Genomic DNA, 72,089 nt, shown 5'->3' on the forward strand with positions numbered 1-72,089 from the left:
TAGTTGTAAGGAAAAAAAGTCTGGTCTGAAGTGAGCAAATGTGTAAAACGACTCTTCAAGAAAATCTTTCAAGAAGTTTAAGCACACCTGCATATTTAAAAGACAAAATAATTTGGTACGTTTAAGAGAGGGTATGCTCTGGTAAACCTTCAGAATCTCTTATCCAGATGGTGAGAGGGAAGTAGAAAACAAAGGAAATGTATTTTCTTTCTTAACAGGTATTGTAACTGAGTGCCATGCCATGCCCTTACAGTGAACAATTGAGAAGTACAACCAATTAATTAAAAAAAAAAGGGTAGTAACCTTGAAAAGAAGGATGAATTAATCTCAGGGAAATAGGAAAACGAAGACAGTACCTCAATGAAATGTGCATTCTGACTGAAGTAAAATCATTGAGTGTGATAGAGATCAAAGGATTTATTGCCCCCTGTCTAATAGCAATGGAAGGATTTATTGCCCCCAAAATCTGTGGCTTCCAGAAGAATGTACTTACCCCAGTGTCTGCTAAATGCGGATAAATTCCTTCTCTCACAAGCTCTCTAAAATGTGGAAAGATTTACTTCCTTCTGAACAGGCTGCCTCAAATAGGCAGCTACAAAGTATGCCACAGATGGTGCGTTTTCCTTCTCTTTAAGGAGAACATTTCACATAAGTGGCCTAAAAGAAACTAAATATTTTTTCCGAGTTCTAAAAAGAAATACAATTTAGGGAATAAATCAAATATTATGAACCTACAGTGGCTAGTTAGTAAGACTTTTGAGGTAAGGCATTACTTCTAAACAATGATATAAGGCAATCTTTTAGCAATTCGGAGGCAAGATTATGAAGCACATAGATATTTCACTTTATGAGTTTTATAATAGTCTAAAGTTGTTGCATAATGTAGCCATGATGATCTGAGGGTATAACCAAAGCAAGGCTCAGAGGGACTTAATACCTTCGTTTGTCTACTTGCATAGCTGGGAAGCCAGGCAAGAGTTCAGGCATACACAATCTGTTTCAGGACTAAAAGAAAGAGCAGACATCAAGCCACAATTTTGAAGCTTCTGTTTCAAATCCAGAAAAGGTTTGTGCACCTAAAAGCAAGTCTGTATTTTTCCAACTACATCATTGAGCCAATAAAAGATATTTACTCTGCCCATAAATCTTTCCTTGCTATCATTAAAATGTTAGAAGAAGTTTAAAGCTTTCAGATGTTACCACTTGTTATGTAATAAAGAAGTTGATTATACATAAAACACTGTTTATGTGGAATAGCAGTCAGGTTCAAAGAATCAGTAACTTCAGAGACTATGAGGATAAATGAGTCCTTGACCAAAAAATGGAAGCTGAAGTCTCCAGCTAAGCAGTTCTGTCTGCTGTTGGGCTTCTCAGATCAGTTCTCATCTGCTAAGAGTTATTAAAAGCTAGAAAGGTGGAAGTGCACAGCAAAGGCTCTTGGTCAGGATTTTTTTTCCTTTTGAACTCAAAGTTTCTACAGAAATACTGAAGTTGTAGTGATGCTTGCTAGGAAGCAGTTTCAGTGCTAGGATGGATATCTGAGAGTACATCAGGATGCCTGGACTGTCTTGAGTCCCACCTGACTGAGCATGCCACACCTAAACGGCAGCTCTGAAGGTGCACCTACGTAATTACTTCTCTGGGAGCTGTAATAAAAGCATGTGACAGCAGTATAAGCAAGTAAGAAAAATGCTGTGGAATGGCTAGTAAAGTGGATGGGGACTGGAGGAGCCAAAGACGTCTTCCCTGCCATGGAGAGACAACCTCCGTCCTTGCCTTGCCCTGCCCGTTTCTCCAAAGGGGACTGCACTAGGGAGCAGGAAAAAGAGGAATGAGAAAGTTCATGGGTGAGAATCAGACTGGGAGATCAGTTACCGATTACTGTCACTGGCAAAACTGTATTAGTTTATTGCCAATCTCTAATTAAATCAATTTTAAATCTCAATTAAATCTCAATTTTAAATCTCAATTAATCTCAATTAAATCAAGATTTAATTACTGATTTGGATACTGGGGGACAAAACCCAAAAAGGAAACGAATAGTTAGAGAAATCACTTTTCCTCCCGCTTTCCTGCTCCTTCTCCTCCTGCCTTGTGTTCCCTCTGTCTCTCACTTTTTTTTTGTTCCCTCCTCTTTTAGAATACGCTTTCCCAGAGGCACCACCACCTTGGCTCTGCTCTGCCCTGTGGTGGGTGGACTGGAGTTGGCTGGAGCCAGTTGTGTCTGACACTGGACAGCCCCAACTTCCCTTCAGAGAGGTCACCCCTCAGCCCCCACCACCAGAGCCAGGGCACCTGCACCCAAACCAGTTGCCACCAGTGCTTTTCAAAAAGTCTTTATAAGTCTCTTGTGGCATAAGTACTCAGGAAAAATGTAGGCTAAGATGGAAATCATAAGAGAGCTGAAAAACAGCATGCTCATCTCTCTGCACACAGGCAAGGCAGTGGCCTCACCCAGCATTTCACAATGGCAACGGCTCCCAAATTTGTGTCAGTACAATCACACTCAAGACCAATACCACAATAGGTGGCTTCAGCCTGTGGTCTGTTAGAAAATAATGTCACAACCAGCCTTTTTTTGGTTTTATTGTTCTCCTTTGATCTCCTGACAACCTCAGTTATCCATTTTCCACATGGGAAACACTCCTGAAATCCATTAGACTCTCTCTAGTGATCAGATTCTAGGTTGTCCTCTTTCATTTCAGGCAGCCTCCCCATCCCTCCTGCAGCTCCTTTTCCAAAGCGGGCCTTGGCTACAGATGCTGAAAGTGGAGCTCCTGCCCAGGTGCTGGCCTTGGAAGGTCACTGTCCATCACATCCAGGGCAGACTGGCATGTGTCCGGCCGACATAGGGCTGTGAAAGTAACAAAGGTGTTCAGAGGGGAGATGGGATTTTATACTGTGTTACTGAGAGTCTCTTTCTAGAACCTTTCATCTGTATACCAACTTTTGTAGCGCCAAGGAGACAGCCACCTGATAATAGCAACGCTTAATCTCAAAATTTAAATAAGAATCAGGTTTGAGATATAAATGCTTCAAAACAAGCACTCGGAGTTGTCTTCACGCTGCTATGTAATATTAAAAAGAGTATATTAGACAGTGATTACATTTTGGAAAACTATGTTACATAGATATATTTACTGTCTGTACATATTGCTGCTTTGTGTTGTTCTGCTTATGTTTATATGTATACACAGAGACATAGACATTTCTAATCAGAGCAATGCAGAAACAGAATTTCAATATAGACTAGTTTTCAGCTCAAAAATCAGTAGTGATGTTTTTAAACTAATTTTTGAGTGATATTTTTCCAAATATATTTCTCTCAGCCTGTGTGAGCACACTAGAAAATTTTGATGACAACTGTAGTCCAAATGGCAAGGTCCTGTTAGAAGGAATTCATCACAGATGTAGTCCTTAGGCCAAATTATGACCAAAAGAAGACTGAAAATAAAATATTAAGAAACAGCTGATATGTTTTAATTTATGAAATGCGAACTGTGCGCAATCAGTAGGTTCTGACATATTTTTACTTGCTAGTAGCACTGTGGGGTAATGCAGGAGCCACTGGTGAAAACTTTCAGCTCCCAGCCTCCCTCCCCTTTGGCAGCTCTTGACCATAGTTTCTCAATCAGGTCCACTTCTTCAGCATGTCAGTGAGATTCTGCTTTTCTCTGGATGGCTGTTGAAGTTGAGAACGATGACCACAAGCTGCACATTAAATATCTGAGTTCCTTGCACAAAGTTTGAGCCTGCAAATTCATGCAACCCTGTTTTTGTTTGGAGGCATGAGTGGGTGGATGCAGCTGAGGCACGGAGAAGGCAGGATGCAGTGTGAAGGAACAGGACAATGACAGCAATGACATCTCAAACCTACTAAAGTGAAAGGATTATCATTGATTTCTGTGAAATTTGGAGTAGGTCTTGTGCCTTATGTTACTTCAAATATAGGTTTGTCTTCAGGGTTGTGCAGGCCTTCTTTCCTTAAGAGCATCTCTCTGGACCCTCTGCTCCATGGCAGGTGTGTCTGTGTAACACTGTCATTGCCCAGAGTATCTCTGTTCTCTGGGAATATTGCCAACTTTTCAGATTCCTGTAGACAGGATTGTGTAGAAAGGGTTCTGCTCCTGTCACAGGACTTCTGTCACTAAGTGAGAGGCAAAGAGCATGCTTTATATTTTCTCAGGGATGTTATTATTGCATTTGAGCTGCTGTGAGGCCCTGGTCCCTGGAGGTGTAATGTAAATAAAGAGCAGCCTTTTATCGCTATCAATAAACCCCATTTGTCACTCCTCCCCCATCCCTCCCTCCCAAGCTCATTGGGTGGGATCTAATCTCAAGATAAGTTTCTTAGTATCTGCTCAATTGAATTACTCCCTGATTACTGTTAAACACTGTTGATCATTTATTTGCAGATTATGATGTGTTTAGACACTTGCATCACACATGGATATCTAATTGTGGACACATAACCCTACGTGCTTTAACCTAAAATTGAATCACACTCACTGTTCTTTAGAAACTTCCTTGAGACTGTTGCCAAGCAGTTTTTTCATAACACATGTGTACTCTTGCTCCATTTCACCCCTCCTAAAAAGCCAAAATAGACAGATCATATCAATAGCTTCCATACACTTTTGGGCTGTCTGTTTCAGTTACAACATGAACATTCCCAATCACACTGGTTGCAGAAGACTTTAAATTTCTTCGGTATATCATGAATCTATATTAAAAATGCTGCTTGTCTGATCCCAAACTTATTTCCTCTTCATTCAAGCCTAGCTCAAAATAATTCTTTCTTAATGTGTTAGAATTCGGCCTTAGATTGCTTTATTTTTCTGCATGAAGTAAGAAGTGTGCTGTCTCAGCATTCAGCCTTAGTTATCCAAGCAAAAGGATTGAAAAAGTCCTGAATGGTGTCCAAGTCATGACATGTTAGCACCTCTTCATAAGGCACAATGTTGCCATTTCTGGGAGAGGATTGCTTCCAACAAGACCTTGTTCAATGAGTGAAAAACCCAGGATGCTGGGAAGCCCCAGGGTTGCCATGTTGGTCATGGTTGGAATACGTGGGTCTTGAGCAATTCAGGTACAGGAGCCCTGAGACTGCAGGAGCTTCGGGCTGATCTGCAGGAGAAATGAGACAGCCTCTTTGTTCCAATCCCACCACACCGAGGCATGGTGGGACACCTTTACTCTAGTGTGGAGCTGTTGCTGCCAGTGGAATTGTAGCAATAATTCCCCCTCGCCGAAGTGTGTGGTGGATCTTGGCCATCTGAAGATTTTGTCTGAAGTTTATAGATCCAGAAAGGACAGCAACCCTTACTGTAGAAGTGAAGGATGCAGCTGCACCACTACTGCAGAAGGTAAGAATTTGTTCCATTCATGCACTGTATGGTCTTTTGACTTTAATAGCGGCGTGATCAAACCCAGTTGACTACGGTGAAGTTCAGTGGTTCTCAGATGCTTATCCTGGGCTCTCCCTGAGGATTCTTACTGGATATCACAAAGTTCTACTGAAACAGAGAAATTATCTTCAAATCCAAAGGAAAAGTTGCATATCCAAATGTTTCTCTGCCTTGTTTTTTTTTTTCCCCCAGCTGAATCGGTGGACTTACTATTTTTCCTACAAACCTTTGCTTCATGAAAAATTTGTAGCTTTACAACAACCAGCTTACATCTGTGTTTCCTGCAGACAGCCACAACAGTATACAGACACTTTGCTGCCTGTTAGCATGTATATTGATTATTTACATTTTCTCTTACTCATCATTTCTATAATTTTTTATATTTTCCTCCAAGCAGAATTCTGATTCAAGCCAAAACTTCATGGGAGGACAACTGCTGGGAAACACTAACACTAGAGAAGGATCCTCAGGAAAACCATGCACTTCATACAAATAAAGGATAAAATATGCGATTAATAGCACATGTGACCTAAGATCTAGATTTTCTGTCTTGTTGTCTATCTGACTTAGGAATTCAGAAATCAGAAAATTCATCATGTCTGTAGTCCTAGACTGATACACATACATTGAATGTATCAAAGTGATCCAGGAGTCCTTCAGTCAAAATGTTAAAATCTGAGTTAAAAATGGCCCTGGGTTTCTGCTAAACCCATGTTTCCTTTACATTTTACTACTGCTCTCCAAGAAAACCTCAGAGTAATTTTTAACAAGTTATTTCATTGCAGTGAATTCACTACACTGTGTTCTGTTCTGGGGTCTATTTGGCCTCAGAGTAATGTTTTTGTCAATATCAAGAGCCAATACAGCTACTTGAATCTTGCTGCTTTATCTAAAAGTGTAGTATGGAGAGGGAATCACTTTTAAGATGGATGAATAAAAATTTTTAAGATGGACAAATTGCCATCCTTTTCCAAAGACTAACTAGGAAGACAGACCATCTGGCTACCCACATGAACTCTCTGGTGGGGATGAAGAAGCCTGCTGGTTATCCTGCTAAGACATTTGGAAGTGACAGCTTGCAGGCTCTTGGGATGTACAGACACGGGAGGGAGGAGTTCAAGCCTGTTGGAAGGTGATAATGTCTGGGTGAGCGGAAGAGGGGATGAAGTGCAATCTGTGGTATGGGAGAAAAGTGAGAGTCCTAGATTTCCGGCCAGGCTGTTCTGCAGTGCCTTCTCTCTATATCTGATTTATCATGCATCAAACACGAGCAGAACTCATGATACCACAGACAGCTGTCTCTAAGCGGAGTACATGTCACTGCCCTTTGACATGTTCCTGCCAAAACCAACTCAAAATCTTGGCTTGGTCCTCTATCTTTGCATTCAGGCTGAGGTGTTTATGGTAAATAGGTAACCTCACACTTCTCATTTCAATACTGCAACAGGCCCAGCAAGAATCCTTAGTGCACTAGGTCTGTTCTACACAATTCAATTTTATTGAAGTCACTGGAGAGTTGTACCAAGTTCAGTCAATCTAATTTGCTCAGCAGAAAGCAGCATATTAACCCTGTCAGGTCTGTGAAGACATGCTGCACTCACAGTAGAAAACTGAAATACTTTGGGGTTTTGGAGGCAAGAGGTCTGTCTGGACGGTGGGATCCTGTGCATGAAGAAGGGTTCTCTGGGATCCTGTGAAAATTCCCAGGTGATTCCCATCTAGATCTGGATAGAGTCCCCTATTTCAGTTTTCCTGCTCCAGTCCATTCAGTCCTTCTGACTTGTAAGTGGGCCTTCTGCCACATGTATTATCTGGGATCCCGTGCATTTCTGATAACTCCAAGTTCTCAAAAAGCAGAGGACTTGTTAGGGGTCTGTTTTGGTTGCATTTGTTCAAGATATAAAGAGAAATACAGAAAAGGTAAACAGAACCACAGCAAGGGCTTGACAGCCATGGGTTCTAAATATAAACTTTTCTTTACCCTGGCTTATGAACAAAACACATCAATTATTTTCAAAATCATAATTCTTTCTTATAAGCTAGAAAAGTGAGTCTTCAGAACTCTCAGACACTTGCTCAGAACATGTTTTAGGCATTATCTAGTATTTAACAAACTAAAAATCTTTGAAAACTGGATTAACCATCTGAGATTTGCCAATTTTGGCCCTAGCAAAACAAGTAGATCATATTTACCAAGTCTGAATATGATCACAAAACAAAAAAATGTATTTTTTATTTCTAGTATGGAATACAGTTAGTTTAATACAGTTATAACTTCAAAGAAAGAACAATTTGCTAAAGTGTTTTTATACAGCAATTATATATTTGGAGAGATAGCAGTTTGCTCTTTTTTTAAAAAAAATGAGAAAAAGTTTATCCTGCAAAGGCAAAAGTATCTTCCTCCTTATCCCAGAGTCCTGGGAGGTGGTTAAAGGCAGTCACTGTGGCTTTACCAGGGGTGGGTCCTGTGTGACCGACCCAGTGGCTTCCTATGATGGGATAACCACAGCAGTCGACACGGGAAAAGCAAGGGAGGTGATCTATTAGGACTTCTGTAATGCCTTTGGCACGGTCTCCCACAACATCCTTCTCTCTAAATTGGAGAGGCATGGATTTAAGGAGTGAACTCTTTAGTGGGTAGGAAATTGGTTGGATGGTCATATTCAGAGAGTAGTGGTCAACGGCTTGATGTCCAGATGGAGATTCATGACAAGTGGTGTCCCTCAGGGGTCTGTACTGGGACCAGTGCTGTTTAATATCTTCATCAATGACATAGAGAGTGAGATCGAGCACACCCTCAGCAAGTCTGCAGCTGACACCAAGCTGAGTGGTGCAGTTGCCACACCAGAAGGATGGGATGTCATCCAGAGGGACCTGGACAGGCTGGAGAAGCAGGCCTATGTGAACATCATGAGGTTCAACAAGGCCAGATACAAGGTCCTACACCTGGATCGAGGCAATCTGTGGTTTCAGGATGCGGGATGATGTGATTGAGAGCAACCCTGCAGAGGAGGACTTGGGGCTGGTGGTTGATGAGAAGATCAACATGAGCCAGCAATGTGCCCTCTCAGGCCAGAAGGCCGACTGTATCCTGGGCTGCATCAAAAGAAGCGTGGCCAGCAGGGCAAGGGAAGTGATTCTGCCCCTCTATTCCTCTCTTGTGAGACCTCACCTGGAGTATTGTGTCCGGTTCTGGAACCCTCAACATAAGAAGGATATGAAACTGTTGGAACAGGTCCAGAGGAGGGCTACAAGGATCATCCAAGGGCCAGAGCACCACCCATATGATGAAATGGCTGAGAAAGTTGGGGTTGTTCAGCTTGGACAAGAGAAGGCTCCAAGCAAATCTCATAGCAACATTCGAGTACCCAAGGGGGCCAACAAGAAAGCTGGGGAGGGACTGTTTACAAAGGCATGTAGAGCTAGGACTAGAGGTAATGGCTATAAAATGGAAAGGGGCAGATTTAGACTAGACATAAGGAGGAAATTCTTCACAATGAGGGTGGAGAGGGACTGGAACAGGTTACCCAGGGAAGTTGTAGATGCCCCATTCTTGCAAGTTTTCAAGGCCAGCTGGATGAGGCCTTGGTCAGCCTGATCTAGTGGGACATGGCCCTGCCCATGGCAGGAGGGGTCGTAATTAGGTAATCTTTAAGGTCCCTTCCAACCCAAACCATTCTATGATTCTATGATTCTATCTAGACCAAATCAGTGTGTTTGGGAAGTAACCAAGACTGGTCCAAAGGAGACAATGTAGCAAAACCTGTCCTGACAACAGGAAAAGTTGCTAATCCAGAAATTAGTGATGCAGATACAAGATTAATGCACTAGGTCTAAATGCAGATAGCTATAAAAAAGAAAAGAAAGACAAAAAAAAAATTGAGATTCCAGCCTCCCAAACTTCCACCGAGCTCAAGTACCAGTTGAATTTTGGGTTGTCACACACCTGGCGTGGGATACTTGTGTGCATCTAGTGGGAAAATATTTTCCTGCAGATAACCACATTCAAATCACTGCACATTAATATAATGTTTAAAATGTTAATGCAAAAATATTTCAGGCATACAGATAGGTGATGCACCAGACTGCCTTGTTTGCCTATCATCTGTGTCTTTTTGGGTTCTTTTTTGGCTCTGTTTTTTTGTCTGAACAGTGACTCAGAACACTTGCAGTTCTAGTGCTTGCAAGTAACAGCCAATAAAGAGAGCTGGAGCCACGAGGGGTGTCTGAACGCAGAACAAATCTCCTGGTTCGCCCGCTGCGGAACCCAGCAGATGGAGCACTTCACTCACATAATACAGGCCAGTGGGCCAGCACAAACGTTTTGGGTCGTGGGCTAACAGTGATGATGTAAATTATACAGTCGTCTGGTACTGGGCTTTATTTTTGGTTTTGGACTCTGTATATTTTCAATTTAACTTGATGATGCTGTTTAACGATGTAGGCAAAGCCAAATGTGTTGTAAATGCATGTGTTGCTTTTGCACTTTACAGCAATATTCTACTTAAAATGTCCAAGGAATGGTATCAGTGTGTTCTTTCCACTCCCAAAGCATGAAATCTTGTAATGCATTCAGAGCTTTAGAAGTCTGCAAATTTTGTATAACTAAACTATAACTTAATCTTTCATAGTGAATCTCCTGTCAGTATTCCAGAACTGCTAAGATATTTTACTGATGAGTCATATTTTTTCTTTTCAAAACTTGCAGGCTTTAAAATGGCAATTAAAAAAAACATTATAAAGCTTTCTAAGAAAGAAAAAGTATGTGCCAGCGCTGTAAAAGACAGTTGTTATATTGCTAGACGAATGTAAATTAGAGAAGAGCAAAGAGAGACATGAAAGATGGAATAGGACACAGAAAAAAATTTGGAATAAAACCATACAAGAAAAAATGAGTCAGAAAAATCATGAAAGTGGCATTCATACTGATTTAGTGAAGGGAAAGAACTAAATTCAGTGATAAGACTGCATATCCAAAATGGCTTTCCTCTCACATCTTTCAGCCTGTATAGTGGCTCATTGCTGTGAGTCACACTTAACTGTCTTCTTGCAGTTCCCTGATGTGCTATCAGCTATGATTATGGCATACAGTCATCTATTCTATAACCTTGAGCCTTGTCCCATTAACTTTCACTGGTATGAGACACGAGACTTGCTGAACTGCTGTCTTGGATCTAGGCACTTGAATTCAACTTAGTTTCTAAATAAGGCAGCTCAAATCCTGTCTCCCATTTCTTGAAGTGATATTTGGGTGATGCATATGTTACAAAGTCCAAAACTGGGGAAACATTAAAAAAAATCCACCTCGCCTTTTCAGCTGCTGCCTGTCTTTAGAGTATTGAAACCTAGGAGCCCTTCACTCTGTAACTGAAACTTCTGTGCATATCCAGAACTGCTCCAGTCCAATGGCCCAGTGCCTTCTTCAAACTCATGGCTAATCATAATCCAGAAATTATTAATTGAATTATTAATTAAATCCAGACTCATCTTCACTTTCATCCTCTGTTGGTCTTGTTTGCAGAACCAACTGCACATGAGCCACTAGGACAAAGCCCCCAGCAAAATGTGATTGTAGCCAGTTCTTTTTTAAGGGCACCTGGAAGAAGAAATAGTGTGCTATATTTATACAAGGACCAGACCACTCTCGCCCAATGAATCGTGATTTTTTTTTTCTATGTAGTGACACAACTTCAATAAGAAGGATGGAAAATCTTTAATCCAGACAGCATAGCCTGGCAGAGTACCCTTTCAGCAGATATCTTGTGTCTCCATGGGCTGTGGGAAGAACTGATTCCAGGTCTCACCTCCCTGACAAGTGTTTGAGCTCCAGATCAGGAAGATAAAACACTTGAGGAAAGAATTTTAGAATGGAAAAATACCACTGATCCTCCCTTTACCTTTTATATCCCTACTGGCTGAAAAAGGCATCTCCTGCAACAATGATACGTATTTAGAAGTGAAATGTTGGTTCACACAGAAACTGAAGGGAAAAGGGGTGAAATTAAAGCAATTAGCCAACAAACCTTTGTGTGCATCCAAACCAGCTAGCTCTTCTTACGTAGTAGTGCTCCAATACCTCACTTGAAAGCCAAAGTAAAATGTGACAGATGTAAAAACAGGAACATACAAAGCACCTATCTCATTTTGTCTGAGACCTGTCTTGTGTAAATTGCATATTCAGGCCCTTCACAAAGCATCAAAAGGCTGACCACTGACAGCTCTACTTTTAACAATGGAAATTGGAAGAAAAAGGGTCTGCAGGCATGTTGCAAATTGTATGTTTGTGAGTTATTGCACAGAACTAAACAGCCTAAATCTATCGAGAGTCACCGTAAGAACTCTGAAAACATTTCTTCAAGGAGCAATTAGAATACAAAACTAGGCCTATTTCCTTGCAAGTGGGTAGATTTTAGAGGGAGGAAACTTTATGCCGTTGGTATAAAAGTGGCACTCCAGGCAGTAATGAGACTTCTCTTCCCCAAGTGAAACCTGGGACGCCTAAAAGGATCTGAGAAAAATCAGTTCATTTACATAGTCTTTCCTACCCACAGTTAATTTTAACTGATCTTGTCTTGCATATGACAATTTACAGATTGATACCATTGTAAACCTTGAATTACGTGCAATGAAGAACATTTGTAGAAAGCAATGAAACTTTCTGTATTATCTTGTAGCTCCTGTGGAAGCCACCATTACATAGGAAAGAAGACAGCTATGACAATAAGACCATTCATAAACAGAGTTGAAGACAGCAATATGAATATGAGTTCATGTATCATAAGCAGAAGTAGGGGAAATAAACAGAAAACATTGTAATTCAGTAGTTTTGATATGCAAAAATTGTTAAGAATGTAACAGTAAATAAAAATGATTCTTGAAGGCTCACATAGTCCAGTGCTCTTCCACTGATCAACAGCAGATGTATGAAGACATGATGCAAGAAATAAAGCAACTGTACAAATGCTTTTCACAGTATAAAGTTCTGCCCTTGGCTACAGGAAACTAAGGATTTCAGGAAAAAAACCCCACATGGCTTATAGGAAGAAAAAGAAAGAACAGAAAGATTTGAAATATGAAGAAAACCTTAAAAGACTAAAAGAAATTCTAGTTAGTGATAAGACTTAAAGGGCAGAAGCATTCAATCACTATTCTTGTTCTGTATGTAGAGATGAGGGTGATGCACTTATATGATGAGGAGGCGATAAAGTACTTTCTAGTGTTGCCCTCATTAAGAATTGTAGAGGATGTCATAGCAAAGTTGGCCACTATTTGAACAATTTACCAAGAGAGGCAATGTGGATACCTTCTGAAATTTTCAAATAAATTTTTTTCCTGTGTACATGTATGTAGTTTTGAGTTCATAACTTTGGCCAGAACACTCTTTTATTGCTATTCCTTTTGATGTTTCTTAGAATAAGCACAGCTTGATATCCTATTCTCTGTTATAATGACTGCAGTTTCCAGCTCCTCTGTCCCCATGCTCTTACTTCTCGGATATTGTTCTTTGTCACAGTATTTAAATCCTTATCTCTTTACCAATCTGAAGATGTTTCTGATGTGTGGAGAGGGATATGAGAGATACATAAAAGTTTTGATGATCAAGTCACAAGTTTGTCAGTGGTAGCAGAAATACTTGCATGTTAAGTAATCTGAAGCGCTTTCTCGGCAGGTAGTTTGAGGAGTGCACTGAAGAGCCTTGCTGTAACACAGAGGATGTTTAAATGCTTAAAGATCCAGAGGCGGAGTTATCAAGAGGAGAGAAGAAGGATATACGTAACATTCTGAAGGAGGGAATACCCAAGTTAAGGAGTCATTGCAGGTAGGAAAGAAAGTGAGAACAATACTTGTGGCTCAAAATGAGCTTTTGGGGGGTAGGGTGCTACAGGACACCTGTTCATCCTGGCTGTATATTCAGTTTGAGCTTAGGCAGACAGCTGAACTGCTACAGCTTTGGCGGCAAGTCCTGAACCCTGTGCAGAACTAGTGACTAGGATATTTTGACAGCATCTTGTAAAGAGAGAAGAACCTGTGAACCTGAAGAATTTATGTAATTCCAGCATAGACACCCACCACCAGGAACTGCTTGTTTTTCTTGAGGAAAGTCAGTTCAAGCAACTGTAAGTACAGATGTATCTTTTCTGTTTGACCTTTTATAGCTCCAAGGTATGTAGACCTAAAGAGACAACAGAAGTTTGCCACTGCTACTGAGGTTACTTGTGTATTTTCAGTGTTTCAGGTTTAGATTTTCTTGTTTGTGTTGAATTTTACTAATTGCACCTTTTCTAACACCACGAGAATAAACAATCTTTGCCATCAGCAGTTGAAGGGTCTAATGCTATCATTTTGTCCTCACTTCCCTAAATAGTCACTAAGTCAAAAATCCTCGGTGTTTGCCTTCCCCAAAAACTTCCAGCTCTACATTTCCAGTTCCTCACTTCCAGTTCTACAAAACAGTTTACTAATGTATTAGAAAACAACAGGCCATCTAGATCAGCCAGTTATATGGCACCCTGTATCTCCAAACTCATATTCACTGTGACTTACATCTAAATTAATACCTTATTTGAAAGGGACCTTACCAAAACAGTTTCTGAAATTAAGCAAGTATTTAATACTCCAGAAACATTAACAAACTTTCAATCGCAGGAGTTTGTAAAAATTGTATCTGTACAACAAATCTGGTGGTAATATGCAATCCATATGCATGACAAATCAGTAAGATATTTGATCCTCTGTGAATGTAAACACATATGCCATTCTGTTCTCTTTTGACTCTGAGACCTGGTACTGAAGAGGCAAGTAGTCTCTAGTTAGGCAGGTTGACTAAAGAGTCCCAAATATAATAATAATTTCATTTGAGAATGCTTCAGAAATGCATATAGTCCCTTGGTTCAGAGATGTGTTAGGAGGAGGACAGTGTTTGTATCCAGTAATGTGGAAAGGTCTCTCTTAACTTCAGCTTTTCCAGGCTGGCTTTCCATTGTCATTGCAAGTATGTGAATTTTCAGATTTGTCCCATGTTGTGTAGGTTTAGTTTCAAAAACCATGGTAAGAAAAGGGACTTCCCCTCAATAAAGAAGGCTGCTTCTTCCCATACCTACCAATGTGAATGTAAGGGAAGAGGGTCTCTTGCCTAAACACAGGAATTCCTATGTCATAAATCTGTGCAGTACTTTACTTACTGTACCAAACAACTCGTGCTGTGGCATTATATTCTTTAGCTTCCTTGCTTCCCATTATCCCTCTCCATTCGTATTATGTAGGTAGAAGACATTTTGCAAAGGCATAGTACATTTTCAAGCACCAGATTCACCTCATGCATGTAGACTGCCTGTTGTGCATAATTACAAATACTTTTTTGCTCTCTGTGTGTAATTAATCCATTATGACTTGGAAACACAGCATGTGCTGTACATGTACAGAATTGTTGTGTCATGCTTCTGAACTAATCTATTGTTTTTGGAAACCACTGGGTCTGCTTAGCCATTGCACTGCATTTTTTCTCAGCATGAACAATAAATATGGTGGCCTTAGGATAAGCAGACCTACCACTAGCATTTCCATTCTCTGAAAGCCAGTTATCATTTGAGATAATATTTTTATTTCCTCAATATCCTTGAAGAAACAAATTTGGTAATAGCACCAACAGCCTGCTAGCTAACTCATCAACTTGATGTAACGTTTAGATACCCACATTTCATCAGTATGGCCTCACCAGAGAACAAGAGCAAATAGGTTTTATTTTGGTCTTGAACCGTGGTTCTGTAATGTGGAACCGTGAAGTTATGACAGACACTATATTCCTCTCAAAATTTCCAGTCCCTCGTTTGGTAGTTCTGGTATCAGTTCTGGTATCATCCCCTCTCCTCAAGACGGTATGGTTACATCATTCTGCAAAAGTCCTCCTGCTTCAGAAAAGCTTGTGTACCTACAAAAGTAGGGAAGAACTTGATATCTGCCACATCAGTCTTTAATAATCTTTAATAATTTGCCCTTGGTCTCCCTCTTGAGTGTTCTCCTGTAATATCTGTAAGGCATTCCTCATTTGGAGGAAGCCACTGCACATGTTTGAATTGTATAAAAGATCAATTAAAAAAAACAAGGAAGAGGAGGAGATTATACCCATGTGCAATACAGAACATTAAGTTAGGGTGAATTGTCCCACAACACGCTGCAGCAGAAGTCCTACATGACAATCTCAGGTCAGAAAGGTTGAGTAGTTCATCAGAAATCTTTGCATTTCATAGAAATACCAACAAAACCAGTGTCTGACCTATTTTGGCAAATCAATGTTGACAGAGGAAACAGATTTACTGGGTTCTGGCTTGTGAATTACACATCTGAAAGTTCAGCTAACTTCTTTAGACAATCAGTCTATCCAAGCTAAAGGTCTCCATTCAAGTGTATCTAGGTAAATTTTTATACTCTGATATATGAGAGTTTAGACTACGGCAACCAATTGCTAGTTGTGGTCTTGAATCTGGCTGCAAATCACTAATTAGTGCATAAACCTCAATCTGGAGGGATTTCTCCTGTGGCTGGATGTTTAGACTTTCTCTCCAGTTGATCATCAACCTCACTGCTGGTAGGACCAGCAAGAGAACTGCTCTGTACGAAATATCAAATTTCTTGTGAGCACCTGGGCAATAACAGAAATAGGATCAACACCATTAAGTATTTTGAAATTCAACAGATTGTGAATTGCTTCTCAGTTATTTTCATCAGACCGTTTCTTTCACTGCTGAACCACACACTTTTTTTCCTTTTATGACAAAAATTTAAAGTCCCCTGAAGTTCTCTGCAACACAGTGTCTAACTTTACTCCTTGATTCTGTTTTGTCTAAGAACTACAGCATTTTGGTCTCATATGCTGTGTAATCTTTTGTCCATTCCTGAAAGAGTCTACTGAATACAGATTCAACTTATTTGCAAAAATTTTCTCTGTCTTTCTATACTGGTGTTTAAATTACAAGGTAATAAATGTATTAAAGAAAAACAAGGTGTCAGATAAACACAAACGGAAGTGGCAAGAGAACTCTGGCTTAGAAACCTTGGGAGCCTGTTTCTTTCCAAATTCTGCTGCTGATCTGGTGCATATACAAACACCCATATATATGTATTTATACCACTTGGGAAGATCAATGTGCCACTTTTGATCTTTCTCACACACATACACACACAAACACAGAGAAATTTATGCACATACCCCCTGTTATGAGTAACAAGGCAACATTCTCCTAAAGTCTTGCCTGAGGACTCTTGGTATTTCTCTAACACAAATATAATGTAGTCAGAGCTCCACGAAGAAAGGTTCTCCTCAAGGTATTTTGACATTTTGCTTCATTGTGATTCTGAGAGCCTCTCAAGGCTCCAGAAGAACAAGCTCTTGAAGGCTGAGCTAGGTACATGCATCTTTCTCTCAATGCATTGAGAAGCACAACACAGCTTTCCTTTACAATTTCTAGTCCACGAGACCTATGACAGAATAATAAATTACTGTCCTTAGTAATCATAGAGCATATATGCATGCTTAAAAAAGTTATTACTATTCTCATAGCAGATATGAGTGTTCTCATTTCCTGCATTGCTGTCTGCAAAAGAAAATGGATACTTTCACTGTTGTTCACATACTAGTAAAAAAGTGATTAGTGAAGTTGACAGGATGATTCACATTGAGCTAGTGGGCAAAATTACCACCTTCAGCTAAGCTCTACCGCCTCTACTAGTAAAACAGTCTCTGATCTGTTTGACTACTCATGCCAGGTTGTAAAGTCCAGTAGTTCAGCAGTTGCTTCTAAAGGAGATCAGTAGTAGGCAGCTGGAGAGAGATGCACAACACAAAGGGCTAAGCTTGCCGGTTATCTCCTACTTAGAACTGCATGGGAGGCAAAACTGATTTGTTCTCTTCCTCCGTGCTTAAATGACAGAGAGCATTAATCTCCACTTAAATAGACTAGATTTAAATATATCCGATATTTGGATATATCAGATTAAATAAATTTATCCGATTCTACAAAAGTTTCAGTTATTTCCTTTATAAAAATAGGCTTTAAATGGTAATAATTTAGTTAAAATGACAGATTTATGCTGAAGTATAGTTATTGCTCATTCACCGAGCAAGATGTTTTCTGAGCTTCCAGCAGTCAGTAAGCACATGAGGAGACTGAAACTCTGTTTAAGCAACAGCACTGGGAACACAACAAGGGTTGTCTAGCTGACATCACTGGCGTTATTCGTGTTTTTTAAGTGAACAGCTAGTGAGGATTCTGACACAAAGCCCATAAAAATTCAAGGCAAGCATTTAATTGATTTTTTAATAAGTCTTTAAGTGCTTTGCTAAACAGAAAGGCTCAGTACTTTACCTATAAACTCATTGGCAACTCAGGAATAACTACATGCTGCTATTAGATTCTTATTTGTCATCATGTTCCACTGGGAGTTCATTATTGACATTCCATACCTTTTTTGTCCCATCTTGTTCATGCTTTGCAAAATGGTCATCTAACTCGTGATTTTCCTATTGCATCTGCAGTCCAACTTGCTTTATTGAGCAGTAAGCCTTGCCAAAATCTTGTCTGTACATGAAAAATTGCTTCCATAAAGTATAAAATAATTACCATCTGTGTCTCTTGAAATTAACAGGCTACTATTCATCATTATTCAAACTCTGGATTCTTGCACTTTATGTTTTTATATCGAACTTATCTATTTGAATTTCTAAGTGTGTAAAAGATCAGCTTCTTTTGCAAGTCATAGTATTTTATTAAAATAGTAAAAATCAAATTATCTTTTTGAAGTTAGCTTAATTTGTTTGAGTTTCCTGATCAAAAAAACTACTAATCTGGATACATACTTGACACATACAAATTTGCTTAAACTTCTTCTATACTGAGGTTACTGAATACAGTAGGGAATGTTCTCCGGTTTTCAACAGAAAACTTCTAATAAAACATTCTATTTTTACACATAGATTAAAAACTATGCAGTGCAGGTTGTGTATGAAATGAAGAACCTTGCTTGCTCCATTTATTCATATCAATGTTAAATTCAAACAACCCTTGTAATGTTTACTACAGAATCTTAAATGAATTGGGCAAAAAGTTCTGAGCCTTTCATGTTAGTAATAGCCTTGCAATTTCTGAATCATCAGTAGATACTCCCTCCTCAGATAGCATACACTTCCAGTCTTTTAAGAACAAGTTTGCTCTAAGTCATCCCACAGCGATTTATAGGCATATATATATGTGTATTTGTGTGTGTATATATATATATGCACGCCCGTGCGCGCGCGCGCACACACACACATAAATGTCCCCCAGATAATAAGCAGAAAACAAATGTGGAAACAATCAAAAGTTCTAAGTTATGTTATACAGACAATAGATAAGGGAAGGCACAGAGCTCAGGAAACATACATGATCAGCAGGATTCCCAGGAGTGAAAGGGTGGAGAAATGAGTTGAAAGGGCCATGAAAGGGAACAAATTTCTGCTGTTCATTAGAGAAGATCAGGAGCACTGAATAGGGGGGAAAACTGCTACTGAGAGTGTCTAAGAACAGAGATTTCAGTTACTGCAGATTAGTCTTTAACGTTGTAGAGAATGAATTTCTGCCTGGATTTGCCTTTGTCTCTGCAATACAGTTCCTTCTGTCTGATCTTAATGTTAGGCTTAAAAACTCTTTATTTTGATCTAGCTTTCTATCCACTGTTCCTAGAAGGGAGAGTCACCGGTCTCACAACTCAAGACATGCAGATATGAAAACTAGCATCAATCTACAAGTTCTATACAGACTTGAAGGAGGCTCCCAGGGGAACTGAAGACAGATGAGGACATACTGTATGAAAAAGACACTTCATGTCAAAAAGCTTAAACTGTGAATTCTGCCTTCCATGAATTTACAGAGACACTGATAGGTGGATTAAAATAGTTTGTCATCATAATTTTCCAATAAAATGGCAAGTATAACAACAGAGACCCATGGACAACTCACAGTTTTAAGGGGATAATGCAATTTATGTGGGATTTACATTTCTCCTCTTCAGATCCTTTTGTAAAAGTAGCAGGAAAGGAACTGCATGTATTGGGCTGCAAAGTTTTTTTGAGCTATACAAATATAGATATATAAAGTGCATCTCAGCTACTAACAACAGCATGAAAACCAGAAGGATTATATTTTCTCATAACTAACTTTGGAGTATTGGAAAATAAGAGCATATTCAGCTTTGTATCCTTTTGCTTATTCTGTATTCCTACACATTTTTCTTCTAGCATCTGATTTCTTTTTTAAAATCTTTACTAGAAACCAGTTACCAAATGGGAAGATTTCCCCACCCCATGGCAGCACTATGACTGTAAGTGCATTAAAAGTGTGGAAGGTATTCCAATGCCCTTGAAGTATGGGTGTGAGCAAAGATCTAAAATTGAAAGCCTTCAGCATGGATCTGAATGTCTGACACAAGTTTGTCTACTTAAAAATAACTGAAGACATAATTAAAGAGGGATGTTTGCAGCAGATGTCCACATATCAGATGCCACTGGGACCCTATGAAAACAGATGGCCAAAACCTTTTTTTTTTTTGGTTACACATGAAGAACAGCTACCTTTTCAGTTAACCTTTTCCATTTCTCCCCTGGCTCTTTTTTTTTGGGTCTGTATATAAAATCAACTTGGTATTTCTATTTATTCTTTTGAAAACTGAAAACTATTTGAGATATTTTTATTTAAAACCCCTTCTCTCTTCTTCTTGCAAAGAGTGATAATAGTGATTTTTTTGTATAAAAAATTACAAACATTTCCCACAGACATTTAGAAGAAAATAATTTTGCACTGTAAGATGTCATACCAGAAATGTTTCAACCAATTCTGTATTATGAAAGTAACAATATAAATAATTTACAGGTATAAGAACTTAATCAAGGCAAAATCTAAAAGAGTAGCTGTCTAGGGGAAATAGATAGCTTTAAAATCTTACACTTGTTTCCTGCTCTGAGGGAAAATCCTTACTTCTTTGATTTTACTCAGCAGCATGGAGAACTGCAGGAAAGAATCACTACCATAAAATTGGCAAGCTTTTTCTTAGCTGTATAACAATGAGTACAAGGTATGTTCCACACCTGTAATTCTCAGTCATAGAGAATTTAATCATATGAAATTTAATTGTTTTGGCTTCCAGAAAAAAGAGTTTTCAATTCTACTTAGTTAAGACTTCTATGCAGGCTTGTATAATAAATCCTTCAAATTTTCTGTATCGACCCAGGTCAGCGGTTTGCTCTTTGAAGCTGAAGATGTCTTCAATGCAAGTGTTCAAAAGAATTGTTCATATAAAGATGTCAGTTTTAGAGAAAGCAGGATGCATTTTTTAATAGATTTATGCTTTATTGCAATACAGATTTGTCCAAAGGCATCCCACCAATTTTTAAGCACGTTGGACAAGAAGTTGCAGCAGAACCTGAAATTCTTTCAAGGTTTTTCCTCAACATTAACTTTGATTTGGCATTTATTTGATCTAGCTCAGTGAACAGTTTAGCTCTGTTTGAAAATGGAAAGTATATTATCTCTGTATGATGCACAGTTTTTACTGTGTGAATAAAGAGACTTCCAGACAAACTATCACAATTTGTGCCAGAATGATTTGAAAAGTTATGACACTCAAGTTTGCCTCTGTTTGAGGAGTGAGTAGAAGCAGATATGTGTAAATGCCTAATGCTCTGTGGGTCTCAGCCCAACAGTTGCGGGAGTTTAATTAACTCTGGGAAGTGTGACAATAGAGAAGTAGACAGAGATCTTATTTTGCTGATTCTGAGAGTGTTAAGGGAAAAACCACTGGCAGAAGAGCAGTAGATATCACCTTAGAGTGTATTCTTTAGTTAGTCTGACTCATCAGGTGACACTTAATTGTTTGAGTGGTTTTAGCTGCCAAAGAAGATGTCAAATAATCACAGTAAAAAAAGCCTCAGTTATTGTAAGCAGATTCTCTTGTCTGGTTGCAGAGGTCTAGCATACGTACTTCCCACTGCTTTTACAGCATTATTCCTGGTGACTTTGGTGGGAGGAGAAAAGCCCCGAGATGGTTGCTGCTGTATTTGTTTACGCATTATGCAGATCTTAATCCTGAGTAGGAACAATTTTAATATCTTTTTACTTTTGAAGCTTGATTTTTGTTGTTTTTCTTTAATTGTTTGATTGACTTATCAGAAAAGAAAAACAGGTATCATCTTTCTAACTTCCATTGTTTGTCCTGCAAGTGATTGCCATATGTTATCCATGATATTTACATTATTATGTATCACTCATATAATAAACAACTATTCACAGGCTCTGCCAGTTATTTCATAGATTATGAGTTCAGCTTCTGATCTCATGGGTAAGAATCTTCAGACATAATATTTTACTCTACAAAAATACTCATTCAACAAAACTAAAAAAGATCTTGCAGGAACTTAATGATGGAGTAAGTGATATCTCAGAGAGATTTCTTAAATATGCTGCTCCTTCCTGAGCAGAGGGACTGTTTTTCCTAAGATTGTCTGCATTGCTTCTGGCAATTTACTTTAGCTAATATTTAAAAAAAATCAGGCAACTTTGCCTAATTTCAGGCCACTAAATGATTTACCTGTGGACAGCTAAAGTTCAAAACTGAAGCACGTTGAGTCCAAAAATCAGACATCAAACTAAGTGAACTAGTTTTGAAAATTAGTTCATGAGTCTTTCTGTATATGAAAGTGGAGTATGGACTTAAACATTTCAAAGAAAGGATCTATAATTGTTTGAATGATTACTGATTTGTTTGTTAATGTTGTTAACCTTTTTTTTTATTAGTAGAAAAAAAAGAAAAGCAGTTTTAATTGTTTCATAGATACAGATGTTTGGCCTTTTTATTCTGCCTGTGTGTGGTACATAAAAAATATTACATTAAAAACTTTGTATTTTAATGAAGTGAAGGTAGCTGAAGCCCTATAGGTCCTTAAGTCACTGTTAAAACACTTATTTTTAAATTTTGTGTAGTTCTATGCTTTGTATAAGAGCCGGTTTTATTGCTCACAAGCAGTTTTACAGTGAGTGGAAAAGATTTTTTCCATTAGAAATCATGATATCATCATAAATACATGAAGAAGCATGATTTATATTAAAATACAAATGTAGTATTTATTTCATTTAAACTTTCTTTTATTCCATCCAAAGCCAGAAAAAACACACACAGAGAAAATATTTTACCAGTTTTTGTCCTTTCAAGAAGGGCAGAGACAGTTCAGATGAAAATGTCATTCTTTTGAAGGATAGAAGATAATCACATCACTGCCATTTGTGGTAGTAATAGGCTAATATAGGTGCTGTTGACATGTGATGGAGACACAATGATGGTTCAGTTCTAGCCATGGAACAGTTCTGGTCCATTTCTGACAATACTGGTAACATATAGAGAAACAGTTCTAGTTGTACAGATTCTATCCCTACGTGACTGGTGGAGAGTTGGAAGAATTGCTTATCATAGTGTGCTACTAAAACCAGAGTAACATTGAACCACACAGTTTGGTTTTAGAAATGTTTCTTGGTCACAGTGTTACAGACACAAATGACAACTTTTTCTTCTGACAGTTTCTGCCTGCCATGTTTTTGTAAGAACTTCTGGAACCATATAACTACTCATAGCTAGAGAAGGGGAACCTGCTAACTGCTTCATCTCCCTATTAAGCTGCCATCAGGAGAAATGGTTCATTAGTTTTTTTAAAAGCAGTTTAATTTTCAAAACATATTTTCATATCTACAAAATTATGAGACTCCTAATGTTAACAATTTCGGCTCTGGGGGTTAAGATTATGAAGTAAATGCTTTGTTTTGCTGCAGTTAGTTTCAGTGTAGTCATTTTAGGTTATGGCTTCTCTGAAACGTAGCCTGATGGATCCCTTCTCTCAGGCTGTGAAAAAAATTCTTCTCTAACTTTGTCAAACCAAGCTGGAAGCAAAAAGCATAAGTGTATGCCACATGGTAAGTAACAATTTGCTTGTTTTGTTTTTTTAATATTTTTTGTTAAAATAATAATTTCAAGTCTATAAAAATTGACAAATGCTATTCAGCCAGCTCTTCAGTGCAAAACTCACACTTGCTGAGGTCTTGGCATCAAACCTCTCCCTTATATATTTACAATGCTTCACGTTTTCTTCTCACACTTGTCCCTTTGAAATTCTGATCAGTTCTGCAGAATAAGTTTTCAAAAAGAGTCATTCCAGAAGAACTGATCATGATTAAGTAGTTATGATATATACCACTTGTCACTAATCACCTGCAGAACCATTTGTTTGAAGCTAAGAGGCATTTCAAAAGTCATAAAGCCAGGCCAGGTAACACAGCGCCAAGATTTCTGCATTCTCAATGAACTCTCTCTGATCACTATGGAAAGGCCTCATCATACAGCTATGACCGGACCAGATGAGATTTCTTTATGACTTTTCTTAAAAAAAAAGAAAGTGCCAGAAAATCCTATTCCTACTGAGAGGGCATTCTCAGAGTGGCTGTTTACAAAGATTTCTGCTCCTGTGCTTTTACTCACAAAGAACAGGGAGATGGGAATTGAAATTTATTTGCTTGGGATTAGACAATCTTCCCTCAAAGGGAATGTCCTGACCATGAAGTTCTAGGTGAGCTTGGGTATGAGGAAAAGAAAATGGAATTTCAGAAGTAATCAGGTTAGAGATAAAGAGAAAATGAGCACAGGCACCAAATCCAGTGGCTTCAGAACAGGTGAGGGCCAATGAATTTCTAAATCTGTTTAATAGAAAATATACTGACAGTCCCAGAATCAGATGCTAGAATCTATGGTTCCCCTTCCAATACAGGTACCAAAACACCTGGCCACACATTTCTCTTTGGCTGAGGGCAACTTCACGTGTTCCATGCAAGTGGAACACTCCAGTAGGAGTGTCAGCTGCTTACTTGTCTCCTTTTTTCATGTGGAAGTTTCTATGTGTCACTTCTACACATGCCCAGAAGTACTTGATTCAGTGCAGTGCAGAACAGTGCAGAGCAGTGCAGAATTCACCCCAGGGAAGTTTAGGACCCTCTCCTGGAGAGCTGGTGATGAACCTGTCAATGGAATATTCTTCAAGGGAAATTCAAAGAAAAATAAATTAATCTAGGAGCAAGGGCATGGTCTAGTTAGGGGAAGTTGTGGCTCAAGTTCCCTCAGATAGAGAGAGCATGTTTTCCACTTCCTAGTAGGTGACCACCTCTAACAGTGTGCTAATGGGTAAAAGTGCCAGCATTTTAGTGGAAGAGAATATTATAAATATGATAAATATTTATTTATTTATTATTTAAAAATGATAAATATTATGCAAAAATCTCCAAATGTTTCCAAAACGGGACCCTCAAATATGATACAGAGAAATATGCCTAAAGATATCCATGCCAGCTCAGGCACATCCTGCTTGTGATAGAAACTGGGTGTGCCTTTTCAGGATGACACTTTTGAGAGTAAATATCTAGATTCTGCCTAAATATTTTGTTACATCTTCCTATATCCTGTTTTGGGTATGTGCTCTCAGCTCCATGTTTTCACAAGTATGTAGAAAAATACATAAAGAAAGCACCTTTGCCAGGTACCTTTGAGATGTCATTTATAAATCCCTCTTCTCTTTTTCATCCTAATGATTGTATTTTGATGTATTAGTTGTTCTGGACTGGAGGTGAAACACTTGAAGAATTTAAAACCAGTCTTTCATTCATAAGCTCTGGAGTTAGTCTGCACACCACTGGTGTGTCTATATCAGTGTTGTCTTGATAGTAAGGCTCCTTACTAGACCTGACTTATACAGAAAAATGGGCTTAATTTCCTGTACACTTAACAGTGCCTCCAAACCATGTAATCTAGGAAAGCAGACTTTTTTACTACTGCAAATCATGTATACCTTATTCTACAATTCTATGTCCACATGGGGTTTTTGTGAGCTTAGTGGAATCACTAGTCCTACTAGTCAAGCTGTGCAGTGGTGCTGTGAGCAGTCAGTACACTGTGTGTTTGAGGGTGTCAGATATCTTTACTCTTAAAAAGATGCAGTTAATTTGCCCTTGCAAACTTGGACATGTTTTATATGTCTTGAACTCCTTTTTTACAGCATATCATGGATTTTCTCTGAGGTAAAAACATTTGTCCAGGCTGAATGGTCAAGATGGAAGAGCAATTCTCTAGGGTTCAAATTGCAAATATTTCCTTTCTTCCAGACTTGCAGTTCTACAGAGAAAGGACGCCCTGGCCATTTATCATCAAATGCCAAGTTAAAATACTCAAATCTCTCTGATTTATGATGATCCTGTTCTGTAGATTTGGCTACAGTTTTCACAAAGCATGATAGCAAATGGACATTGTGAAAAACAGATATGACAGAAAATGGATATGGCAGACTATGAGAATTAAAAAGGACAAGCGTAGACTGACCTACACTTTCATCTGGTGGGCTCTGCCAGAGCTTTCTGATAGCAGAATGTAGCCCCAGCTCTGACCAGTTGTTTATTGACTGGTCGTTAAATAGGATGAAATGTAGCTGTATATGATCTGATGTGCAACATTCTTTGCAGCTGCATGCCAGGTGTTCCTTGAAGCTTAAGATGCACAGGGAGGTCTGAATGAGGTTTTTCTGTATACTGAATATCCCACTGCCAATAAACATTCTTCTCTTTTTAAATGTCTTACAGGTTTGCCATAACAATCTGCTCAAATCTAAATGCTCATTTCAAACTGTTATTGAAATAATTACCAGACTTTTCCAATATTTACTTTCCCATATTTTTTAGGAACACTGAAATAAGTCTTCTGATCCTTTGCAGTGCAGGTCAGCTTATATTCTGACAACACTTGTTCCATCTGTCACTGAACAGAGTTTGCTTTTCATACGGTCTTTATTAGCATTAGGATTTCTTTTCACTTCTCCAGCTTACACTTTTCAACTGGTTGCAAATATTAACATAAATTAAATTTTTAGTGTCTTTCTCTAGCTAAATTTTCTTTTACCTCATGAATCTGTAATGCTGCCCTTCATCTGCCCCATGGTACAAACAGCTTGTCTGCCTTCACAGAAATCTACACGCTGTATTTGATCAGCCCCACCTGCCAAAAGAGAGAACCCTGAAGAACCTATGGGCTCTGAAGCATGTTAAGCAACTCCACTGAAGTCATATGCTTAGATTCTGGTTTAGGACTGTACCAGTAAGTTCAGTACTTCAGAAGACCAAGTCCAGAGCAGTTCAGCTTACAGCATGCAGGCAAAGGGGAACAGTTGTGACACAGCAGAATGCACAAGAAGTTGCAGTGTTAATCTTGGCTCCTGCAGGCGCTTGCACTTTCTGTACGGAGCCTGAGTGAAAAAAGAAGGGAGGGAGGGCAAGTCTTTTGCTTAACCTGGTTTCCAGGAACATGGAGTCAGAGAAACCACTGTCATTGCCGATGCTGCAGTATGGAAAAGGGACCCTACATGGTGATCTAGCCCTTAAAATGACCTCTTCTGACTGATTAAGCTCATTCCCAAACCTAACAATCAATAAACTTAATACTGGATCTCACAAACGTGGAAGAGGCCAAGTTATGCTTATATTCTTTCTCAAAAAGCTGCAGAAAAAGTGGCTGTAGATTTTTACCAATCAAACAAATGCTTCAGTATTCAATGCAGTATGGCTAATGCTAATATGCTGCATTAGTTTGTTAACTCAAGATATTTTTATTGGTTAGGCAGAGGGAAGACTATCTCTTATTCATTTCTGTGATCATGCAATGGAGAGAAAGCAAAGACCGGAGATGTCTGACATTCACAAGCTCATTGGGCCTAACATTGGTCCTCCAAAAAATGTGGATTGATTTTCAGGTGTGCTGAAAATACTGCCTGCCGTGCAATCTGATATTTTCTTATTAATCATGTATTAGTCTAGACATAGAGGTAGATCCTGATCAACAGCGGAATCTCTTAGAGATCACCTTAACTAATAATAAATACTAATGTAAATAATCAGATTCTAAAAATCAAGATATTTTTTAGTTAGTTAACCACTTTAAAAGTTCCTGTGTATTTGTAGGTGTCCAGGTAAAAGGGATTGCTATATCCTTTTCTCCTATTACAGTTCCATGCATCCAAATTTATGCAAGCATGTAAGAATATTAAAAAGGACAATTTTGAATGGACTTCCTAAATTTGCATTTCAGTCAGTCCATTTTGTCAATTGAAAACAATTTTTTTATGCTAGACAGTACAGGAGTTAATTTGAACCACTTGATTTTGTATTGAGTTGACCCTTCAAAGACATTTGCTTGATCTTTGTTACGTTCATGCTGAAATTAATTTCACAAAGGGGCATGCGACATTTTAAGGTCTGCTTTCCCAAGCTTAATTCCAACTCCAGCCTTCAAGGATCTGACACAGATAAGAAATCAGGTTTTGTTTTGTTAATTAGATTTTTTTCAGGACCCCAAAACATGCTTAAAGAAGAGTTGAATATCCATAGCCACTGTATGATCATAACTGCATACTTAGTATAAATTCTCTTTATTGTAGTTTATGGTATTCTGATTTCAGTGTTATCAAGATAGTATCTGAATGCTAATAGCACTGTAAATGGAAAAATATTTACTACATATGGATAGTCAATACATGTTCTACTCGTAAGTAGATGAATCAAGGTTTATTCATCTAATCAGATGCTGCATTTCTGATCCATATTTCTAATCTGAACAGGCTACTTACACTCCTTTTGTAATCAGTGGAAGAAGAGTAAATGGGTATGATTAATCTTATTCTAATACAGTTGTCTATAGGAGCACAGATTTTTCCCTCCTTAGCTCTAAAGGTTAGCAGAAGAATGACAAAACCTTCTTGCCCATTTCACCACAAATCTTCTACTATAGCATGTTAAATTATGTTTTGGTGAGGCATGAAATGACAGATGGTGGCTTGGTTCAAAGTGCAACGCTGCTTTTCTATACTAGCAATAGTGGTAGGAGCAAAAATAATTTCCCAGTGTTACTGACTTTTAGTAGTTTGAATAGACATTTAATATAAATAGGGTCATTCCTGCAACAGAGTATGAATTGACTTATGGCCAGCTATTGTATCAGATTACTCACAAAATATTGCTGAGCTGGAGCTGACAATAAGCTACATATTTGCATTTATTATTGCTAGTTTAGTTACCCTTTTATAGGGGATGACAGCCTGGTTCAAGCCTGCTATGTAATGGCGGTCACAAGGTAAGGATGACTTTTTCATGGTCCCAAGGGAATCTTAGGAACTGATTTACAAATTCAAGTCTCCCTGGGAGACATTAAGTGTTTAAATAGTGTTCAAATATAAAGTAGAAGAGGCAGGCTGCCTTGCTCAGTAGCTTGAGATCATCACAACAGATCTTCTTGCAACAAGATTTTTCACAGACTTACTGAATGCTCACTTCCAAACTTCAACTATAACTGCATTATAGTTGCTTGCAGCTTGCACTCAGCAAATTTCATTATTACTTGTTTCTTTTCCTAGAAACAGATGGTATTTTTCAGCAGAAAATAATTATTAATATTTTTGGAACCTGTTCTAATAAAACAGAACAGTTGTTTAACCTAGAGGAACTTTTGACTTTATTTATTGGCGTTTAAACTTACTGAAAATACTCTAATTTTCTAAATGTTTTTATTCACCATGATTTTTTGAGAAAATGGCTGATAACTGATGACACCAAATTGGGTGGGAGTGTTGATTTGCTTGGAGGCAGGAAGGCCCTGCAGAGGAACCTGGACAGGTTGGATCGATGGGCCCAGGCCAGCTCTACGGGATTCAAGTATCAGGTTCTGCACTTTGGTCAGAACAATCCCGTGCAATGCCTCAGGCTTGGGAGAGTGGCTAGAAAGCTGCCTGGGGGAAAAGAACCTGGCAGTGCTGGTTGACAGCTGGCTGAGCATGAGACAACAGTGTGCCTGTGTGGCCAAGAAGACACAGATAGATTTCTGTCTTGTATCAAAAATGATGTGGCCAACAGGAGTAGCTAAGTGATTGTCCCCCTGTACTTGGTGCTGGTGAGGACACACATCGAATACTGTGTTCGATTTTGGGCCCCTTAGTACAGGAAAGACACTGAGGTGCTGGAGCGTGTCCAGAAGGTGCAACAAAGCTGGTGAAGGATCTGGAGCACAAGTCTTATGAGGAACATAAGGTGAGGGAACTGGGATTGTTTAGCCTTGAGAAAAGGGGGCTCAGAGGAGACTTTATTGGTGTCTATATCTACCTGAAAGGAGGGTGTAATGAGGTGGATTTTGGTCCCTTCTTCCAAGTAACAAATGGTGGAATGAGAGGAAATGGCCTGAAGCTGCACCAGGGGAGGTTTAGATTGGATGTTAGGAAAAAATTCTTTACCAAAAGTGTCAAAGCATTGGAACAAGCTGCCCAGGGAAGTGGTGAAATCACCATCCATAGAAGTGTTCAAAAAATTTGTAGGCTTGGCACTTTGGGACATGGATTAGTAAGCATGGTGGTGTTGGGCTAATGGTTGGACTGAATGACTTAGAGGTCTTTTCCGACCTTAATCATGCTATGATTACAGTGGGGAATTAACCACGAGATTTGCCCATGTGATAGATCCTCCACTGCAGAAGATGAATGCTGAGAAACATGTAATAACAATCTCCTTTAAGATGTATGAGCTCACAGCATCCAGATCTGCAATGAATTTCTAAAAATGCATTGCGCTGCTTTCATAGTTATTTAGATGCTGCTCTGACAAGTTGCTAGTTATCTTACTAAAGGTGAATTAAATGTATTGCCACAGTGATTTATTTAAAAAAGGTCATATTTCAGAATTCACTTTTGAAATATTGAAACTAGAAAAAGGGTTACTAGGACAGTTTAATTTATGGTTTGTGCTGGTGGTAGTTGGGTAAATTCACAAAGTCACTCTACGCTGCAAAAATATGGTGAAAAGGAGGAGTTTCTGCTATAACAGAAAAGTCATCTGAATTTTGCCCATTATGCGCTATCAGACCTGATTTTTAAAGTAGTGTAGAGGATCAAAAGGCACAGTTAATATTTTGCTGATGAACACAGCCCATGCTGCTACAGCTGACCTAGAGCTGGTAATCGTGTTAGTCCAGTTATCTCTTACCTGTAACACAAGCCAAAGTATAGGAAACTAGCAAATGTGTTCACAAGCATGCGTGAGGAAATGCCAAGCACAGTGTAAATTTTTTTCAAATCATGGATTATAATTCAGAGATTAATTATTTGTCCTACAAAATCAGATGGAAAAAGTGCGAGGTTAAATATTTCATTGATGCAATTTAAGATTTATAAGGATTAGACTTTACAGTCCAAATCCTTACTGGTTTCTCGAGCACCAAAATTCTGAATGAGATATCATTAGAAGAAAGTAAATATATTTCTCTTTCTGTTTGTATAGGTTTACTTCCAAAGCAGGAATATTGCTATTACAGTAGTTAAATTGTTTTTTTTTCATCCACACAAGTCAGAAGGTGCAGAAAGCAGTGCTGAAGAAAACAGACCCTCCCCTCCTCTCGTTTTTCTTTGTGCCACTAATACTTCTGAATTTTAAGACTGTATATACAAACTTTAAAGAAAATGGCTTATTTCCCAGAAATGCAACTGTTAGTTCTCTCTCCAGCTAAAAGCAAGGGTTTAATTAAATTTTTCTGGTTTGTGAGACTTTACCCCAATTTATTTAAATAAAACAGATTATGAGTCTATTCAAATCACTTTTGTTCTCTTTTGCTGCTGGTCTAATGAATGGCAGCAGTTAAAAGCATCAGTAATGTAAAAATGGAGAAGAACTCTCCGCAAGTTTATATGAATACATTTGTTATTAATTATTTTCTCTCTGTTTTTTCCTTCTTCCTTAGTGAAAATTCTTTCAAGGAGACCGTGTTCTCATTCTTCAAATACTAAAGAATTTCATTTTTCTACTTTGTCCTATCTGCTCTTGCCTGTCCTTTGCCATGATTTCTGAATCACAGAAAGGGAGGAGATGAATTTTGGGAGCTGAATCTAAGAAAGAAAGGGCTGAACTGGATGCATTTCTCTCTCCTGAATTTCAATCTGCTCCTTTCCCAGAGCCCAGGGAAGGCTGCCAGCCCCTGGCTTCTTCTCTACCCAGCCCTGCCAAATGCTGATGCTTCTCCTCACCTCCCTATTCCCAGCCTAGAAACCCTGCACTACCTCTTAGTGACTGGAGGAAGTGCTAGGAAGGTCTGTCTGCCTGGGACACAATATTATTTGTCCTCACTTTTGCTCCTATCCCTACCCCTCAGTGACGTTGCTTTTAATTTCTTGACAATGGACTCTTTAAAAATTATTTTTCTCTGAGATGTTTGTACATGAAGGAATTTGGAAATCTAGGCTTGCAAGCAAGACTACCTTTTTGATCCCAGATCTTCAACCAGCCAAAAGGTTTGAAATCTAGTCAGGTGCATCTCTGTTTAAATGTCAGCTTTATCCCACTACTTTGCTGAAGTGACGGGTGCAGGTTTAAATGTCCTCCTTCTTCCCAGTTATCTTGTGGCTCCAGGGCTGGCCAAAGCCACTCCAGATCTCAGACCACGCTGGAGACAAAGCAGAACACCATATCACAAAGTGAAGATAAAGTTTTACTGTCTTCAAGGAAAAAGGTAAGGAAATAGCTCTGATATTCTCATTTCTCTATAGGAGACTGGAAGATAAGCCTGTCAAAGTATTCAAACATACTCCTAAATCCAGATGACTTAAATAGTCAGAAGCAGATGCATAAATATTCTGCTGAATCATAGCTGAAACTACAGTACACTTAGAACAGACAATATCTGTAATATACAAAGTTCTATTTTTTAAAAATGTCTGTGTCCACATAAAAGTAAAAGACATCTCTACACAGTCTGTAAAATGAATTATTGCCCACTGAGAGTATCACTGCTCAAGAAAACAAAGAAGTGCAGAGACGTTATATGAATCCCATGTGGAAAGAATTGTTTAAAATTAAGACCTCGTTGAGCAATAATTTCAGAAGTTGTTATGATAAAGGGAAAAAATAATTACTTTTATCTTAAAGACCTTATTAAAAATATTTTTACTAAAGCTTTTCAATAGAAACAGCTTAAACAAAACACAAGCATGCTAGCCTTTATGTCCCTCCTGTTACATAGACTAGTATATGAAAAAGACACATGCATGAAATTTAAAGCCAAAGCTGAGACTGAAATTATTTGCCCAAACAGTTCCCACGGCTATGGTGTTACTTTCAGAGGTGCTTCTTTTCAGTTTGTAGGGTAGGATACTTGATTAAGAATTATGTTTTATTATTATCATGGCTATCAGAAAGAGAAAAAAAATATTATTCTTTTATTTAGCATCAGAAACAGGACTAGGTCACTGATAGCAACATGATAAATTTTCAGTAGTATGAAGTCAATCTGCATAAGGAGAAAAATAGAATATTTTTTACTATCAGAGACTTTTTGGTATACATTCTACAGGTCTTGGTGATTAATTCTAATTACATCCTTTGAAATGAGAATGTACAATGGTAACTAATGGTCCCCTCGACTTCACCACCATCCCTAGAGTGATGGAGAAGGTAACCACCTACAGTAGTGTGGTATGGTCCATGTTAGAAAGCATCGTCTCTCTACCTACCCACCTAGCTACCTACCTAGCTACCTACGTCTCTGTCTGTCTCTATGTCTCTGTGTCTCTTTTTCTCTCTCTCTCTCTCTCAGTTGAGACAGTACATACTTGGACACAGCCTGTCCTCTTTCACAGTGTGTGTGCAGCAAACGTACGGCACAGCAGTGTGTAGAGTGGTAAACGACATATGAACAAAACAAGGACTGGTCAGTTAGTCGTGGGTGAGAAGGGAGGAAAGCACTTATAAAAAAAAAAAGGAACAAAACCCACACACAAAAAGTTACTTTATGAAACCTGTGGCCCTTTTTGAGTGAACAAGCATTATAAGAAATCTTGTGCAATGTGTTAGTGCCTTTTATTCTTCCAGTGATGCCATAGAAACTAATTTTCTGTTCCACATGGTCCTGCAAAAATGCAGGTGAAAGATTAAAAAGTCTGGTTAGAGATATAGTGTGGTTGGAACCTAAGCAATCTGAATGTTGGGGTCCAGGCATTGGATCTGCGGTAACTCAGCCCTAGATCTGTGAACTCCCTCAAACACAAAGTCCTTTGGCAATTTATCTACTTAAACTAAAAGACTAGGAATAGATTTTCCTTTGTTTTCTGTTTCTTTCAAGGATTCTGAAGACTTCAAGACAGGTTTTCACAACACTTCCTAAGAGAGAAGGAGAGATGGTAGTGTACATTAGCAGAAGCTGCTTGGAAACGTGATCCCAAGCTCTATCTGTTAAGCAACTCTCAGTTCTAATGTTTAAAATAATAACAATAATAATTTATTTGCAAGACTGATCAAATGATTGCAGTGATTGCCATTGGTATTGGATCAATACTACATCACACATAGTATATCTGAATTATTCAACGGTAAACACACTTTTAACTTACAAAATACATTTAATTAAGTGGAAAATTTCCCTACAAATATTCAAATATGCAAATGTATTGTATGCACAAGCAAAGATGAAATCACTGCTTTACTGACATTACTGTTGATTTGAATGGGGTTGTTTCTCTTTGAAGAAACACGCAGGTGATGCTGATTTTCTTTCAAGGCAGGAGGGAGCTGACAGACCACACAAGGCACAGAAGACACTACTGCTCTACAGCAGCATGGCTGTGATAGGAGGTCCTGGCCCAAATGCATACATGGGTATAAACTCAGCCCCTTGAAATCCAGCTCTAGGAAATTTTTCTGAAGGTGAGAACAGTCTTCCTATCAGATCACCTCTTGAGTGCTAATTATATCTTTGACCGTTTCCAAACACTACTTGATAGGAACTGTGCACAAACATCCTCTCTCTCCTCTCTCTCTGCACATATCTTTAAGTAGAGTGCGCCCTGTATATTCACCTCCATATGGTAGTAGCATTTGGACTGAAGGTTTGGGCCCCAGTATGGCAAGTAACGTAGTCACATGCCTACATTGACTTGTGTGAGATCACCTACATGCTTAAAACACAATAAGTCTGTGAAGTGCTTATACTGGGTAGGGAATGCTGCATATATCATACCATTACCAACTCCTAAGTTATCCAATTTCACTCAGGCATCCAGTTTACTCATTCAGGCAGCGTTTTAGATTGGATGATGGGATTACAGTAGTCATCACAATGTACATAACAGGTGATAGGCTATTAAATCCCAAAGCTTTGACATTTAATTCTCTGGAAGCAGTTTAAGGTCCATAGTGCCCTGGAGTACAGTCAGGGTTATCTTCCTGATGGTTTGAAAACTCTCAGCTGGAACGCTCTGGTTTATTGTCTGAATATTTCCCCCCCCCAACCGGTTGCCATAAGCTCAAATACAGTAAAAGCCTGAAATGGTGAACTGGGTGGTGGCTGCAGTACAATGGTAATAGTTCTGATCAAAATTGCTCCATTTTACACAAGGATTACATGCAAAATAAGCAATAAAAAAAAATTACCTGAAGGTATGAGTGTACCCTTATCTGTACACAGATATGTCTCACCAGATTGCACATAAATATCTTGGAAAAAACATCCTGAAATTATAGGTTTTGTGTAGCTTATAGTTATGCATGAAGATGCAGTGGCAAAACTACACAGAAAATACATATCACCAGCAGGGAATAGACCAAATACTCCAGTTTGATTCCAGCGATACTTTTCCTTTACAGGGACTTTTATCGTTTTTCCCTAAACCCACAATAACACTCTTCCTTCAGATCCAAATTTTCTTCACCACTACTGTTTCAACTGAAAGACATACTAAATCACCTCACTTTCAGCTTTTATAGTTGCTTTAAATTCAATAGCTCTGCAATATCTTCCTTCTTCCCCCCATTTCTGTTGCCTGTTTTTGTTTTCCAATGAATTGTGTATTCTAGTAGTGTGGGAAACAATATAATCAAGATCTGATTCTCCAAAATGTTAAAGGAAAAGAATTATTTCTATCATATTCCTTCATGGACTTTCATTAATAAAGAGATTTTAGAAACTAATAAATAAAAAGTTTGAATATTTACATACATTTCTTGTAAATCAATCTATTTTATTTTTAGATACAGATAATTAAAGCAATAATAAGAAAGCGAGAAAAACAATGAACTGTAAATTATTCTATTAGTGGTCCACACAAGAGGACATTCACAGTCCTGTTGGCCTTGCTATTTTAGGATAATTTAATGAAGTTGTGCTTCTGTGATTCCGCTTCACTGCTATGATCTCAGAAGCACAGAAACCTTAAAAGTGGAGGAGTGACAGGCAAAAGAGAAAAACGTTAAGGTTATAAAAAAGACTAATTTATCATTGTTATAAGTGTTAAATGTTGTATCCTGAATTATTGAGTAACTGATGTACCTCACTAACAGGTAAACAAGTTTGAAAAAAAATCTCCTTTTGGAGGAGATCTTGTACCAAGATGTAACCAAAATGCCAAGCAATGACATTAAAAAAGGAAAAAAAAGAAGAAAAAAGAGCTGAAACCTATAAAGTCACAGTTGTAACTCAGAAGCAAAGGTGACACATGCAGACAGAGACTGGAACAGTGAGCTAACAAACTGGCACTTAGTAGGGCTATATTTTTGTGATAGTTGATAAGCCATCTTGTGTGCAGACTGTTGAATGAATGAATTATTTTTTAATGACAAGGCCTGTAGGTAGAGATAAGGCTTTTAATAGACTAATTTACACATCTGAGAAAAGTAGATAACCTTTTCAGATCTGAACAAATCCTTACATGTTGAAATTTTATGATTTTGTTGCTATCCCATAGGTTTTAATGATTATATTTCCTCCACTCGTAAAGTTTATCTTGACTATTCCCTTAGACTACATGGTTAAAATGACACCATCACAAATGTTTTATGATGCATTTTCTACTTAAAGCTTTGGCTTTACACTATGAATAGTGATTTTAAGTCCCTTAAAGTCCTTTTTTCTGCACGCATGAGACCCTGTGGGACTGCCAGCTACCACATGATGGCAGGAGCAGACAGGGCAATACCTCAACCCATAGTTTGGGAGTGTGCAGAGCAGCCTTCCGTTGGTGAAAACCTTTTTCTTCTTTACTGAATCTTGGCTCCTGTAGTGGGTTGCCAGATCATGAAGTGGAATCACAAAGCGTGTCCTCCATATTTCTGTAAATAAATGAATAAAAGACCCTTTTGGAAGTGAACAACAAGACAAGAGCTAACTGCAAGTGTGAAGTGTATCCTAAGAGCTAACTGCAAGTGTGAAGTGTATCCTAAGTCTTTCAGATTCATTAGGTCTCTGATTAACAAAATACTGTAGACTTAAAACCTCTGGTCCAAGTGAAATATTATCTTCATCCAATAAATTGGTAAGTGAAGTCCTGAGATAATAGAAAGTGGTCTGAGAAAAGAATATGATGCAGATAAACCCACACCATAGTGAACATCAAGACTGTGAACATTTCTGAAGAAATTTCAACATTTTCTCAAGCGTTTTCAACAGATTTTTTTTCCACCATTTTTCTGTATTAGCATTCTGTGTTACAAGGTCCTAGTAATATTGCTTGATTACTTCCTACTACTAGAAATTTTGTGAGTTAAGGTTGACAACAAGCAAGCATTCTTTCACCCTTCTTGAAATGAGGGAGTGTCCATCCTGGGCAAGCAACAAGTTCCTCTTGGCACTTGTAGTGAGACCAGCACTGAGTTCTTTCAGGACTAAACGCCCTTCTTGGAGCTGTTTTGTAAGCAGGGATTTTGAGAAAAGAGAAGCAAAGGCATATTCCTGAAACATACAAGTCTTTTCAAAACTTAGGTTTAATAATTTCCAGTGACGCACACTGTGAATTTAGTTCTTTGTTTGCAAGGACAGGTACGAAGGTTAATTTAAAAGTATTTTTCTCCCAAAAGGGCCTTTTATATTTCTCCTCTGCCTCTAATAGCTGCAGAAGCAAGTGACAAATGAGACAGCTGTAAATAAGATAAAAATCTATAGTTACCCTCTTCTGAGTCATCAGTAACAAAGTCCTAGGGTACACCAAGCACAGCACCGTTAGCTGATTGTGGGATATGATTGTCCTGCTGTACTCTGCTCCGGTGTACTTGAGTACCATGTGTAGTTTTGGGCACCACAGTATAAAAAGGATATCAATGTACTGGATAGTGTCCAGAGGAGGGCCACAAGGTTGGTGTAGGATTTAGACAGGAAGTCATACAAGGGGCAGCTAAAGTCACTTGGTGATCAGAAAAAAGCGCAATGGCACTACAACAAAGAAATTTTTGCAGCAAATCCCTCCTCTGTCAGCAATAACCTTCCAAACAGTGGTGCAAATCCTTTCCTTGCATCAGCCTGACACTGGTGTAATTCCAGCAACAAAGCTACTTTTGAGTTACACTTTCACAAAGGAAGTGAAATCAGACCCATCTATTGCAACCAATAAAATCCACACACAGATAATGCATTTTTCTTGGAAGAAGACCCTCCTTTCAAAAACTTTACTTGAGAGAGCTTTTAATGACATTGACATCCTATTCTGCCATCCTGACTTCCATGTTTGTGCACTACTGGAGACACATGGAAGCTCTAAGCAGGATGCAGAGAATGGAGAGGATGTTGCTGCTGGCATGGCTGACAAGGATGGAGACACAGTAGCTTATGTATAATGTGGGAGTTGTCTGAAAAACCTGAAGATTCATGAAATGGATCACATTGAATGGGGCAGTGCTTACAACAAACACACTGTCCAGAGCAAGAACCATCTTAGTGAGCCTCATGACTCTTTGCCTGGGGATAATAGTGGTGCACCTGCAAAACAAAATATCCCTAGCATGGAAAATCAAAGCGTGAAAATGATGGCATAGATTGAATGTGCTAATGCACTTATTTGAGGCCAAATTCACCTACAGCGCAAGCAAAGGCCAACTCTCTACAACTTCACTTTTTTTGCTGTTTGTGCATTACTGTTTCTTCTGCTTAGGCCGAATCGATCTTTAGCCACACATATACAGGAGCCACTGAGAACTCTTTATGCACATTTGATGAAATGCTGACAGTTATTTTCATTTAAAATATTTACTCTTTTTCAACATGGGAGTTACACAGCTTTGCATCTCTTTAAATCTTGGCCTACGTTTTTTTACTAGCAACTGAACAGAAATATCCAGTTAAAACCTGACTATCATGAGCTTAAAGGAGACTTAGAGCAGAGAAGTAAATCATCCTCTTGCCTGAGGAATTAAAAACCACACTAGAATGGAAATCAATTTCCTTTTAACAGAAAAATTGTACAAGCTGAAATCCAAAACACTTAGTCCTAGAATGAAAACATGCTAACCAGGAACTGCTGTCACAGAAACTGTGGAAAACTGTGTTTCATCTGTTTCATGTGTCAATTTTCTTTTATTGCTTAGACTTCCCCAAGCTGTGGACAGTGGTGTGGTATCATTGTGGGGCCCAGGTTCTCCTTCCCAGAAGGAGGGCAATGCAGCCCGGAGGCACCCGACCTGCAGCTGCCTGTGGTATGGCAGCTGGTACCAGACCTGGCACCACCTTCTTCCACGGTTCCTTAACTGGAAGCTTGGAGCCACAAGACCCAGATGGTCATGTGCCCTCCTGTAGCAGAAGTGCAGGTTTGTGTTATGCCTTTTTGGCATCCTTAGATAAGCTGAGGACTTCAGTCATAACTTTCTCCACAACGTTTCCTTCTAACCGCTCCCTCTTTCTCCCTCCTCTGAATCCTATCTATCTATAGTCTCTTCCCTGGGAACCTAATGCAGTTTCTGAAGCACTGACCGTTGTATGATGTAGTGCCTAAATGTTGTTTTAGTACTGTTCCTTTTGGTCTTTTACATACAAAACCTTTATAGTATAAGCAAACCATGTGAACTAGGAAAAAGTATGAATAATGCTTTACCTTCCTGCTTTCTTGTTTTGCTGATACATCTCCCATGTGCAACATAAAATTGAAATACAGCAAATAAGGATCAATTGTAAAGGAAAAAAGAAAGTTGTTATGGTAAAATAAAGTGTATATCTATAAAGCAAAATGCAAAATGAGCAAACAAGATGATTACACAAAGACCATCTCAGAAATGTAAAAAAAGTATAACATATTTTTCGTAAAATGGTCTCTGATTTGTGATTCTTGATTATAGATACATGAAGTCCTGCAAGTACTTTTAAGTATTGAAGCCTGTGTTCAGTCTGTGGAATAACTCTTGTAGACTACAAGAGGATAATTACAAATTATACCTCTTAGCTTTCCAAATTCTGTATGTGCGTGCTTTTTCCAGCGCCTGTATAATTAGTGAAAATTCTTGCAAGCATCTATGCAGGACAGAGCCTGCTTAGTCCCCTGATATATCACTAGTTTGATAGTAGACCACTGATGACCACCTTCTGAGCATAGTTTTTTCAGCCAGTCTTGGGTCATTAGCATAATCTAATCTACAGCATCTTTCCTAGCTGTTTTGCTGGTAGCTTGTTAAAGTTCAAGTTATTTTGTTTCTATTTTTATTTTATCAACTGGGGAACTTTTGTCAAAGAAGGAAATTAGACTGTTTCATTATAATTTGTTCCTGACAAACAGACATTGAGTTTTTCTTATCACTTTACAGACTGAGCATTTAATAATTTGTTAAACTTTCTTGTTATTAAGTTCATTGTTTTTTACCCTACCAGAACCTTCTTTTACTTGTCTTCATACTTTTCTGTGTTAAAACCTCTAGAGTGGGCTTAAACAAGCCTCTGACAATTAGTCATGCCTGCTGAGAGAGGATGGACTAGACTAAATTCCCCAAATCCTTTCAATTCTTTTTTTCTCCTATTTTCTCTGACTTCTTTCAGGCTGTTGGGGTCTCATATCCTTCACAAATTCTTGAAAATAATCAGTCATATTTCAGGGATTGTTTTTACTAATACCTTAAGTCTTTAGCAGTGAATTCCATCAAGTTTTGCTAACATTAAAATATTTACCTTCTGTACTGTTACACATTTTTCTTTTTTCTTTTTTTTTTTTTTTTTTTAATCTGGTGCTCCAAAGTATAGAATTAATTCAATTGAAAATCTAGTTGCAATTCAGTTGGAGAGGGGGAGGGAGAAGGGAGACTGGAATAAAAAAAAGCTCCAGTAGCCTCTTAGGTTTTGTCCACGTTAGCAAATAGTACGAATGAATAGCGAAAATCTGTATATTGGTGCTTAGGACGTGACACATTATAGGGGGTTTATCTTTCAATTTTATTTAATTAGATTGAGGGCTGTGTACACAACAGTGGTTGGAGTCCATTCATTGAGTTCCTGAAGCACTTCTTTTAGTCTGATTTCACCTGAAAAGAATACAGATCATGTGCTCTGAGACTGCCGAATAATGTGAACTCAAGTGTTGTAATTAAAGACAATTGAGATACTCACGGCAGGAGTACCTTCCTTATCCAAATGAACATGTTAACACAAAACCACCCATTATCAGCCAAAATTTGCTCTCTATTATGTAAACTTTTTGAAATTTTCTTTTATGTGTCTCGCTAGTCATTACTCAACAAGCTAGTTTGACTTCAAAAAATAGGCAGGAATCTGCTTGGCCATAAGATACTGTAAAATCATGTATGCAGTTTGGGGAGTGTTTAATCTCTTTTTTTGATCTATATTTTCCAAACATAAGAGCCTGCTAAGTCAGTGAGGGCAACAAGATGTCATCTGTGAACAACAGTTACCTAAATGCAACAGGAGAAGCTAAGGAGAATCAGAAATTCTTCACTATTACATTTGCCGTGTGGGAGTTGTATTGCTGATCTTGATAGTACTGGGGCTGCCTCTGTATTGCCAGCACAATCTGAGATGCAGTGGTTTGAATGATACAAGGCTCAGCTTAGTCTTTAATTCTATTCTATTCCTTCCTTCCTTCCTTCCTTCCTTCCTTCCTTCCTTCCTTCCTTCCTTCCCTCCTTCCTTCCTTCCTTCCTTCCTTCCTTCCTTCCTTCCTTCCTTCCTTCCTTCCTTCCTTCCTTCCTTTCTTCCATCCGACCACCTGCCAGGGATGTCAAAGGCTAAATGGATGGTATGCTCAACACCAGATGTAAAAATGGTGCCCCAGGCTTTGAAAGCTTACCAGAGAACATCAAGTGAGGTTAGACCAAAAGTCAAACTTTCCAAACCATCTTTGAGCTTTATTACTTTTGAGTAGATCCACAAAGTGGACATCAGAATAATGATGCTACTCGTGAACGTATATTGACTCAAATTGCCTTAATGTTGTTCTCAGGTGGGTTAGGCAAAATGGCTGGACAAGAGCCAGTTACCTGTAAAAGCAGGTAACAAAGCAGTAGAATAGAAAACCAATAAAATATTTAGGTTAATATTGTTGTCTGTAAAATTAATATTTTATGGGAAGGATACTGCATTTTTTAAAAGTTGTCTATTACAACATGCCATGTGGCTATTCAAGCAATTCCCTTAACATTCAATATGTTGTTGTAACTGATCATGATCACGTTATTTAATTAGTATGATGGGAGTTTTTAAGAAATTAAAGTATATTAGCATGTAGGAGACACAATTTAGAAACTCAGACATACAAGAAGCAGGCAGAGATAAATTGAGATTAAGTTAGTTCTGAAAGTGTTTAGTGCAGGCAAGACTGCTATTTAAAAAATAGAATATTGTGATATGTTTTTTTATCTAGAATTGCTCATGTGTTATAGCTTTAATTTAAATGTTTAGTCTCCACAGAACTGAAGACTTAAAGACTTCGCTAGAAGTAATGTTCAGTTAGCAGCAGCTTATGAAGCAAAAAAATATTCAGCTTATTTTTCCTGACCTTCACGTTCTGTAAAACATTAGGGTGACCTTTGTCAGATCAAAATGAATTAAAGTGGGCAATCTTTGAAAAGAAGGGAGAATATTAAATGCAACAATTCACATGTCATAAGAAGGGGCATGGTCAAAAAGTGCTGGGTGCAGACTATGCAACAGAGACTGAAAATTTCCTGCGCTCTGGGATTTGGTACTGTTGGTGGCTGTCAAACTCACTGTACTCTGTAAAGTAGTTTGAAGAGAGATTCAGCAATGCCCTGTGATGGCTTTGGGGTGCTATAATCACATGAGACATCGAGAAAGTAGCACCAACCGATCTCACTTTGGTGCTGCACAGGCCAGCTGCTGCAGACACAGCTGTCATCAGCAAGGTCTCATAGTGGAGACCTTGGCAGAGGGGTGACACTCATCACATTGCTGTCAACTAAGGATATGATCAGTTATGGTCTCCCCTGATACGTGTTAAGAGGTCTGTCTCTCAGGTGCTAGTCCTGCTGGTGGCATCTGACCCTCTTGTCGCCCAGACTGTAGGTGACTGGATGCTTATGGTTCTGCCTGGCCCGATGTCCACTAACTTGCTCCCTAGATCAGAGAAAAAGGCAAGTGGAAGAACCTAGCCTCTGCCAGCAGGAGCTGGTGGGTGGTAGAGGAACCATAATCCTGAAAAGAAACATGGGAGTTGTAATTTATGGAGAAAACTCAGTTCACCCATTTATCAATTCATAATTCTTGCATTAATAACAAGCAATACAGTCAGTGAAAACTCCTGAATGCCAACATTTTACACAAAAAAGGAGAGATGTAACTTTGGAGCATTATTTTTTAAAAAATACCCACTATATTTTATGTCCAGCCTCTACAATAATGGATCAAAAATTTCATTCTGTCCTCTTCAAATATGTCACACATACATTTTTTTTTCATGCAGAATGCTGGAAGAGTTTTAGATAGTAGCAGTGAAACACAGCTCTCTTGTTGGAGTTAGGTTGACTCATTTTCTTTTAGAAAGATTGAAAACTCTGAATCATTGTCCCAGAAATCTTTTGAAACTGTAATTTTCTTAACTTAAAATGATTTACTATCTGCCATGAGAAAGACAAATTATTAGGAATCTAATAAATACTTGGAAATTATTTTCTTAGTGATTAACTATTAGCAACTTCTTTGCTCTACCAAATTCCACCCTGTTGATTTCATGTCAGAGTATTTAAATTTTGTACAAGTTGAAAGGATAAAAGAGAGAAATGTTTAAGTACTGGTGAAGTTTTCACTGAATTTTAGTGCTTGTAGATTAGAAAAAAAATGACAGCCTGACAAAATAACACAGTCCAACTAGTGTAATATCAACGTTAAGGTGGTTTCTGCTACTGCCTAAGGCACCCTTATTCTAAAGAATTACCTATACGTGGAATCCCATGGTGCTTGTGCTCAGCTATTTAAGAAAGCTGATTTGGAAACATGTCATTCTTGAAGAAGACTTTCCCCCCCCCCCCCAGAAACTAATGTTTTGGTGTGTTCTGAAGAATGTCTATTAAATAGGTATTAACATAAGAGACCAATTCTCTATCACTCTTAAGCTATACCTTAACTAGAAATGACTCTCCATCAATGAACTATTTAGGTTGTTTGTAGATCATGTGAGAGAAATGCAGAAAAAACATACTAAAAGGAACAGTCTTGATAATAACGTGATTCCTTCTTAGAAGTATTTTATGAAAGAAAAACAGGTATACATATGTATTAGGGAGATTAAAATATTAGAAAAAAAGAAACAGTTTGGTGGAAATATTCTAGATTTACATTGTTAAATCCACATAAAGCCAGATAGGTATTAATAACATCAACTGCAATGTGTGTAAATTGAACATAGCACTTTGTTTTAGATACGCTGGTATGTATATAAAATTAGTTTACTAAAAACAGGAACACTGTTGTGAATTTTATTCGGTGCAGCTGAGAAGAAATTTAGTAAGTGACTGACTGTTGCAGAATGTTTTTGTTAGGCTGAAATGGCAGATTTAATTGGACTGTGGATTAAATAATGCAGTACTGCTTCCAGTAAATAACTGGAAATATTATTGACTGGGCAGCAATAACTATCAAAACCTGTGATTCCTTTGCTGTGTTGCCATATCTGTATGAATGCATAGTCATACTTGTGTATTTTATACTACGTAAATATCTGAGGATATTTAAAACAATCAGAGGATCCTTGTCTGTGGTTGCTGGCAGCACATTTCCTGCAACCCCCTGGGATATTTGTTGGTCAAGGTTCTGTACTGTTTTTTCACAGATCAGGTTCACCAGCCTGTCAGAACAAGGTGCCTCCAGAATCTCATTTGCTTGGTATTATACCCTTTGGGATAATGAATACCATAAGATCAGGATAGATTCATATTTCATGTGACAATAAATTATTTTCAGTCTCTCTTGAATGGGAAATTCATATATATATGAATTCATATTTATATCTATATGAAATAGATTTCTTTCATTATTAAAGCTTTAGAACAACCAAGTTCGTTTCGCTAAATAAAGTTAAACTAATGACCGTTCTTGCTGGAATCAGCAAAAGGTTCTTCTGGCATATGATTATCTTAAAAAGCTATGTCTAATTTCATGCAGTTATTCTAAGTCCTCATGATGATGACAGAAAGAACAGAAATCCTCTACATTTGCAATGGTAGAACTGCTTCGTACCATTCTCAGTACTGCTACTTCTCCTATTTCACTGGCTTCCTCATTGACATAGCTTCTGACACTGATACTGCTTACAGAATCAGTGTAATTGAGAGTAATTTACAGGCTTCTCAGGTTCATAAACTTGTGATTATGCCTGCATTACACAAAATTTGACCTCTTAGTCTCCAATTAAGCATGGTATACATTGAACTTGCTTTCATTTTTCAAGTGATGCAAACCCAAACATCTCCATACAAAGAACGGGAACAATACTACAACTCTTTCAACTCTTTTTAGAATTGTCAGCAGAGATTTTTCCAAAGAATGAATACTGAAGAAAGATATGATGGACATTGCAAAAAAAAAAATCAGTGAATAAACTGTGAATTAAAGGTAGTGTATGTGTGAAAATGAAAGTGGATAGAATGGAAACAGGGCAGATGAGGGAAGAACAGAAAAGTGAGCCCAATAGCTGATATGGAGTAAGAAGTGCACCTAACCAGGCCCTCCACTTCTTACTGGCTATAAGGAAGGTGATAGGACATGATATTTTATGATGTGCTGTGTTCTCCATACACCTGTGAATCACCTTGTAGACACACCTGCTGCCTGCCATTAATGAGAGACTGAACTTTATGTTTATGTTTATGTTTATGTTTATGTTTATGTTTATGATGTGGTGCACACATTTTGGGTAACACAAAAATGCCTTTATGGTTTTATATACTTCTCCTTATTAGAAAGGTTTCAGTGAGATCTCCCTTTTGTCTCAACCTGATAAAGCTCACAAAGTTCCTAACCACAGAAACACTGGTTACTTACTCTTTTGTTAAGAAATTTGTATTGCATAAAGGTTTTTGAGACAGGTTCATGTGCAAAGAGATTTATTAGCAGGGTCTGTAGCTGATGGAATACAGTTACTTTAAGGAAAAAATCCAAATGAAAGGAGAGAGAGCAGAAAGGGAAAGCTGTCCTGAGTGGCTGAAAGGAGTGAGAGCAGAAAGGGAAAGCTGTCCCGAGTGGCCATCTGGGAAGAGAAGCAATGGGAGGTCTTCAGACAACCATCCCTCTCTGGGGCTCTTCTCCAGTGCCATACGAAGTTCCCCCGGTAATGCTTTTTCCACAGTATCAACATAGTTTTCATCAGGACTCACTTCTTACCAGCTGCTCCTGCCTATGGTGCTGTTGGTGTTGCTGAGAACATGCTCTGCAGAGGCTGCACGCTGACTTGCTGCTAAGTTCAGGGCATGCATGTTTTTGGGTCTACTAATGTCAACCAGAAGTTTTTACCACAGGGTAGGAAAAGAGAGGGGAAGAAAGGGTGATTCTCACGCTGGTGGCACTCACTTCCCATGAGAACCCACCCTTAAAATGCAGTTGGGTCTGCAGGTGCAGGATAACCATGCAAGATCCACAGCGTGGGAACAAGGGAAAAGTGCTGCCCCTGAGGCTCTGGGAAAGGCTGCCACGGCAGCTTGGGTGACTGGGGGCAGAGCTGCCAGTAGAAAGCCAGCTACAGAGCTTCAGAGAGAGGGCTGTTTACAATGCAAAAGCGTGTGGCTCTTAAGGCACCGTGTGTTATGTAGCTTAACAGATGATATTGCCTTCGCACAAAGAACCAGAGCCCAGCACAGCTCAAAATTTATCAAAAGTGAATGTAACTGATGTTGACAGCAGCTGCAGTCTACTGGTTATCAGACTACTGTAGCCTGGAATAAAACTCTGTTAATGGGCATTGAAGGAATTGCATATCCAAAGGAACCCTGTAAACTGGGGTGTGTACTGGATCCACATCATCCAGCTCCAGAGGATGAGCTGTGTATTTGCGATCCTGGCTCTTTTTGCTGTGTGGACATTGTTTTCCTTGATATACATCTGAGTTTTGAAGGGATTCTCACAAAAGTAAAGGGAAGGTTGCAAATAATGCCTTAAAATCTCTCCTGCATATATCTGTATTTCCCTAAGTGTGGTAAGGTGACTTTTCATAGTTTCTGGATGGATTATTTTGCTGGACATTTTCATATGCTGATATGTGACTATAAAGAACAATTTCCCTGTGCTTCTAATTCTCTTTTTTTATATTCATCTGAGGAAAGAAAAAAAATAATTTCATGAACTTAAAGACAACAAGGAAATTATTAGGCTGGATGGAATGAAAACATCACAACAAATTCAATTTAATGTAAATGATTCCTTTTCTTGATAGAAATCAGAGTGTTGGTATTTTGACTTACCTTTCCCCAGACCGTAAGAAATTAATCTCACTCTAAACACTTGTCAAGCAGCTTTTTTCTCTATTCTTTTGCAGCAGTGGGCTTCTATTGGTTGGTTCAGTTTGGATGTAATTTTCAATCTTGTCTATTGTCCGATGACAGATTTGGGAAATGAAACATGAATGGTGCATTTGGGAAAACATGCTGTTTTGAAAATAAGTTGTAATTTCCACTTCAAACAGCGAGTTGAACTCAAAGGCAGCCATGTGTCCTCATCTGACAAAGTAATTATCTGTAATAAAAGAGTTTTTTGTTGGGAAAAGTCTGAAGAATACTTACCTGAAACAAACAATAATAGGAGTGTCTGAGCTGCATTTCTGGAGAAGGAGGCAGTGATGGAGCCTGCAGAGCTCTCAAAGGATACAGGGCACCAGGTATGTGGTGTACCTGGAGGTGCTCAGGGCCAGGCTGGATGAGGCTATGGGACTAGATAATCTTTAAGGTCCCTTCTGATGCAAACAGTTCTATGATTCAATGATTCTATGAATTGGCCTGAAATGTACCACTGTTAGGATTTCCTCAGGAGGCAGCAAAGCACACTACACCCAAAGGCAAATCAATGGCTGCTCAGGAGATTGAGCTTTTAAAGGCTTTTTCCTGTTCCTCTGGCTGGGGTGTATGTGATTGCATGTGAAGCAAAGCAAGGAGTGACAGAAAAATGAGTGTCAAGAATGAGTAAATAGGTCAGTCCATGGTGAATCAAGTGGTTCTGTCTTTAAACAATTGTAATCCCATGACTTTCATGGAGATATGGCCCCACCCTACCAGAGATACTGCCTCAGTAAATATTTCTTAGAGTAACATTACAGCAATGTGTAAATCGGGAACACATTTTCTTATGCCTGCCAGTCTTGGCTGCTGTAAATGCTTGGAACACCTGCCAGTTTCTTCTCAGTCATCACAGAGCTACTTACTCTGGATTTATATTCTCCGCTTCACCTCTCCATTTATGTGCCTGAAGCCTGTAAGTGGATAGCCTACATAAATGTTTATGCAGCCCTCAGAATTGATTAGTACCCTATGCAACTCTCAGACTTCAGGAACTTGTCAGGGAACTTTTTCCTGACAAGGAAGGTCCCTTCCAACGCAAAATGTTCAATGATTCTATGAGTCTATGATTCTGCGGTTCTATGATTCTATATTAGGATTACTGTCTATGTGTGCCTATGTGCATCCCTGTCCAGAGAACAGATTCTTGCTTTGCTTGTTATGAATTTGTCTTTTAAATAGTACATAAAAGTTCTATTAACAAAGTTTCATCCAGATTTAGTTTATGCAATGTCTATCTGTGGCATAAACATAAAACTCTATTAAAAAAGTGTGATTGATGTCAGTTTAGGAAACTTTCTCATAGATTTTAATATGCATATTCAACTTGCATACTTTTCCTTAATATTTTCTCATTTCATATTAAAATGAGCAATGAAAACCAAACTTTTATACATTTTACCCCTCATACATTTACCCCTAGAACAGCTCGTTTTGCCTCTTCTCAAGATTTTATAAAGGAACTTGATTTGTCAAAAAAATAATAAAATACTAAGTATTTGTTAGAATATTACATGACATGGTTCACTCCTATTACAAAACAGAGGATGTATGGGAATAAAAACATTATCCAGCAATATGACAGATATTAATTTGCATATGGTAGTCATTTTATTCAGCTCAGGCTTCTTCTGGAAGTGCCTTCCTAGGTCTGACCTGCTCCCATCTTCCTTTAGAAATGCTTTCATTTTTGAGAAACGTGAAAGAGAACGTGAAGCTGTCCAATGCTGCATTATCCATTGCATTCTTTTAACAAGATGGCTGTTAGTCTCTTCTTCCAAGTAACTAGTGATAGGATGAGAGAAAATGGCCTCAAGTTGCACCAGAAGGTTCAGATTTGATATCAGGAAAAATTTCTTCACCAAAAGGGTTATTGGGCACTGGGAGAGACTGCCCAGGAAGCTGGATTAGTCACCATCTCTTGAAGTATTTAAAAGACAGATAGATGGGGTGATCAGGAATACAGTTTAGTAGTGGACAGGTATGGTTGGTGTTGACAATATCAAAGGTCTTTTCCAACCAAAGGATTCTGTGATACTATGGTTCTATGATTCCAAATTGTGATTGTAACTCTTGCTTTTACTGTGAATGTGGGATGATTTTTGTATCCACAGACTTGGTATAGAAATCACCTTACCTAACTTCGCTTACGAATTTGATGTCTAGTGTAAGCTGTTTGTCTAGGCTCTCTCTCTCAGTATCTCTAATAAAGTTTGGTTTTTTTCCAGTCTACTACAGAGACACAGAAGAACCTGCAGCTTGCAGAACTCCACCTGGCCACTCACAAGCCACATTCAGAAGTCAATCTCTATTAATCATCATAATATCCTAAAAGGGCCTGTGTGAGAAGAGTTTCTAATTTTGTTTTTCATGTTGCCTTCACTGCACGCTACAAGCCATGAAATAACTGTTTCCAAAGAAACAAATTTTAGCTAGAGGGAATGAGCTAGATGAAAATATTTTTTCAAAGATTTTTAATAAATTCTGAAGTATGATTCACTCTCATCTGGTTATGATGCTGAAACCAAAGCCAGACATCTATAAAGTGTATCTGCTGGCACTAATGACTGGAGCCTGTGGAGAGAATGTCACATAAGTGATATTTTTCCTCCAGTGCTTTTAGCTTTGTCGAGTGCAAATTCTCCAGTAAAAGAAAAGCTCCAAAGTGGGTTTCCCACAAGGCATCAGATGCTCAAGCAGACAGGTTCCAAAGCATCTGAAAACTGCCTGTACATGTCATTTTATGAAAAAGTTAAAATGGGTATTTTCTACTTTATTTCATTCACATTAACAGGACAAATCATACTAAATTAGAAATTATTTCTGGACCCAGAATGAAAAATCCCAAATTCTAAACTTGCACACTTTATACTAAATTTAATCATCAAAGAATACATATTGAACAGTTGCCCCATGGCTGACGTAAAGGGAAATGTTGTAATATCCACTGTCTTATGATTTACACTGAAGTTCAGAAAATGATGATCAGTATCCAGAGGCCAGGACACGTATTTTCATACAAACTTTTGTATAGTTTCCCGAGGTGGCTCTGAGCCACAATATTTAAATAGTACACAGTAAACTTTTTAATCTCAAAAAATTTTGTCCACATTTTATAGTTTATAACATTCTAGTATTTTATTAAGGCAGTGGTGCTTCTCCTCTGCTAAAACTATCACTTTATGAAAAAAAGCCAAACATTGTAACAACAAATGTCAGGCCTCTCCTCCTTTCTCCTAGCTTTTATTGCCTAGTAGACATCATATAGTGTGGAATATCCCATTGATCAGCTTGGGTTCACTGTCTGGCTGTGTCCATTCCCAAGATCTTGCTCACCCTCAGCCTACTGGGTGAGGCAGAGGGAAATGTTAGAGAGATGTCATGCTGTGGGAGCACTGCTTAGCAGTAGCCAAAACACTGGTGTGTTATTAACACTTTTTCTAGCCACCAATACAAAGCACAGCATTGTGAGGGCTGCTAAGGGAAAATGTAAATCCACCTCAGCCAGATCCAATAGGCTTCTCTTCAGTTCTACTTCTGCAGATGAAACTAATTAAAAACTGATTTGAATGATCCAAATCCATTTAAAAAAGAAGTGTTGAGCAGTCATGACAATGTGATAATCCATATACTGGCTTCCACTCCAGTAACAACTTCAAAGAACATCACAAGTGCATTATGTGTTGTCATCAGTTATTTATCCCCTCTGACTGCATTATGTGCTGTCATCAGAATTTATTTACACCCTCCTGGACAGAGAGTCTTCATTAAATATAAGTGTCAATGTTAAGTGTCAACTCGGAAATAATGCTTCAGGTCAAAGACAAGGTGATTTATAGGTATCACACTTTTAAAAACACAACCACATACCCTTTTTTTCAAATAGAAAAGAAGATGGCATCCCTTATGGGCTACGTCTGCAATTGCAGTAGCACCATCTTTGAAGTCCTCACACCTAGACTCCTCCTCCCCTACAAAATCTAGCTATTCCCAGCAAACCAGCTTGAGTTGAAGGAAGCTTTTTAAAATTTCCAGCTCTAACCATAGCATGGTTGATGCTAACCATAGTCCACTTTCGTTCTGCTCTCACTTGATCCCTGGTCTCTGAGAAGAGCAGGTCCAACAGCAGCAGTCCTATACCTACCTAACACTATTTTGTAGCCCTTTCATGCTGGTAAGCAGAGACACTAAGCTTTGCATTTCAGTGAGGAATAAAGAACAGAATGGTTGAGATATGTTATAGGTTACTGGGTATATTGTTTAGTGTGTTGGGGTTTTCTTTTGCTAGATTTAGGAAAAGCAGCTATCTAGGACTGGAAGACATAGCCCTTGTCATGCAACTGAGTCATTGGCTGTCAAAGGCAACAAGATGAGAAAAGCTCTCCTTATAACACAGGAATTTTCTTTCAGAAATAATGATTTTACTTCCACTACTCTTACTGAAGGTCATCACAGGACTTCACTGTTCTGGAAAGTAAAAAACACCTTCCATTTATCAGTCTTTTAATACCTCTTGACTGCTGTCTGCCCAGTTGCTCTTGTACTTTTTGACTTTGGTTTAAACAGTCCTTTACTGTTTCTGCTGTATCTGATCCTGATTTATAGAGAGCAAACATACAGCCTTTTCCTAAAAAAACCCCCAAATCTGGGTGCATTTTCGTAGCTCTCCATTCTTCTGGTTCTAGTAATTGTTCTTTTCTGTTCTTATTCCAGTCTGAATACCTTATCTTCCCTGGAAACAGCTGTTGAGAGTTGTATTTCAGGCCTTGTTATGAGCCTGGAGAATGGCATTAATTTCCCTTTTTCCCCCTGAAAGTCAGAACATGACATGTATTACAGCTGTGTGTGCTTCTCATGCAGCATTAGCCTAATGATAGTCCACAACATTCTCAGGAATTTTTCCTCTGTTGTTTTCTGACTGACAGCCGTGCTTTCTATTTATTAAAAAATGATTAAGAAGATAATAATATGGCTTTGTGCTATTAATATTACTGCATTTCCATTGCACTAGGCCCTCCTCTATTCTTTATCTGGTTCTTTCCTCATACAGCCTCATACTCCTTCAAATCAGCCGTGTCCCCGCAATGTATGTCGAGGAATACTAGAGACACCTACACCTTGATCCAGATATCTGAGGAAAAATATTAAATCCGGCTGGCCCCACGATCAGTCCTTGGAAATTCCATGTTAACCTACTTTCTCCTGAAAATCTTTTCAGGAAACATGTTTCTTATTAACATCACCTAGTTCCATCCACAATTTAGTTGTTTTTTTCTCGTGTTGTAATTTTTGAACTCATTAGATTGCTCTTTAACTGACTTAGTTACTTCCAGCATGCTAACATACAAAATCTAATAACATGTAATTTCTAATCTGGATAGACTAGTTTTATGTGGCAGTTTCAAAAATTTTCTGATGGTGATTCTACATTCATTTGCAAATACAGCATCTCCAGCTGAAGACTCAGAATGCAAGTAATAATTGTTGTGACATTTATTTTGAAATCTGTTTTAGGAAATGCTACTTTACCACTTGCTATTAGTTACCTTATGAAGAATTAAGTTAATCTGAAAAGATGTACTTATAGATAATTGAAATAGTACTTGATTCCTTTTTCTCTTCTGTAACATGGTCTTAAAAATATAAAGAGACTAATGCAGCTAATTGATGTTGTCTGAATGACATTTTCCCCCTCCACACAAAGACATAACCATTCTTCCAGCAGATGATCCACCAAAGTCAATAGGTTTACATAAAGTACTTGCTAGCAGAACTTCAGCTTTTAAGTACCAGCTTTTCTAGGTTGCTAGGATGAAGATTATTGAGTGAACAGTGAACTCTTGTAGCATTTTCTTCACCATTTCCTTTTTAATTAAATAGCAGCATATCTAAATTCCCTCTATTATTCCATAGGAATGAAATTCATTCATTCAAGGAGAGCCAGCCAGAAGTCATTGAGTTAGTAGTTTTAAATTAAACCTCATGGAATAGGCATATTTTACATGCAAGTTTTATTAGGAATTTTAGTTATTTTCTCCCAGTAAACTGCAGATAATATCACTTTAATTCACACTTAAAAATGTTTGTCCGTAGCTGTCAGACTTGCAAATTAAATTGGAGAGCTGAAATTCCAAGGTTTGTTCTTTAACATGTTCTACCATCAGTAAAGCATCATTCTACTGGAAAGTAAGTATCTTAATTAAAGAGATAATCTGGCTTCTTTCTTAAGAGAATTGACTCTGTAATCCTAACAAAATTAAAATGTGTGCATGAGAAAACTTGTTCAATAAAGAGAGAAGATACAACTCTGAAGCAGAGCCATTGAGTAAAATCAGATCTGTTTAGTGGAAGGTGAGAATTTTACATTGTAATTTTTGAAATGTAGCTATGTTATAAATGTACATCTATCTACAGAATCTGAGGTTTGAGGCTCTTTTTTTTTAGTGTTGGTAACTACCACATTAACTTCTAAATACACTGTTTCCAAATTCCTGCATGTGAATGTTCATGCCCATAAATTTGAATGCCTGTAATTTTCTCAAGAAAACATGGTTTAATTTTTTTTCAAGTCATTGTCTGTGCCTGTTCCCCGTCTCTCATATTTTTATTTAAATTAGAAAAAGGCTTTTCACCAGGGGATAAAAAATCTTTGTTCCTTCTAAGTTTCCTTCCATTCTATTATTTTAGAGGCTCTATAACTAATTTTTTAGAAACTCGGTGGTTTCTTTTTTTCTTTCTATTCATTCATGCATTTGAAAGGCATATTGCCATTCCGTTCACTTCAGACATACTGTTTTCACGTTTCTTCCCTTCTGCATTCAGATTATGTGCTACAATGTTCTTGAGTGCGTGCGGCATTGGATTTCTGGTAGTTTTCAGGGAAGTTTACTAAAGCTCAGGGGCTGACAGACACTTAGCCTTAGGCTGGCCTTTGGAAATCTTTCCTTTAAAAGCATGGTATGTTGAGGTGGACTCCATCTATTAATCCTCTGTATTATTTTTATGCTGTCGTATTTTATGTAAAATTTGTGCTCCAGAGAAAAGCCACTTTTTCAAGATACATGCTTATGAGTTTAGAACTGGTGATAGCATAAACCAGTCGAGATCAAACTATTTATTAAATAGAAAAAGAGATATCTTGTTAAAAATAAGAGACTAGAAAGTATTTTCTGGCATAAACGTTGTCTGGGTCAGATTTTATGACCAAAAAAACTTTAGCAGCTTCAACAGTTTTACCTGCTCAGTATACTAAAAAATATCTTTTATTAATTCCTATCATGTGAGAATCCTCAACTGGCACTAAGGTCCTTTTTCTAGAAGTAAAGTGATTCTCAAAAAAAGCAACGAATTTGAGGAAGCCATTGTAAATTAACAAAAGTTCATTATTAAAATAATCTGAGGCAGAATTCAGGTTTCCAAAGGAGAAAAAGACTATATTTCAACTGATCTTAAAATAAAGCATTATAATGCCTCTATAGCGGCACAAGTAAAGTTTAGCCTAGCTTTTACTTGTGCTAGTGGGAAGATTGCTGCCAATTATAATGGAAACCAGGGAAGAAGGCACTTATTTTGGTTTCCTTGAATATGTTTGAAGACAATCATGCACTTAAGTACTTTATCATAAGAGAAAAGGCTAAGCAAGCCTACTTTACAGCTATCTATAGTGATATTTTTTTTTTTTTAAATGAGAAGTAAATGCCAATGACTAAATGGAACAGGAAAAACTTGCTATCTTTGTCTTTTCTGGGCAATTAACTTCCTTAGTGCAGTCATAATTTATTTTTTCAGCAATAAATCTTATTGAAAAATGTATTCAATGCTGTACCTTATTATTGTGAACACAATGAGGATATTTCCAACTAAGCCTGTTGAACAAATAACTCCAATCAAAGATGGAAAGACGATTGCCTCTGCAGCACTGACTATCTGGTAGTGGTTCCATCCACTCCAAGGTATGTTAAACAAGCCTGGTGTGCAGTGCTGACAGGAAGGCTGAAGTTCACTCATTCTCCAGTGAGTTTTGAACATAGTTCTGTAGTACCAAGAGAAAATAAATTATTCGTGAACTAATAATTTGAATAGTTAAATCTGCTATTTAAGAGTACCTTACTGTTTAATGGCAAACTGCGTTTCATAAAAACTCTACACCAGGAGAATTTGTACATTCAGGATTGTACATAAAAAGAACTGGATGATGTTGTTTTCAAAACGTAAGCTGTGATGTAATAACTCCATTATAAATTAAACAAATTCGTTTAATTTATAAACTCTCAGAAAGGCCACTGTCTACTTTTTCTTTTGGCTGTAGTGGTCCCCATAGACAAGAAGTTGAACACAAGCCATCAATGCACCCTTGGAGAAAAGGGAGTCAGCGACATCCAGTGCTGCATTAGGCAGAGCATTACCAGCAGGACAACAGACGTGATTCTTTCCCTCTGCTTAGCCCTGATGACACATCTGCAGTGCTGGATCTATGTCTGGACTCTGAAGTACAAGTGAGATGGAGACTTGGTGGAGAGCTGTAAAGTTAGAAAATGGACTGGTGCAGCTAGCATATGAAAGGCTGAGAGAGCTAGAGTTGTTCAGCTTGGAGAAGGGAAAGCTCAGGAGAATCCCAGCAATGTGTGTAAATACTTGGTTGTTGGGGAGTGAAGACGTGGGAGCCAGACTTTTCTCAGTGGTGCCAAGTGGCAGGACAAAAGGCAACAGGCACAAACTGAAATGCAGAAAACTCCATCTCAACACAAGAAAGAATTTTTCCCTGTAGAGGTAGTCAAATTCTGGACCTAGGTTGCCCTGAGGGGTTGTGGAGCCTCCAGATATCTCCAACTCTTTGAATATTTCCTATGGATGTTAGAAAACTCAACTAGATGTGGTCCCAAGCAACATGCCTGAGCACACCCTGCTTTGAGAAGGATGTTTCACTAAGTGATCTCCAAAGGTTTGTTTTATGACTTCTTGATTATGTGAATTATGAGACAATGATAAGTCTATTTTTTTAAATTCAAAATCACCTTTAATCTTTTGTGTCTATTTTGAGATGCCTTAAGCTACAATGAACTTGTAGTTTTCTCAGCTACAAGTTACACCTGAGGACAAAGCTATTGGTGCAAATGCATATACCCAATTTCTTCAACAATTTCAGCTATTGCAGCAAAACTATATCTTCTGCCCCATACCTTCAGTTTCCGTGATACACTGAACAAATCAAACTCTTTAACTACCTGCTTCTTAACTGTCTACATATGCAGTCCCATATTTCCTGAGGTAAAGATGGTGTACTTTTCCTTAAAACATTTTTCCCTGCCATCTCACCCATAGAACTGCAGGTAGAGTCTTTTTACTTGCCTCATGCAACTTCAGGCTGTCAGGATCTGAAGAAGTGTATAAAGGCACTCTGTTCAAAATAATTTACTAAGCCCGGTTGATGGTCCGCAACTTCAGATATGGTATTGAAGAACAACCCTGCCGAGGAGTAACGCCCATGCTGAACTTCAAAAAACTGTAAATTGACTGGCAGATCATACTGGCGTATTTTTGATCCTAATTTGAGATAAATTTACATCTGTAGAAAACTTGATATTTATTTCAGTAAATACAGTATCTTAAAGCAAAAATTGCAGCCTGGGATAAGGTAAAATATTCTTTTATATAATATAAAATTCCCCTATGCATTTGAGAATAAAACCACCCTTTTACCAGATTTTAGTCTTTACTAAGTGGTGATGAGTCACTGCTCTTCAGTCGCATGAAATTAAGAGTAGCAGGGGTTCTGCTCTTCAAGATACAAGGAAGGAAGTTGGTAATAAATGCTTAATTTACTTGCCAAAACCGACGGGTCCAGGAGGCTACCAGAAATAGGAAAAGTTAATCAAAATATAATGCAGGGACAGATTTTTAAAAATTTAATTTAAAAATAAGCAGTTTCCTGTGTTTTACAGAGGAGAAACTTGTTTGCAACAACAGGTTCCCAGAGTACAAACAGAGGGACAATTTTTACACTAGTATAATGCACTTAGTTCAAGGACCACCAAGAGCTTCACAAACTTTATATTTCACAAATATATTTCAGCAAAGCCATGATGTAGGAAAATATATTTTGATAGTGAAGTACAATTTGTGCCATACAAAGCCTAAGTGAAGGGCATGTGATCACACAGTTATTTATACTGGTGAAGACAAAATAATTCCTGCTACCACAGTGAAACAAATATGCTTGAAACCATGCCTTACTTACTAAGGCATTTATAAGATACATTAGAGGCATGATCGTTTTATGTGTATTATAGCGAAATCACATACTTTTCAAGAATTATAAAAGTGGAAAACCCAATATTAATTCAGTTATTGGTGTAAGTTCCCATTCTTAATAAATGATCCAGTGGTGATTTAGCAGTAGAAGGCTACATTGGGCTAAAAAGAAAATTGTGCCTGTTCAGTCCTTAGCTTCTATGAAATAAATGAGTGATATGTTGTTTGGAAAAGGGACAGATGAAGGTTTTTCAGCCAATAAAAAAATCATATTTCTTTATGCTTGAAAATGTAAGATCAGCACTTCATGAAAGAATTGGGAAAAGGATAATAATTTACTTTTGTAACTACAGTGTCAAATATGAAACCTGTTTTAAAGCTAATAAGCTCCTCTTTTTTTTTCTCTCTCAGCTGATTTATTAAAAAGCATTATTTTTGTATTTGCCTCCAAAATTACTGACATCTCTCACCCTTTAAATTTCAGCTGAGGAGTAGAAAAACGACTTTATAATTTAGTTAACATCCTCCCCGAAAGGACAGACTATTCAAAAGTGAAAAATCACTTTTTTTTCATTGACAAAGTATAAAAGCTACAATATAGTTTCTGAAGAATCAACTTTTGAATACATCTGTTCTGTGTGCGCACTTCCTCGGACAGGCTGTTACCATACAAAAATGGAAGGCTGAACCAGTAAGGAAAACATGTTAGTGTATCTCAGTGCGAATGCAAAGGAAAACCCATATAGTGTTTCTGCCACTGATTTACTGCATGACCTCAGGCATGTTTGTTACGTTCTTTGTTGCTCAGCCAATCCATCTGCAAAATGTGGACACTTATGAAGTTTTTCGTACATCTCAGTAAAGTGAAAAAAGATCCAGAGACAGAAAATATTTGCTATACTGCTATTCAGTCTACATCTTGCAAATACACTATAGTTTCAACTACAATGCTGCATAATCATAAGGGCTTTAATTAAGAGTGGGAAAATCGGAGAGTATTGGGTGCAACCTGTGCCTGTATAGGGCAGCCACGAACTCTGAACGAAGTTATTGTCAGTAAGAGATTTTACAATGCCTTTAAAAGCCTTTAGGCACTTTTTGCATAGTTATAGACAGTGAGTTCTTAAGTAGTTCTTTGATTTTTTTCCTTATTAAAATAAATATATACCTACATGACTTTTTATGCTGTCCTGCTTGATGACGTGACAGAAACACTATTTACATTAGGGAATTTATTGATTCTTTTTCTCACAGAACTTCTTAAAAGAAGTGTAAGATTAAATTCCAGCCAGCTTCTAAGACATTTGACTGATTGTCTTTTTTGTACATGCAAGAGTACCTCAGGGTTCTTGAAAGAGAGACTTCTGTGCTTGAATACACTTATTATTAAAAAGAAGACAATGAAAGAATCTCTGGTGATTCCTACAGCTCAACTGAGACTGGTTTTGGCACAAAAAAAAAAAAAGCTATATCCAGGAAAAGACAGAGGTAACCCTACCAGAAAAGTCATGAGATTTCCACCAGATGTGGAATTTAAATTTGCATAAATTTGAAATATATGCAAACTTGTTTGAAGCAGTTACATAAGAATGGGGGGCATCCAGAAATTCTCTGAGTTTCTGAATCAGTTCAAGGGAGGAAGTGAGAACTCTGACAGCATTTACTACATCGATTTCAAGGTAAGATTGCTAAACTCTGACTTTAGAAAGGCTAAACCCTTCGCCTTTTGTTGATGTGGAAAAGGTTAACTGGTTATTTTCTAAGGTTGTTGTCCAAGGAATATGATTTGTGCTGAAATATGTTATTTGTTCTAGCTTTGATTAAACTTTTTTGTTATCTGCTTCTGAAATGTTGAAACAGCTTAATTGATTCCCTTCTTGTGCTTCCCCTGGCATTTCACTGTTAAAGCCTCTTAAAAACATTCTGCCTAAAAAATTGTTTAAAATAAGTATGCTCTGAGCACTGTCTAACCTGGCCATCTTCCACCTAAATAAAATTGTTGCCTTGTATCATAAAAAAGTTTGAATAGGTATGCTAGGACTCTGTTGATGCAGGGACACCACTAAGTTAACAAGAGCTTGCTGATCATGTTTCCCTCGGAAAATCTGCAGTCTGTTTGCTATGGACAGCGTGCCATATATTATGTGGCAAGGGGTTACTTAAGCAAAGTAAATAGCAGCTGTGGAATGGGTCAATTTAATTTGCTGCTACAAGTGTGAGAGAAATACCAGTTTACCTGTGCATCAGCCATACCCTTCTAGCACACGATACAACTTTGTTTCTGATTTCTATGAAGAAATAATCATATCAAATCAAATTGAATCAAATCAAATGCGTGAGATTGTTCATAAACAAGGCACTAACTACTACAACTAACAACTGTACTAACAACTGGATGAGGGTGGCTATGTTGAAATGGAAGGCATGGAAGGAAAGTAATTAAACAAAGATCTACCTTCTTGGCCTAAGAGCTAAACAAGAAATTTGGACAACAGAATATCTGCCTCAGTTCTGTAAAGCAGTGTTAAGATAGGTCCTTCCACTATCATGCAACAAACCCATGTGCACCATGACGACAAGAATAGTGCTGGAAATGCAAAGTAAACACTACTGCTTACATTATGCCTTGACATCCACTGAGGCTGAAGAACTCAAGGCAGCACATAAATTTAAACATTTTATGTGGCTTTACATTAGAGTGGATATAGGATACTTTCCAGTCCTTTTACTTAGTACTAAGTTTCAGAAAAAGCAATGAACTGGACATCAAGTTAACTGAGAATGCAGAAACATTAATCTCTGGCCTGCTTAGGATCTGTCCTGTTATTTTAACCTACTGGAATGCTACCAGAGACCTGTGAGAATTGCTACTTGTGCTGCTGGTATATTCCTATTTCACTGTGGATACAGCACCACTGTATATTTGCCTCCACATAACTAACCTGATGGACAAAAATTCAAGACCAAGTCATAGCTAGGTGATATCACATTTCCTTGACAAATGCAATCTTCCTTGGTCTTTGTGTGTGGTGAACTCCATACCACTAGGAGATAAAAGAAACCTTCTGAGTGTTCCTCTTTACTCCTTTACTCTCCTCGCACTTGTTTGACTTCCCCTGGAGTCTGCTGCCCCCAGAGTTATATCAGAGATAACTGCAGGTAATCTGGGTTCATGTTTTTCACAAATATCACCCAGGAGAACAATTGTAACTTTCCAAACCACTGTTAAAATTTTCATGTTGCTATCAAAATAATAACCCTGGATTAACAAACCATCTGCGGTTTTGACAGTATGATTTTTTTTCTGTGTTGTTTGTTGTTTGTTTTTTGTTTTGTTTTGTTTTTCTGAGGGATGGTGTGTAAGAACAGAAATCTAGAAAATACTGAAAATGTTCCTCAGTATATGACAACTTCAGTGAGTCATAGAATTTTTATACAACATAGCAGAAGTTCTGCTTGGAGATTTCTGTGTAAGACCAATATAAATTGAATATATGAATGGTTTCCACAGAATTTTTTTCAGTAAATCCCTGGCTACTCCTTAGCTAGCTTTACAAAGCAAATATTTATTTCTGTAATTCTGACAAATCAACCTGAATTAAACTCTTAAGAAAAGATATTTTACATCATGTGGTATGACTTGACTTCATATGAGTCTGGTATAAAAATGCAAGATACAAAATGCACAGTGCCAGGAGAAAGAATATATATAAACTCAATAGCTCCATCTGATTTTTAACCCTGATTTTAGTGCTTGAATGTAATGCTGCAGAATAGCCTTTAAAAAAACCCTCTACATTTCATTTTTGATTCAGTTTCCACTGCAAATGAAAGATATTTCAATAAATATGAGGCAATGAGTGACCAGCAGAAAAGGTCATTTAGAGTCATTCCAATAAGTAGGAAAGATTGGAAAATTATAATTATTTTATAAAGTTGAACTGTTGACTTAAAACATAGCTGTCATATCACACAAATCTTTTCTTAGCCTTCCTGTTTTCCCTTTATAAAACCACCATCCAAACCATTCTGCCTTAAATTAACAACATGGCATCTTTCTCCCCAAGAAAACCTTGGAGAGATACTGAGTCTCACTTTTCTCTAGCCATCTAACCTTCTTCAACACTTAACTGAAGGCACACTCACACATTTCCCCTAAAGACAAGCATCCATCCAAAAGTGGAATTTTTTTCGTTAAAAAACCCAAAAGGAATAGGAAAGAAATCCCTCACAGCTGATAGCAGGCAGAGTACAAAAGTTTAGAAAATCACTGCATCCTCGGTCTTCACCACGGACCTCCCTCTTGCCCTGCACAGCACTCCTTGGGAAAGCACCTTCCTCTCCCGTGAGCAACCTGCGGAGCCCCCCATCACCTGCACCCAGAGCCCCATTCCCGTGGCCCCCACTCCCTGGAAACCAATGAGTTAATCAGTTGTCTGCCGGCAGAAGCACCCCGCTGCGGCGGAGGGGTGAGTGCCCCTGTGAAAGAGCTCACCTGTAGCTGGGCTCTGCTGGCATCCACTTCTGAGACCGGACCTTCCGCTTTGTCAAACAATCTTTGGGGGAACAAGAAGGAAAGAGTGTGTTCCACCTAAGACACAGTCCACTGCTGTGCCTGTCTCTAAACACAGAAATGTTAAACATAAAATCCCAACATGGTAGTTACACCGGAGAAAACAAACAAAGCAAACCCCAGTCTCTGAAAGAAGTTTGAAGATCATAGGAAAATACGACACCTATTTTACTGCCTACTCCACATTCCACAGCTGTTACATCTTCACAGCTTTAAACTTCCCTGACATTTCACGGAATCCTTCTTAAAAAGAGGAAAGAGGAACAGAGGAAACCAGTCATATCTGCATAATGACATAATAACTGTTAAAGAACCCTGGCAACTGCTCAACAATATTAAAACAGTGATGCCCAGGCAGATCTGATTCCGGCGTTTCAAATTATAACCTCTCGTTTGGATATACAAAGGTAGTGACCTATTTTTTTGATTCCCTGTCTCCTGTGAGTGTATGAATACATGCTTTAATTTTATTTAACTGGACTAACTAAGTCAAATTTTTGGTAGTAAATTTTCATACTATACATACAATAAATACTGGAATGGAAGACTTTTGAAGCCAAGTCTTTGCAGCACTGTCATGCTGACAACAGATTACTGTCTCAACTGCCTTTAACACTTAATTTTGGCAAAAATATTTCAAATTTGATTGAAGTCTATTTTTGCTGAAACTTTCCTGACTTCTCTGATTTCAAAGACCCATCTCAGTTGACTAGATTCAGAATCAACATTACCATTTCACCTCCTGCAGAAAAAAATCTTGCCCAAAAGTTCTGAGTTATCTTCAAAAACCAGACACTCCCCCTATACTCTCTCAGAGAACTGCAGCTGTGTAAGAAACATGAACTGTTTCAGTAGACTGGACACATGAGAAAGGCTACTAGGAAAAAAATTATTTGAGAAAGAAGTTTTACATTCAAAGGAAAGAGAAATTCTCAGTGGTATATTCCTTAGTGATATGCCTCTTTTCAGCCTTAAGCTGTGGGAAATGGAAATTTCTTAGGCTGCCACCAGCTGCTGTGCCCCCCCCAGTGGCTGAGCTAGTGAAGTTGCCTTTAGCTGCCCTTAATACTCTTCGCAAAGATTTCTACTTCCTCAGATGTGCGGACATTAACTGCAGGTTTCATCCCCCTCTTACCTGGTTCTTGTCAAAAGATCAAGATTAGAAAAGCTTGCTATTAAAAGAATTTAAGTGAATCCCTGTGAATCTGACAGAATCAGCTGAGAGAGGTACTGATACACACAGCACTTACAAACCTGTGAGAAAAGTAACCTCTGGCAAAAACTCCACAACCCCTGCATCAGTCAGAGTCTGCTGTGAAGAAAAGTTCAAGTAAAATTGAGCAAAGTAGTGTCAGGCAGCCAAAATCAAGAGCCATCGTTAATATTTGGAGAGGAGGTGTCCGTCTCTCGTTGTAAAGGATTACAAGGGGAGGGGGGGGAGAGGAAAGTGGGTTGTTGTGAAAAATCAAGTAGACACAGGCTTTTGGGTGAGGTAGTGCAGATAAGTGGATAATACAGTCCTTAGACTTATAAACACTAATACCAATAGAAGGGAGAGTAGGAGAGCTACTAACTTTATCTTGTGCAGGGTGTACTGTGCCCTGTTCACATTTTCACAACATAGCAGAAATCACAGAAAATTTAAAAGCAAGATGAGAATTTTAAGGCTGGAAACCAGGCATCTAGAGAGAGATGAGGAGGATACATATGACTGAATCTCTTTTCTTTGGCAAAGAAAACATTAGAAGGTTTTAATTTTATTAATTTATGAATATCAACATAAGAAAAATAAAGAATTTTAGAAGAAAAAGCTGTCTGTCTAGCAGATGGTAATAGTATTAAACAGTCAGTCTGGAAACTGAAACACAGAAAAACCATGGTGGAAATAAGGCATCAGTTTATAGATAAGAGCTTGGCAGTTAGTAGCTGTTGGAACAACTCACCACATTGAAAGGTAGGCTCTGCAACACCAAAACAATTCTTAAAGCAGCTCAGATATTTTTCTGGAATACACATTCTTACTTAAATGGGAATTAATTACAAATAGAGCATTTTGGAATACTTTGCAAGAGGGCAGACAACTGCTTACAGTTTGTTCACTGGCTTTCTAATCCATGGAAAGCTGGTGCAGTAGTTTGGAAATGCAGTACTTATCCTTTTGGATGAAGCTTTGGATACAGCTTTCTATATTTCGACTTCACAGATACAGTGGCAGAATGAAAATCCTGGAACTTTTGATAATTTGTGATGCTGAGTACTTTAAAGCAAGTAAGGTGGCAAATATGAAAACACCTACTGAGAGGTGAATTGAGGCCAGGCTACCAGACAGTCTCCATGTCTTACTGAAAACTGTTCCTGCTTTGCTCTTTTCTCCAGGCATGCTGTAACTAGAATAATTCTAAAAAAGTTTTTTCTTTTGAAAGAAACATTAAAGGCCTAGAAAATTGCACCAAGATAAAATTAAGATCTGTCAGTCTTTAAAGGTAGTAAACATATTGTTTATTATTTACTGTGGTAAAGCTCAAAAACTAGCAGCTTATCTTTGGCGGTGAAAGCTTTTTTTTTCTTGTCTTAACCACTATGTGTCCATACTTTACTTCATTTCTTTCTGTTCTTAATCTTTCATAGGGACAATTGGCAGTTGTTTTTGATTCATAATAGCTTTGTTTCACACTTGGTGACATGCTGCAAGTTGAAAAATCTTAAACTGATCTAAGCTGCACACAAGCATTATGTATGGTTTGGGACAAGTAATGAAAGAAAAAGAATAGCTCTCAGATAATTTGTGGATGTTTACCTGAAACAGAGAAATAAGAGGAGTAAGTATTTTGAGTTAAGATTTCACTGGAGCAGGGATTGGTGCTCTGGACTCTCTGAGTCCTCATTCTTTCTTTTTCTCTCCTTTTGATACAGTGAATTTTAATTATCTCATGAGAACTGAAAGAGCAGGAAATGGCAAAGGAGGAGATGGCAGAGTTCCCAGCTCAGATTGCACATATGGTTACACCACGCTCATCACAAACTTTTTTGGGCAGCATAAATTAATTTATTCCAAGTCTATCAAATCCAGGACAGTTATCTAGCATCTCTATGATCATACGAGTAATTTCACGATCATCATGTCTGCTTTCTAGGAAAGGAAATTAAGCCAGAAGTCATTGCAGAGGTGAGGTGAATGGAGAGGAACAGATGGCACCAGGAATATGTTTCATGGATCGAGGGTGCTGCCTCCTTCCCATGGGTGTCAGGAACTCATTTCCTCAGAGAAGCATGTGATAAGCCCTTCTTTTTAGCACGTCTGGCTTCTGTAGTTTCTAGGTTTTGGCACAGAGATTTTGTCATGCAGTGAACAGAAATCTTATAGGATAGTCTGGGAGGGCAGTTGTGACATTTTTGTGAATAATCAATTTTTGTGAATATATTAGCCTGAGAAATGCTTAAGACGAAAATTAATTAAAACCAAACCAAAACCAAGAACCAAAAGAAGAGTTTGACTTAGAATTTTCCACATGGCTGAAGTTCAGCTAAAGGCTTCCACATTCTCTAAGGTTATCTATTACTGTATTGATAGAACAGCAACACATTAATTTGGGTTTATTGTTGTAAGCTTTTTTGCCCTGTCAAAGTAGTTTCCTTTGCAACAATCTTTTTTTCAGACGAAAATGAGCTTCTGTGGATCATCTTTGGGTTTGGTCCTAGTCTCTAACTCTCACTTACTGGCATTTTAGGAGTCAACAGCAAATGTCACGTAAAATTCACAGGACTTGAGCTTGCTTATTTTTCTCTCCCAAAGTGCTGAAAGTCCACCTTTTACTTCTCTGAAAACACTATACCCTTCTTAACCAGGACTTCCTTATCAGGTTGGAGAAGAGGGCTGACACATCTGCTTTTCCCGAAGGAATGCGATGTTTGACATCCTGTTTCTTTGTGGGCTCATTTCTACACAGAAGGGGGCTCTGACATTTCATAGAATATTCAGTGAAAAGTCTCAAATGCCTACGGTCTGTTTTCCCACTTCCCCATGAAAAGGAACTACTAAGAGCAGTATTATGACTGCACTTTTTACATCTACTGCCTTGTATTCAATTTCCTTCTGACCCATGCAACACAGGCCAGATGCATTACAGGGTTACACCAAATAACTCTAAGAAGTCGATACCACCAGATGGTGCTGCTGAACATAGTTTTCTACATCCTTTTTTTGTCCCTGTGAGAAGTGAAGTAGTCTAATTAAAGATCTACCCAACAGCTTGCTCAGTTTTATAGAGAAGACATTCTCTTCAGGGAGGAGAGAGTAGAAGAGAGTGCTCTCTGCTTGGGTACCTGAGAAGAATCAATACCTGAGCCAAATACGTGAGCATTTTGAAAGATGGGAAGTGCACGTGCATTATAACCACTTCTCTATCAGACAAAGTAAATACATTTCACTACTACTTCTGCAAAACCAAGGCAATGTGCCTGGCTCAGCCATTACCTTCTCTTTGGCAGAGAATGACGGGTATCAAAGAGTTTGAATACAGAGTCTGGAAAAAAGGATAATAAAACTAAATATTTGTTAATACGTTCCCCCTATCCAGGTAGGAGTCTTCCAGGGAGATATGATTTAAAAGCAAGACTGAAGGAACTGGAATAAAGGTAGTAGTTCCTCTCGCTAGAGAAAGCACAGGCTGCACTTTTTTGACTATGCACTCTTGTATGATTCCTCGTATGATTCCTTGCATGATTCTTACTGCTCCAATATGCCTAAGAGTGAAAAAGCAGTATAATCCCAGTATTACAAAACAAATATTTGTTTTTCTCCCCAAACTTTTTCTGTCTGCAGAATATCTAATTGGAGTGAGATATTATTTGTTCTGAAGTGTTCTGAAGTGTTTTTAATAATTAATTGGTACTTCACAATGTCTTGACTCACTTGTACGTTTCTTGAGGTAATGTTTTCACAGCAAGCAATTGTTTATTGCTTGAGTCTGCATTTTTCATATTGCTATTGGCTAGAAGCAAGGTCATTTTAGATACAAAAATAAGTCTGTTTCCAGTGATCTTTTCTGAGAGCAAAGGTTTCAGAGACATTAAGACAGATAGTTTTATACCATCCTTAATATTTCAAGAGAAATACGAAAGGTCATTTGAGTATTCATTATCCTATTCAAGTTCTTTATTTCTCTTTCAGCTGACTTTTCTTATTTATGCCTCAGATCATATACAATCTTATAGCCAAAGAATTTCCAAGAATGTACGTTCCAAGAAATTCATGATTTGAGACTTGATGAGGATATTTTCTTTACTGGCATGGAGTTGAAGGTATATCCTCAGCTTTTATTTACATATGTTACTGCACAGCAACAGTTATTTGTAAAATAACTTCAGAGCCAAGTACTTTGATGCTGTGCACAAGAAATATCTTCTCCCCTTTGTGACTTGTCTTTTCTTTTTAGAGTCATAAGTTTTTTTCATTATGTCTCTATCTGGCAGTTTTATGGAAGCTCCTTCCCAGAAGTTCTTGACTTTTTTTTTTTTTTTTTTTAATTTAAAGTGGCAGCATACTACTACTTTACCTTAGGCAAATCAGATCATACCTGGAAAATAAACAAGGCTCATGGAAAACAGGTTTGTAGCCTCTAAGAGAACCCTGAGAGACAGAACTGGCTTTGTTTAACCATCTGTTTATCTGCTTACACAGTTTATGATCTCGGGTACAAACTCTGTCTGGCCAGCTGACTATAGGCTGTGGCAGCAAACTAGAATCTTCAGGTGAACACACCCAAAATAAAAATGTACAAACATATCTACCTGCTCACAAACCTAATGTGGCCACCGTCTGCAGCCACGACAGTACTGTCCAGGTAGAGAGAAGGTTTGATGAACAGGACCAGTGTTAGTTGTGCCAATAAGCAAATTCTTTATGACCAAATTTATGATCTATCCTCTTTGTTTTAACCTTTCTTGGTTTCAGGACATCTGTGGAGCAGGTTTCAGATACTATGCTCAGTCAGCCCCCGCCAGTGGAAACCAGTGTGACAACTGTTCAGTGCATGTGAACAAGGTCAAATATATTATTATGGGGGCTGCTACTTGGCTACTCAATATACAAAAGTGTTTAAGACTTTTTAATAAAAATAAAAGAAAGTATTTCCTTTCAAAACTCTTAGATATATCCCTGGCCACATTATAAAGGAACCATGCTTTGCAGTCACATCAAGGTCTTGACTATGTGTCATGGATGCACCCACAAAACAGACAATCAACCACTCAAAATGGATATTCATTCCAAAGTCACTTAGCACTCCAACAAACAAAGTAAACCCCGAATTCACACATTAGACAGGAATATTGCTACACAATTGTTGAGTTTTGAAAACAATCCTAATCACAGAATTCTATGCTTCTATCCTCTAGTAGCATGATCCAAAATGTGCATGATCCAAAATGTGCACAATCGCTTACCATTGAGATGAGTGCTCTTAATCCCAGGGAAGTTACCTTGGGTGACTGACTCAAACGCATTGTCTGGTGAGCCACTGTTTATACCTAGCTGAGTCTGATTTGTGGTCATTTCCAATGGGCTGAGGGCCCCATCTTCCAGGGACTCTGTCTGGCAATATTTACTGCAAGTGCGTGAAAAAGGCAAGGTAAGCACATGAATAAAGTAAGCAGGTTTCAATGCTGGAAAGACCCCATCTTTGCTGGGTCTTCAGCAAGCCCGGGTCTTTGTTGGATCTTTGTTAGGGTGGTTACATCTGTCACGTCATGGTGCAGGTAATTCTTATCAGTTCCCATGACTGATATAGCCATCACTGATACAGCAGAACTAGTATAGGCTACAAATTCAAAGTCAGAAAGCTTTCAATTTGAACCAGTAGAGAGTCTCAAAAGCTATGCCAAGTCAATCTTTTTCAGATGCATTTGCCCAGCTGAAACAATAAATTCGTGTATATCTGTATCCTCCTAGTGTACACACATGGTATCTTTAGAGATGTGTGTTATTAAACACCATTTCCTATATACAAATGTGTCTTTCTAATTATTCTGCATTTAGTTTTGTGAATCTATTTCTCCTTCTCCACATTTATCTGTCCTAATTAATTTTCTAATGTCAAGAGATCTGAGGGATGTGAAATTTTCTGCCTTGATAAAGCATCTATACATTTCCAGTTCTGCCAGCAGAGGTTCCTACTTCACTGAGATGTGACACCACCTCTGCAGCTTTGGTTTGTGACAGCCAGCTCTTCCTAAACCAAAGGAATTATGTAAGAATCAGGTTTGTCCAGGAATGCCAGTGGAAAAAGGACAAAATTCTAACTCAAAAAGGAAGTGATGATGTAGGTGTCAGAAGGCAAGAGTCCAAAATGGACTGTGCTTTACTGCCTTATATTGCAGTAGGAAAAGAGAAAGTTATATGCACAAAATAGTGCATGTAGAAACATGTACAGAGTTTGAATTTGCTAGGCACTTTGTGACATACTTTTTCCTGCACTGAAAATGTAGGGAAATTTTTTCTCCTAACAATTTTTTGCTACTAGACCACTGTTTTTCTTCAAAACATCGAGCTACCACTCCTACTTTAAGTTAGACTTTAATGAAAGAGAATTGTGTTTGCCTATAATTAATAATAGCGTGAGAGCGCTTGTATGACCTCATTAATTAGAAGAAATAATCAAAAACATTAGGCACCAGCAGTTATTTTTAAGCACTTAACAATGGGTTCTTCAAACCTAAGAAAAAAATGTCAAAAGCATCTCCTGATGAATGAGAACAGAAAAAGGACTTCTTCATTAGCAAAGTTCTGTAGTTGTAGTTGCTGTTAACTACCATCAAAGATAAAATGCAATCAATCATAACTGCTTTTCAAACTCCATCTTGATGTGAGATCTGTAAGTCTTAGAAGTTAATAAGGATTTACATTTTTGTCTGCAGGAAACTGGAAGGTATTTCTTTTGAGTTCAGTGGGTTTCTTCAAGCCCACAATGAAAATTTATTTTAAGAACAGTGAAATAATTTCTAACAAGTAGTACATGCTTGGATAGCTCTGCAGTCATTTAACTTTGCTGATGGTTATTAACTTCCTTGAAAAGAAATTCTGAGTATATATAAATCTGGTAATGATAATTCATATCACTTCTATGAGAAAGCAAATTATTTCAATTCAGGAGCAATTTTTTTTCTTTAGACTAGTTAAAATACAAATATCTGGAAATCAGAACTGTTTTTAAGAAATTGTATTGTAACTGAAATATTTCAGATAAATAGTTCTCTCACCCTTTCAGACTCCTAGAAAGCTTAAAGAAATTTTAACATCCCCATTTCTTTATACCTCAGATAAAATATAACATTTTTAATAGTCTAATGTTAAAATATAAAGTAAAAATTACAATATCTCAAGTTCTCTTCAATTATATTGGTAGCTTAGATTGCCATGGCTACTTACTTAAAATATTGAGATTACTAATGATTAATTTTAATTCTTCAGCACAACCGAATATATCCTTATAACTACTACCGTATTAAAATGGAGCAGAATAAAACAGGACAAGCAAATCAAGAGAACAAATATGAGCACTAAACTATGCAGCTGTTTTAGAAGAATATGAAAGGTGTATGCCAGTTAAAACTTAAAGGTACACAGAATATTTGTCTATAGATTTAAAATCTTACTGAAAAACAAAAGAAATTCTTCAGTAGCTTCCTTTACCTTCTGCAGCTATGTGCTTCCCTCGTACACTGCAATACCTGCTTCTTGAGGAAAATAAATCTATTGAGAAACCTTTCACATATCTGAAGACATATTAGGAATTCTCTCTTTCATTGGTTGAACAAATCTAGTTCTTCCACTGAACCTTATTGACCATATTTTCCAAGCTTCTGCCACTCTTACTGCTCAATTAATTGCCCCCAGTGTGTGCTGCCCCCTTACTGGCACTGAACAGAGCAGAAGGGGGCCATTACCAAGAACATGAAAAAATTACACTGTGCAAAATACACTTTTTGGAACTATCCTAGGGAGACTGTATTTAAACTCTAAAACTCTGATTTTTTAATTTTACACATTTTACTTGAAATATAATTAAAAATAAACCAGAGTGCCTTATTCTAAAACAAAATGCTCCAGTGCTGGCACGTAGGTGAGATGTAGTTGTTCTGCTTTAACACACATTGTAAGTTGACTGAAGGTCCATTCACACCACAATAAGGGCAATGTTTACAAAAAGATCAGTAGAAATAATTAATTACAGTGAATTAGTGTCTTAAAAGTGAAGTCCCTTTTTTATTGCGATGCATGATGTCAATTAGCTGACTGATCTCTGATTGTCAGGAAAGAATGTAAGAAACCAAGGACTGCTAGGTTACGAACAATCCCTGGCCACTTTCCTGTGGAGATACATGCAAGTTCCTTCAATTACTGCTCTGATTGGACAGGACACCAGTGCTACAGTGACGTTACTTCTTACTGGAGGGATTGTCATTCGGTCCAGTGGAAAAGTAGTAATACTAATCTATCATTCCAATAGCCCACAGGCAACCTGTCCTCAGGAGGTTCTAGTACATGTTCCAGAGACTTGCTTTATTTGTTTACTATTGAAAAGGAGAGTCTATAATACAAGTATGCCTGCTAACATAGACAGTTCACAGAGTTAAATTTGTTCTTGTGCACTCTTTCAAGGCTGGGGAAACTTGCATTCTCACCTCACAAAGTGAAACTCTGCTCCCTTCCTTCCTCTCCTGTCCCTCATGTACCAGCGTAGGCCCTAGCAAAGGGTTTAAATGCTCTTATAGACTCAGGAGCAATGCACTTGAATCCCTGTAGAAATGTCTTCTGCATTGTGTGGATGACTTCCATGGTGTGTTGTTTTATTTCTGGTTCTGATTTAAAAGAAGAATGAGATTATTGACACAATTTTATGTGGATTTTGAGCCTACCAGTGTATCAAACATTCATACTCAGTGAATAATTACAAGATGTGATGTCTCCAGAGATTTGGTCAG

The 72,089-nt window shown here is 38.0% G+C and overlaps 1 protein-coding gene across 1 annotated transcript; it reads right to left on the reverse strand.

The window, feature by feature from the left end:
* Positions 1 to 37,957: 37,957 nt before the first annotated feature.
* MCHR2 (melanin concentrating hormone receptor 2) lies at positions 37,958 to 55,291 on the reverse strand. Its single transcript, XM_054061395.1, is given in 5 exon segments — positions 37,958 to 38,276; positions 39,385 to 39,504; positions 41,578 to 41,708; positions 41,710 to 41,764; positions 55,110 to 55,291. Coding segments are annotated over 5 exon segments (807 nt in total).
* Positions 55,292 to 72,089: the final 16,798 nt, after the last annotated feature.

The sequence above is a fragment of the Cuculus canorus genome, chromosome 3, assembly GCF_017976375.1.
Source record: "Cuculus canorus isolate bCucCan1 chromosome 3, bCucCan1.pri, whole genome shotgun sequence".
Classification (NCBI taxonomy): domain Eukaryota; kingdom Metazoa; phylum Chordata; class Aves; order Cuculiformes; family Cuculidae; genus Cuculus; species Cuculus canorus.